The following is a 71,940-nucleotide window of genomic DNA, read 5'->3' on the forward strand; positions in this document are numbered from 1 at the left end:
GCGACTAAAGCTCATTTCCGCGGGAACCGCAAAAATGGGCGAAAAATGGGCTTTAGTCGCGGTTGGTGTGGCCAACCGCGACTAAAGGTGTGGCCAACCGCGACTAAAGGGTACCCTTTAGTCGCGGTTGGCCACACCAACCGCGACTAAAGCCCATCCCTTTAAATACCCGCGCCCGCGGGGCGGCGCATCACTTCTTCTTCCTCGCCCGCGGAGTCTGCCGATCACCGCGCCCGAAGCGCTACGCCGTCAGGCTGCCCGACCGTCGCCGGCCGTCGCCGCACTCGACCATCGCCGCCGCTCCGCCGGAGTCTTCTCTCTCGCCGCGCCGCGCCGCCAACCACACCGTGCCTCTCGTCTTCGCCGCGCGCAAGCCGCCGTAGTGCCGCGCCGCCGCCGCCACAGATTGCCGCCGCCCGACGACGACAGCAGCGTAAGGACCCGCGCGCGCCGCCGTCTCAGATCGCCGCCGCCGCCTGCCTCGATCTCGGCCATCCGCCGCCGCTGCTGCGCGCCCTCGCCGCCGCTTGCCGCGCGCTCCGGCGGCCGTGTCCAGAGAACAAATCCACGAGAGGGAGAGAGAAGAGGGTCAGGGGGCGCCTAGCGCCGTCCCACTTTTTTTTTGTTTTTTTTGTTTTTTTTTAATTTGTAACTATAAGTACTTAACAAAAACATATATTTAACTTCATAAAAACTTTAATTAACTTAACAAAAAAATTGAACTTCACAAAAACAGTAACTTAACAAAATTTGAACTTCACAAAAACTTTAACATATATAACAAAATTTTAAATTAACAAGAAATAACTTAACAAAGTTTAACAAAAATAACTTAACAAAAGTTTGTCAAAAAAATGAACTTTACTTAACCACCGCGCGTATACGGAGGGGGCAGCGCTCGTCGCCCCCTCCGTATACGCGCGGTGTTTTTTTTTGGGACCGAGAGGGGGCAGCGAGGGTTATGTGTCCTCGGCACCGCCACCGCCCTTTCGCCACCACCCTTTCGCCACCGCCACCGGTCTCTCGGTCACGCGGTCACTGCGTCCTCCCTCTCGCCTCCCTCGTCGCCCTCTCTCTTTATATGTACAAGAGATGTGATAATGCATATACACAATTAATTTGTTTTTACTACATGTTTTCAGGACTGACATATGGCGGACGATAGAGCTGACCCGATTATGGCCAACTATGATCCGGAAGCGGAAGAGCATATATTTGGCCTCATAAACGGCGATATTCTTTATGTGCCGACCGATCAAGATGAAGAAGAGATCTCTTCTTATCTGAACCTTGACGGTCAAGATGAAGGCCGTCAGCAAGATGATGCCGAACAAACGTCGATAAACGACGATCTTCAATTGGAAGTAGCAACCACCTCCGGCGCCGAGGTATATATATACATTGAGTCTCTGGTGATACAAACTAACTGATTTAAATAAATATGTGTGTACTAACGCGCGCGACTCTCTTTCTTATTTTAGCCCTCGGCCGGATCGTCGAAACAATCTAGTATGTCGTCAAAGCGTGGCGCAACCAAGCCGATGAAACAGGGAGAAACATGTACCATCGAGGTTGTCGACAGTGCAACCGGCAAGCCGCTGGAGCCCGAGAAGAACGCCACCAAGTTTATCAACCAATGCGGAGCCGTTATTAGAGACAACGTCTCGATCACCGTGCAGGAGTGGAATGAGCCAAAGAAGGCACGTCTTGGTTTCACTTTTGTCGAGAAGAGAACAAAAAAAGATTGCTTGCAAAAGCTTATGGAACATTTTGTTCTACCTCCAGAATACAAGAAATTCGATGAGGAGGGTAACAAGATTGAGGAAAACAAGAAGAGGAGGAAGCTAGTCAAACAGTTCGCTCTTCAAAAGATGGCCAGTGCATTCCGGAAATTCAAGCAAAATCTAGCCCGTGACTATGTCAACAAGAACAAGACTCCAGATTTCAAAGGACAATATGAGAAACTGAAACATGATTGGCCAGAATTTGTGAGGCAAAAGAAATCGGAGCAGTTCATTGGAATATCAAAAAAAAATAAGGAAAATGCGGCTAAGAAGGAGTACAATCATATTATGGGGCCAGGAGGGTATCGCCTTTGGGAGCCTAGGTGGGAGAAGATGGAGAACGAGCTAAGGGCGCGAGGAATCCGTCCAGGTACGGAGGGATGGGACCAAAGGGCCAAAAGCTGGTGGTACGGGCATGGGGGAACGCTACACCCGGAGACAGGGGAGTGTGTTCACCGGAACAAAACGTTTACACCCACCCAAGCCCTTATTGACGCAATGAGGGATGCTCAAGAGGAGAAGATCAAGTTCAACAGAGAGAACGACGCGCCGACAAAAGCCCTCGGGAATCCCGAACACGGAGGACGTGTACGAGGCATGGGGAACGTTCCGTGGAAAATAGGGTTCTCCCGTAAAGATGACCCGTACGGTTACGAAGCCGTAAGAGAAAGATGGATCGGGATGCAGATGTTGTGGCGCGGTTGGTATCGGAATTCGATTCGATGAAGAAAACCGTGAGTATACTAGTACAAGAAAGATCGGCAGCTGGGGCGCATGAAGATCATCCAGCGGATCTCGGAAGCCAGCAGCGGATGAGAAGCAGCGTGGCTTCCACGGAGGCCCCGCCGGCTACTGATAATGCACCGGAGATCGATATTACTGCACCGGAGCCTCCTCGCTACCCCGTGGACGATGTAAAGGAGATGAAAGAATGTCATCTGCATTATCCAATTGGGAACATGTCCACGAAGGTAGCCATCGGCAGTGCTTTACCATGTGAGCCCGGAGCACTCCACCACAACAACCCCATTCCAGATGGCTATGCTCGTGTCACGGTGGAGGAAATAGTCCCGGGGTTTGAGGAACCGGAGATTGACATTGCTACACCCGAAGGGGAGAGAAGACTTGGAGGTGTCAAGCGCCAGCTCATTCTATGGAAAAAGAAGTTAATCAAGTTTCCGGGCGAGGCGCCAAGGCAAACAAGTCCACCCCCTCGGGTGGTGGTGGCGGTGGCGGTGGCGGTGGTGGTGGTGGTGCTTCACCTACACCTCCTTCACGTGAGCCGACGCCGCCCCCAATTCACCTCCAGCGGGTAAGCAGACGCCGCCCCCCAGTCCGCCGCGGGCGGGTAAGCAGACGCCGCCCCCCAATCCACCTCCGGCGAAGAAGCAGAAGCAGTCCTGGACTATTAACCCGGACCCTTATGTACCTAAGACCACAAAGGTACCGGAGCCATCACTGAAGCCTCTCCCCGTAAGGCCTTGGGAACGTAGTGCCGAGGAAGTCGACGCGGCCGCGACCGCTGATTATGAGAAATGGAAGGTGGACTGCAAGAAGAAAAGAGAGCCCGAGCCCAAGCCGTATTTTCTCGATGAGCAAAAGAAGTGGGCTAAGTCATTTTTGAGCACACCGTCCCAAGCCGCGAAGAATCTGCCTGACGACTATGCACGTGAACTTCGTAGGCATGCACTCATGTTGAAGGAGAAGAAAGAGCGGGCGGAGAAGCAGGAGAAGAAAGCCTTGGAGGAGGCCGAGAAAGAATTAGCAAGTAAAAAAGCGGGAAACGAGTTGCCCAGCTCGGGGAACAAAGTAAACAATCGATTGCCCCGCTCATAGTGAAAGCCGCCGGTCCGGATGCCCCCGATATCATAGCAGCTGCGGCAGCACGGGGATTGACCGTAACGAGTGCCGGAGAACAAGCGGCCAACTTAGGTATGACTCTTCGTGCGGTGTTAGGCCTTGAGGAGGCGCCAATGAGTAAACCGAGTAATTACATATGTGCGGACCGGGCCCCTCGTCGAGCCCGCGCGAGAAGAGGATCTACCTCAACAAATGAAAAATCTGGTAAATTGGTACAAGGGTTACATAAAAAATAAAAACGCCAAAGAATATATTTATGCGGAAGTTAGACATGAGCATCACTTCAAACATTACTATGTAACAATTCATCTGAGTGAATTGTTCCAGCTTCTCAATCTGCGCGAGCTCGACAAATCTATCATCGGTTGCTACGTTCCGTAAGTGATTTATTTCTACCCCATCTCGTTCATTGCCTCGCACTATATATATGTCCTAACTATATTGTTCCGTACTCTATAATGCGGAATGAAGATCAAGGAATGCGGAGTAAGGAACATCCATGATGTTGGGTTCATTGACCCACACATCGTTAATGGATATGTGTTAAAACATCACCCCGCCGACGTGGAGGAAGATCTCGTGGCGGTTTCTTGATAAGCGGGAACTCAAAAGTGATATTCTATTTCCTTACCATTTTGGGTGAGTGTTTCTGTCTTGAGCACATTCTCTTTTGTTTACTCCATGCATGGTATGTGTGGCTAATCGATGAGTTATGCATGATTGTGCATGTATCGTGTCCGCAGGTTCCACTGGATTCTGCTAGTAATTAAATTTCACGACTCCACAGTAATCGTCCACGACTCTCTGAATATGGATTCAAAGCTTTGGACCGACATGAGAAAAATGATGCAGAAGTAATTATTTTCATTCATTTGCGCTCTATATCGATCGGCCTATTTCGTTTATTTCCTAATATCAAGTAACTAATAACTCTCTTGTTCATTTAATTTTCTTTGCCTCGTAGGGTTTGAAGACGGTTCGTAGATGCCAAGGTCGGTGAGTTCAAAAAAGAGCTACATTTTATGCGGTCAAAGAGTGGGACTGGGGATATTCAGCCACCGGGGACCAATCTATGTGGATACTATGTTTGTGAGATGATCCGGAGATACACCTCCGAGCGGGTTCCGAGTGACAACAATATCAAGAGGAATAACCTCCGGATGATGCTTACTCCGAAGCTCGCTTCCGACCACTTCAAGAGGAACTAGCTCGGATGGTTCGTGAGGGAAGTCGTCGATCCTAAAGGAGAACACTATGTAGAGGACGTAGAACTTCATATGCACTAAATTATGTATGGAAACTTGTTCAAAATTGTATATGCTGGTCATCCGATATTGAATATATATTGTATATTCCTCTTGAATTCTCTTTGGTTCTAATTTCAAATTTGTTTGAAATTGTACATTCATATGCATGTATGTAGTACCGTAGAATATGTGAAACTCCTTCAAAATTAAAATAAAACACAAAAGAAATAAAACAATACAAATTAAAAAGAAACCAGGTTTAGGGGGGGGCTAAAACCCTAAACCTGCGGCGGCCTTTAGTCGCGGTTGGCCAGGAGAACCGCGACTAAAGGTCCTCCGCCCCGACGGTCGCCTGGCGGCCACGTGGACGGGCCTTTAGTCGCGGTTCGTAAGCAACCACGACTAAAGGGGGGGGGGGGTTTAGTCGCGCTTAGTTGGTCGCGGTTGCGCAACCGCGACTAGTGGCAGTTGCGAACCGCGACCAATGGCCCTTTTTCCACCAGTGTGCTCTCCGTCCCAGCTCGTCCTTATCCAGGAGCACAGCCTGCGCGCCCTTCCCGTGGAGCTCAACCTCATCGACGGCCAGTTCACCTCGTCGTCGCTGTGGGCCTCCACCTCATCCCCGACAAGACTTTGCCTTGTTTTCCTTTTTTTTTTTGAAAGTAGAACTTGTATTCAACAAACAGTAGTAAGTGTTGGAATTGATCTCATAGGCTAACAAATCGTGAGAAAAATAGGGGAGACAAGTCTCATCCCCTCACGTGCATGCCCTGATCGGGGGCATCCAATGCAATTTTTTGGTTTCGGTCCCTGTCCCCTAGCCCTGACATATAAAGAGGAGGCCATGTCCTTTTGGGTGTGGGTGATTTCGCACAGGTCAAGGACCTTGAAAACTCCTAACAACCCGATCCTAAAATGAGGGCTAAGGGGATCAGAAGACCGTCTCCACCACCGGCCACCGGGAGGGTTGTGCCTGCGGCGTCCAGGACATCTCCACCTCACCAAGCTGCTGCCCATGATCATCTTCTCCAAGCTTTTCAGCAAGCCTGCAACGAACAGGCAGAGAGGGTCATCGCTGGCCATCTCAGGTACACAAAGTCTAATCTGAAGTTGGTGTTCTAAATAGAGATTAGATCCTTATGTTAATTAGCTAAAGGCTAATAATGCTAACAATGGTATCAGAGCTAGTTTAATCTCTGTTAAAACCTTAATCAGGTCCTTCTTATGTCAATTGCTTTTGTCGTTGGCTTTTTCCCTGTTGATGATCTGGTTTTACATCTAATTGCCATGGATTAGTAGTAATGAACATGATTATTAAACTGTTCCCATGATAGTGTTCACATGCTCCCGGCTATGGACTGTTAAGTCCTGTTGATGATGTTTTAGCACTGTTCCGGTACATAAGGAATTAGAAGGAGGTGATTATGTGTCTGCAATGAAGGAAAATCATCAATTTATCAAGAACCATAATCCTTGTTTTTCCCCAATTCGGACGTTTCACTAAATCCGAATAAAGAAACTGACCAAAAAAGATAGAGAGATGGGGAACTCACGAAGGATGCAGCAACGCCGTCTTTCTCCTGTCGCAGAAGACGCGTGAAAAGCCGCCGCCGTGCTCATGGACGGACGCCTGGACCTTTGAGTCCAGCTCGTCGTCGTCACCACCAAATGAACTAGCACGGCCCGGAACTCCCTGGAAATATCCGCGACGCCGTCCGCTCCCGTCTGAGGGGACGTACGGAAGGACGCGCTCGATGCGCGGAAAGAAGAAAGACGACGAGGGGTCTCCCCGCCTCGCCGTCGCTGCTGGCTTGCCGGCACGCACCACCGCCTCACGCATGTCCGCATGACACGGCAACCGCCGTTCGACGGGGGAGCGCGCGGCCTCAGGCCAAGGCACGCCCCGCCGGCGAACGCGGGCTACCGAGACGGCATGGACGCGGGTTCTCTCGCTGCGGTGGATGGGCGCGCCTCCGGCCGCCGCATCTCCATGGCCTCCAACAGCTCGGTGTCGCGCGCGCCGTCGCCTCACTGGTCTGCTGTGGAGAAAGCGGAGAGAGGAGGGCAAATGGGGATTAGGGTTTGACCCTGATGTTTTTGTTCCGGCCAGGAAGGGTCCAGACCGTCGATCAGATCGAACGGCACAGGATCGCGCGGAGATGTTAACGGGCCAGTAAGCCTGACGGGCCACATCTAACAATGGCGTTAGGCTCAGTCTAAGTTGGCCCTTTTTCCTTGTTGTTTCTAAACGTCCGCCTGTGCAGAATGTTGTTATGGGCTGCTGCAGTAGTCTTATTGGGCCAAAAATGAATGTCTCGTTTTCTGATTTCCAGTGCATTTTTATTGCGCTATTCAAAAGTTTTTATGATGAAATTAAATGTATTGTTTAAAATCAGAGAATGCAAGAAGTTATCAGAGGATAAATAATCAGTTTTTTATTAGGAATAAATTAGAGATCTTGTTTCCCAAATTTTTAATGTGGTTTTTAATGATGATGCCCTTTTCGTGACATGTTATAATGAACTCCTATTAATATCCTTTGAGGTTGAAGTATAAGTGTTATTAAAAGGATATTAATATTGAGAACAGCCATGTGTAGCTCTCCTAAGTTTATGTCAATGTCACAATTTTTTATGAGTTATTAATATATGTCAAGATTATGAGTTTATTAATGTTGTGATCATCACTAACGGGCTGAGGCCACCTTAAGAAAACTGATAATGTCCACATGGTTCGGTTTTCGCACTGCACTATGTGTCCTAATAACGTTGAGCCATTATGTTGGTGTATGTGCATTTTATATCTTTTGACATGCACTGAAGTAATGAAGGCTCATAATGATGACAATTCTCTCACGAAGATTTTTTTTTCTATTTGTTTAGAGAATTCTCATGTGATACTTTATATCGTGAAAGAAGGTTTTCAATCAATATGTTGCATTGTAACTTATTTGATTATTATTGTTTACCAATTATTTGGTGAACCATGATGTAATTTAATGTCCAGATTTCATTTGGAGAATACTTATGGTTAATGTTAAAGTTTTTTCGCTGTGAATGTCACTACGATGGTTACTCAGCTGTTAATGTTCAGAATGAATGGTATTTTGTACCATTCTTTGAAGGTTTTAATGTCAATCTTCGACACATTTTCTTGATGTTGTTGAAATTATGGTGTCAAAGTTTGAGGACAAAATAATCGGCGATGGACTATGAATCCATGTGTTTAATAACATAGTGGGTTACATTATGTTAATGTTGGGTATTAACTTAACAAATGTTTTTCACCGGTCAATATGTGATTCTAAAATTTCTCTAGTCAAAATGGAACCAACGAGAAGTTTTGGTTAGAGATTTAATTATGAGCAAATGTTATCATGGTATATGGCAATATTCTGACCAACGTTGATTATTGTCGTGTGTCAGTTTTAAATAAGTAAGTTCTTTCTTCCGTTTTCAGCCCAACGGCGATACGGAGTATAACAACAAATGAACTTGTTTTGGTACAAGTTTTCCTAATATGTAATGTTTTATAATGATGCGCATAAAGATGATACCCATTTTCGGTAATGGACAAGGATTTTTCTATGAGGACAATGACGAATAAAGCATTGTAAGACAACTTGTTTCTTTATATGAACATTTTGTTCTTTGGAATGCAATCATTTTATGTAAGTCTCACCGTGTGGTGAGAATTTTTGTGTCCATGGTGCATGTACCTTTTGTAATGATTATGTGTGCTATGACACAATTATGATGTAAGAGATGTGAGAAATGAGACCTCGTCGAAATTGTGGTAAGTTTACCACATTTCGAAGGGGGAGAGGGAATGTCTCATTTAATATGGGTCATCGTACTCATTTTTCTTACGCCAGAATGATACTGTATTAATTCTCCGAGTATGATGGAACCAACGAGAAGTCCTATTTGGAGAATGAATGAATGAAAAATCACACTAATGTTTTAACTCATTTTCATGTTAATGTCATATTACTCCCTTATGAACACTATGAAACACACGTGAATGATAAAGTGGCAAGTTTTCCATTCTAATGTTGTTTATGGTGTAGCATGTGGCTTAAGGTTATATTTCTGACCAACGTCGTTTATGATCATTTGTCTTGCTCCACTAAAAGTGGCAAGTTTGTCAGCAGCTCATGATTGTAATTCTGACCAACATTGTTTATAATCATGTGCCACATTAATTTCATCAGGTTCTTTTCCACCTTCTGCCCAACGGTGTTGTGGTTTAGAACTGAAATGAAGCATTATCAAGTTTTGGAGCCATGTTCTCCAAAATAAAGCGATCACGGGGACCTTGAGCTTATGAACGTGAATCTTAAGGAGAATTCCATTAGATCTTTGTTCATACGCATCAGTTATGTAGAGAGTTATGCAGTCCCTAATGCAACACTTGGTGTTGAGCCTTAACAAAATTTCCTGTGATAAATAATGTGTGTGAACATTTTATCTTGGTGATATTTGCCATGTATGATGAAGATTATGAGATTTACTGATGTATGAAACTTAATAGAGTTTCCTAAATGAGTTAAATAATGGTAGGCCGTATATGGTTCTACAAAACTAAATGTGACTCTAAGGAAATCTTGTTACAATAGTACCTCAAGATAAGGGGGAGTAAGCTTCACTATTTTATGTAGACTGAATCTTCCTGGCTATCCCAGAGATTTCAGTCTTCTCTATTATGATATGAAGGGTCTTGGTAATGCTTCATACCTTGATTGTATTGAGGTTCGCCAAGATATATATAAGTCCAATCCAAAACGAGTATAAGTTCTATTATGATGACGTACACGTGATCGAGTACGAACGAAAAATATTATGCACTAGTACTTGGTCTCACCTGCTACTAAAGTTAACGGCGATAAAGGTGGACATTTATATGTCCAAGGAACCATTTAAACTGATCAGATAATGCCGGTTCCTTCTGTTTTAGTTGTCATAAGAATGAACACGTCCTATTTACGATCGGGATAATTGGCAAATGTACAATAAGTCCAGCAATACACCGCTGGAAAAGCCGCCAAAAGATCTTGCAGTACATGTAAGAGAATAAAGTTTACATGCTTATTAATATGATGTCTGGTAACCTAGAATTTGTGGGTTATTTAGACATTATTTTTGCGAGGTGTGTGGATATTAAAGTTTCCACATCATATTAAATCATCACCTTCGCATGTGGAGCTGTATCGTGGAAAAGCTCCAAATTTAGTATTGATGGCATCATTAATGATGCAAAGTATTAAGTGGCATGTTAAGAGGCTATTGGGCAGGTTGTATGTCAAAGAAATTGTATTCCCGAATTTGAGGTGGTAGACAACATTTCTAAACCACCTTCTGCATTATGAACACGCAGTTTTCTATGCGAGTAACAACAAGTCAAATGGTGTTGCCAAAACCATATTGACAATATGTTTCATGTTGTGAAAGATAGAATCCAGGATCAAGCCATTGATGTTGAACATATAGATATGATTTGTATGGATCCGTTTTGTCAAAGGCCTATCACCCATTTTACGATTATATTGCCGGCATGGGTTGATGAGAAGCTTTTTGATCCTGGAAATAAGGACCGCTAAATAAACTAACTCCCGTAAAGTAGTATGTTTTCCATTTTTGATATAGAATGATGTACTATAGGTAAAGAGGTTCTATGACATTTCATTGGTCATCGTAACACTTTATTTTGGTATGTCATTTCTATTGAGAGTGGTCTTATGATGTTTGTTAACCTTACGATCAAGGGGGAGAATGTTGGAACTGATCTCATAGGCTAACAAACCGTGAGAAAAATAGGAGAGACAAAGTCTCATCCCCTCACGTGCATGCCCTGATCGGGGGCATCCAATGCAATTTTTTGGTTTCGGTCCTTGTCCCCTAGCCCTGACATATAAAGAGGAGGCCATGCCCTTTTGGGTGTGGGTGATTTCGCACAGGTCAAGGACCTTGAAAACTCCTAACAACCCGATCCTAAAATGAGGGCTGAGGGGATCAGAAGACCGTCTCCACCACCGGCTACCGGGAGGGCTGTGCCTGCGGCGTCCAGGACATCTCCACCTCACCAAGCTGCTGCCCATGATCATCTTCTCCGAGCTTTTCAGCAAGCCTGCAACGAACAGGCAGAGAGGGTCATCGCTGGCTATCTCAGGTACACAAAGTCTAATCTGAAGTTGGTGTTCTAAATAGAGATTAGATCCTTATGTTAATTAGCTTAAGGCTAATAATGCTAACAGTAAGGATACAACAACCAAACGCTAAGAAATACAAGAACACTAGGAACGGATACAGGAGGAGAGAACCCAGAGGTCCATCTTCATCTTCAACCTCACGCCAAGAACCAAGAACTCTACCAGCGCGCACGCCCGACGTCGTCGATGACGAATCCTGGAAGCGGAGGAACTCCTCGCCAGAAGGCTTTGACGAGCCGCAATAGCCACCAATTCTGGAGAAGAGGATCTGCTACGCACTGAAGGAACAACGGCCAGCGACACGCGCCAAGCTCGAACCGCTTCCGATCTGGTCCAGAACAACCAGATCCCACCACCTCATACCGCAGCACAACCTCAGCAGCAACTCTCCCATGAAGATCCGCAGAAACCACCGACGACACACGCCGGAGTCACCCCGCACCACCCCCAGACCCTCAACGACGGGGCCAGAGCCCACCCCGCATCGACGAAGGAAGGGACGAGGGACAAAAGCTCCAGGAGACGGCCATCGCCTCCGCCACGGTGAGCCGACCAAGAGCACCTAACCTCCACAGCCTCCCCGACGTGGCCGCCGGAACGGGGAAAGGAGGGGGAGAACCTACTCCACCGAAGCCGCGCCATCGCCACCGTCTTCGACGACGCCGCCAGGAGACACACCCCTAGACTACCTAGGACCTATACACAGACGACGAAAACCAGGGCTCCCCTCCAGCTCCTGCCTTGTTTTCCTTGGATGGAACGGAACGCTTTCTGAAGGCAGTTGCAGTCGTGTCTGGAGATAATAGTCCTGGACCGTCCATCACTTTGATCAATGATAGGAAGGTGTGCAAGTCTCAAAACCGGCCAGTAAAAGATTCAGGGAAAAGATTGTCTCTATGAGGAGCGCAAGGCGTTCCCATCGAAATTGCAGGCCACGTATGACACTGCAAATGAGACTGAGTTTATTATTTCTGACATCTACGCATGATAGACATCGGAAAGTTAGTACTCAACGTTTCGACAAATGGGCTTTTCTACCGTTGAATCAGTTGAACATGACACCATTCATGTCTAGGGGTATTGTAGACTTTGCACAACAAACAAACCTAAATTCAAGAAGCCCAAAATAAGGAGAAGAATAGTTTCCAAGAGTTTCTCTCCACCGAAATGCATTTTTTTTCTTCGAAAATGGGCACCAAAAGAAGAGAGAAGAGATAAGCTAGCTTCTCTATAAGCATAAGCCCAAAAGAAGTAGCCCTAAGTCTAGAACTGCCACCACCTACACCTACGCAACCCCACCGCCCATGCAAGGACCGGTAATCGCTGAGAAGCCAGCGATCGCAAATGCCTTAATGTATATCAGTTGATGCTCCTGCATGTGTCCGTTTTTCTGTGTGCAGTTCCAGGCAGGAGTAGTACATTTGAGCCCGTGAGAGAATGAGGCACGCAGTCTATAGAGCCCCATATGGCCCTTGTTATCTTGCACGAGCAAATTTCGTACATATGGCATACTCATACTGTCATGTACGTGGGTGACGCGATGTTTATCGAAAAGACACCACATATAAAAAATATATAGATATTGCTTCTATATAGACATGTATACATGGGCTAGATATGTGTTTCTCACGAAAGAAATTAGTGTTAACATGCTTGTAAATAGAATCCCGCCTGGACTATGTGGTTGAGGTTATGTTTTTTTTTATAGAAAAACTATGTGCTTGTGTTGTAGGCCTCGTTCGCGCCAATGTGCTGCGAGCCACACGAGTCGGCTTCCAACAAAAAAAGCATGCAAATTCGTTCTCATAAACTCCGTCCGCCCCGTCCAAAAGCTAGATGATACGCTAGATATTAATCCGACCTCGCTACATTATATAGAATCCCGCCGGTTTATATGTATATCATTGAGGACATGTTTGGTTTAAAGGATTGTAGAAACATATGAATAGAAAAAATAGAGGATTGGAGGGGCACATCCATTCGAATCCTATTGGATTGCAGAATGTAGGAGTTAGTACAAAAGCATGTTAGGTAGCACCATATGAAATATACAGTAAATCATGGACTTAAAATATTATGTTTCCAAGTTTGAAGTTGCCATAAAAAACATGACCGCATAACAATATGCATAATCTTGATGGTTCCTGTAACGAAAATCATGGGGGCTTTATCCCACTAGAGAGAGGGGGACGCATCTTTCGAATATGAAGCAGGTAGAGAATGGTGAAACTGGCAATGGAAATTGGATTTACTCGGGCTGTGCATTTTTTCTCTACCGGGATTTTTTTCACGGGGCTCGACTAGATGGGAAAATTTATGTGGGATTGCACACAAAGTGATCTAGAGGAAACAATCATATGGTCTTCATTTCGACAAACCGAACATGCTACAATTTTCCTATGGAATTGAATCCTTCAAAATTCATGCACTCCTCTATGTTTTAAGATGGGTCCAAATAACCAAGTACATTTCTTAAATGTGTATTCTTGGTGCACAAATTTGCAGCCGATTAAAGTTAATTAAATTTCAGTCTATGTGCACGCATGTATCCATTAATAATGAGTATTATCAACCATATATAGATAGTTAAGTTCTCAAAAATTAACTCAAGTGGATCACGTACGGTTGGTGTGTTGCATGCATCTTGGCTTTTAGATGAATTTTCTTATTCTGATTTTCATGACATGAACATATCTGTGAATTAAGTGATCCCAAATTTTCTGTACTTAACTTCTGCTCTCCATGTGCATCCCATGAGCACGGAAATATGTCTTTATTATGGTCATCGTGCAGCCATACAATTGATTTTTTTTTAAACGTTGATCAACGGGGGAATGATCCCTCCCTTGGCTATACGTTGTTAGGTAGGATGAGACTCTCCCGGCGGATGGATGATAGAATGATAACCCGGTTTAAAGTTCGCCCCTCCCTGCGAAATTACCGCGAGATGGGGATTCGAACCCGGGTGGGCTGGCTGCGCACTAGCTTGCCTTGCCACTCTGAGCTAAAACTCAGTTCTCATACAATTGATTTTTTTTGGCTTTCACCTTTCTCTTATATCCCTTTATCCTCAAAGGAATTGAAGAACAAATAACTCTACTGATCTCGCATTTTTTTTCTTGCTAGAATAGTTGTATGAAACTCCAAATGAGTGAGCTATGCTGCTCAATGTTTCGCGTGAGAAGATGACAACACCGAGGTAGCTTTTACTTGCATAGCGACTTTTTAAGTTAGCAAGTCAGGCTCCAGTATGAAGGCGTGGTATACAAATAGTAATGTCTATTTTATTCTGTTGCAAGTTTCCAACAAGTTAGCCGCTGGTCCATCAATTCTATCGTTATCATTGGTCATTAGTTCTTTGTAATTTGTTTTTTAAAACATGGTTAAACTTAAGCGAACGCTCTGACAGCTAGCCATGGAACTGTTGTTGCCTCGACAACCAACTGGCTAGACATTGAAGAAGAGTACTATGGTTAACAAGAAAAGAGAAATTGCCCCTGAACTAGGGAGATGTTGCCCGGCCTGCCCTTACTTCCAAATTAAAATTCAGTTCGATCGCTTGAGAGTTCAGAACCAAGCGACCACCTTACTGCCCATTGAAAAAGACAGTGACAAGTGCTGTGGGTTTCAAAATTCAAATCCACAGGCCCACACATGCTACTCCCTCTGTTCCTTTCTATAGTGCCTATAGATTTTTGGCATTTGTTTCAGAATATAAGGTTGTAGCTTAGCTTTTTCAATTACCCCCTCCCCGTTCAGCTCCCAAATCGTTCAGCTCCCAAAATTATTATGGTAAGTTAGGAATATATGAATTTCCCAAATTTTACGTTGATCTCAAATCGTTCAGCTAGGGGTCTTGTGTAAAAAATACTCTTGCGCTAATTTCCGTGCCAAAAAACAATAAGCACTATAGAATGGAACAGAGGGAGTATCTTTTTTTTAAAACGAAGACAAAAGCTTTGCCATATCTCTACTACTTAAAAAGACTAAACATAATCCTTATTCTGCCAACCCTTGATACGTCAACAAATTTGGTCGTCCTTGTCGTACTCCCGTTTCGCACCTGGGCCTAGGCCGCTTCCGCCCAACCTCTCGTCCTCACACACGCGCAGCGCGACTTGGTCACGTAGGGTTTCTCGAACCCATGGACGCCGCAGCCCGCCTCGGCATCATCGCGTTCCTACCCCGCTCGCCGCCTCGCCCATCCGGTTCCTGCCGCCGCCGCTGCTTGATTGGATCGCTGTCCGTGAAGTGGGGGAGCGGAGATTTGATTTGGGGTTGGGGGTTTGTGAGGATGGGGGCGCTGTCGCGGCCGGAGGAGGTGGTGGCGCTGGTCAAGCTGCGCGTGGCGGCGGGGCTGATCAAGCGCCAGATCCCGCCCGAGGAGCACTGGGCCTTCTGCTACGACATGCTCCAGAAGGTCTCCCGCAGCTTCGCGCTCGTCGTCCAGCAGCTCGGACCAGAACTACACAATGTCGTAAGCCTTCTCTTCCCCAACTTCCTCACCCGACAAACAGATTCGCTCCGATTGGAGACACCCGATTTGGACTGAAACACGGCTGCTCACGTTGTGCAGGTCTGCATCTTCTACCTCGTGCTCCGGGCCCTCGACACCGTCACTACTAGGAAAAGGCTTACCGCTGGCGCACTGAAAAGGCTTACCGCCAGCGCTTTCGCGTTCGCCGGTGATAACCTCGCCGGTGGTAATGCCTTACCGCTGGCACCTTCATCTTCGCCGGTGGTAACATGCTATTATCCCCGGCGTCTTCGCATATTCGCCGGGGGTATCTGTTACCACCGGCACATTAGCCATATTTGTAGGCGCCAGCAGTACATATTTAAAGAACTAAAAAAAATTAAAATCAGTTACCCCCGGCAACGAAGGCTATGCGCCAGCAGTAACGAATTTAAGAAACAAAAAAAAGATTTTACAAATTACAAATAAACTCATTTATATTCTATCCGTTACAAATTTAGCTAGTTTCAAGATTCAAAATTCCGGCCACCATCTTCATCAGCCACGCCCAAAACTCAGGTAGATCGTCAGAACCTCTCTTTGCGCTCCTCCGTTGATAGCTGTGCCACTGTCACGGGTTGGAGTCAGGATTGAGGGTCAGACGTGCAACAAACAAAAACAAAAACAGTAAGCACATATTATTCCATCTATGCGCACAAGTATTCATTGAGCTGAAGCAAATATCCATCTATGCATGTTGCTTTCCCTACTGTCTACACAAATATGCATACTGCTCGAAAACGGAAACAATTTTAAGCAAGAAATTATGCAAAACCTGTTTATTGGTTCAAACAACGAGTTCACCAAAAAGAGCAATCAAGAATGTCTAGAATAACAGCAGAGAATAGGACATCTATGAACAAAACATCCTACTGCAATGAGCAATCAAGGAGTAAATAGCTAATTGCATTAAGGCCAGCTAGTGGAATTTTTTATGCTACGGGCAGAGCAGCAATGAGCAGAGCACTGTGATTATGAGTGTCGAAGAACAACTAACTGACGTCTTGCGGAGGAGGATTGGACTGACCTAGGTTGTGGGAAGCAGCAAGCAGCCTGGCCGTGCTCGACAGTGTCCTCCTGGTGGCCTTCAGCATCTTGGTGCAGATGCGGTAGGCGCCGGCTAGACTGAACCGCGACGGCCGTCGAACCGACCCAGCTCCCAGCTACGATGCGCGTGAGCAGGTGACTGCTAGCGGTCGCAATCGCCGGATCGAGGGTCCAAGCCACCGGACGGTGAAGCGCCGCGGGCGCCGCTGCGAGCCAACCACCACTCCCGCCCACCCATCGCCGCAAATCGATCCAGGGAGACGGCGCCACGGCCGCTCCTACCTTTGCTCCACCTCGCCGCCGCAGGGACCCAAGGGTCGGACGCTACGGCCGCACCGCATGTCGCTCCATCAGAGGCCTAGATGACATGCCCGGGCGGCGCATCGCCTCCTCCAGCGCATCCATCGGGGGATCCATGCCACGACCGCATTGCCTCGAATCCCGTCCCTGCCACCACATAGGGAGATGGGGAACGGGGAGATGCCAGAGATCTTCAGCTTCCGTCGGCTAGGTCTTCGATCAGGATCCGTGGCGGCGTCAGCGTCGAGGAAGGGCGACGAAGTTAGGACCTGCAAAGAACGAACAACAACTCTTATTGTCAACTAGATCAATCTACCAGCATATGCTCATAGTAAGATAGGGTATAATATGAGGTTACACAGCTGACCATCAATTGACTCGTCACTAATATGCACTCACATGAGACGCTAAGCTACATAATCTCAAAAAATAAACAGAAATGTAATAGGAATAATTCCATTTCTGTCAGTGCATCTAGCACAAGACCAAGAACAGGTATGCATGTCTTCAGATCAATTCCAGAATAAGCAGATTCCTAATATCCTATCTGAGATAATAGCGACAAAACACTCAACAACCTAACTGAGATTAATCACAAACAGAGAAAGCGAGAACCAACATCAACCTAATCGAGCTAAGCAGGCAACTAGGCTTTCAAAACAACAACTAACCGCGTAGACATGCCCTGCTATACTAAGACATGATTTGAGCGACGATTAAACTAGTAATCTCTAGGCACGTACAGATTCATCATAGTAATAACAACAAAGCGCCAGTAGTCGTGAAGATACAACTAGCCATCGACCAGCGCGAGCATACGCAGCAACAATCCGCTTGCTTCAATCGACTACCCCGTCAACAGAAGCAGTAGATCTGAGCGATATTCATCATGGCACGAACGGCACACGCAGATCTATCCCTCCAACCCCAGATCGAACTCGAATTATCTAGATCCTACCATATCCCGGCACCCGACACATGGAGGCTGGACACGCTTAAGGAAAGACGTAGGGGGAAATCGGTGGGGGCGTTCGCTCCTTACCTTGCTTGTGGCCGGCGCGCTGCTCGTTGGTGTGGCACTGCGCGCACTTGGTCTTGAAGATCATGGCATCGGCGGCCGGGTTGCCGGGGGGAGCCCCGGAGAAGGAAGCCATCGCTGCCGCCGCACGGAAGCAGGGACTCACCGGAGGAGGAGGGGGAGTCAAGGGGAGAGAGGCCAAGTGAAACTTTTGCTCGCCTCCGTTCGCGTCGCCGCCGCCGCAGTCGTTGTCGCGAGAGGGTGTAGGGTTTGGTTGCTGCGTGCGTTTTGACTAGTGCGTGTGTGGCGACGAGGGTGCGTGTAATTTCGGCCCAAATGGCGAAATACCCCCGGCGAAAATGAAACGGAGAAGCCGGCGGTAATTTCGACACAAATCACCCACAACAGCCCACTTTACCGCTAGCACGGGCAAATCGGTTTCGCCAGCGGTAGTTAACTTACCCCCGGCATCTTCGAGATAAATTCGCCGGCGGTAACGGGAGGCCCATTCAGGTGCTCTCGGCCCACTTTACCCCCGGCGGTTGCAATCCCCATTCGTCGGCGGTAAGTGCCCTATCCCCGGCGACCCGAAATCAACTCGCCGGCGGTAACGCGGGGAGGGCCTAAAAGGTCTTACCGCCGGCATCTTTGAACTTGATTCGCCGGTGATAATAAGTGCGGCTATAAGGTTATTCCTAGTAGTGCGTCGGTGAGCGCTACTAACCCATCCCGCTCTTCTACGCCTTTTTAATTCGTTTTCATACCTTATTTCCGACGCCTGGGAGTGTGATTTCGTGTCAAGTCCATAATTTTCTTTCCGTTTTAAGACCAACAACGCTCACCGTGATTACCACCGCCACTGCAGAGGACGACACCAGCGTCGCTAACGACGTGAAGCTGCCCATCCTCGTGGATTTCTACCGCCACATCAACTACCGCTGTGATCGGTAGGGATATTATAGGATTGAACTACCGACTTAGAAGAGTAGGCATGGTCTTTTATTTTCTACACGCAACTATGGCTTGCGAACATTGATAATCCAAGTAACATCGAAATTGACTCGTCTTATGGAGGACTACTTTCTGCTATCGAAACTCTCAAGGTTCATATGAACATCGTTATTCTATCATGTTTGCATTAGTTTCTGGTTGAGATGTGCTATTGTGCAGGTGCACTAATACTATTCAGCGATGGCATCTTATTTTGCGAGTGTTTGTTCAATCATGGAAATTCAACCGTAGAAGATCATTTGTCCTATGCTCATTGTGTTCGTTTTCTACCTTGCACAATGGGTGAATTGGTCTCTACTTTCTGTTGTAGATGCAAACATATCAGTTTTGATTTGTTATTGAATTTTCTTGACAGTTAAGTGGTTCTCGTGTATGGTTGTTTATTGCTCATTTATTTAGTTACTAATATGCATAGGTAGACCTTGTCCATAGTGGGTGTTTAGGCCAAGTATGCAGGTCACTGTATACATGCCTACAAGCCTCATTTACTGTATACATCCACTTTATCCTACATAATTAAGTTGTCAACATAAGCAAATGACTTCAGCTTTGTAGCTTCTATCCCTTGTATGGTTTCAGCAAGGGACATACAGATGTTTGTTGCATATCTGAAATCAGTTAATATGTAATTTTACTGTGAGAATGCATAGCATATCTATGCATTCGTGCCGTGGAGTTGGTGGCTAGCAAGATCTTCTGGAAGAGGGAGCAAGACACATCATGATATTGAAACAACGGACTGAAATCGCTTCTGGATTTTCACTAACACAAATTATATGCATTGAGGTGAGTTTCTTATAGCTTCTGCAATCGAGTTTGACTCTGTTTGGAGTTCTGTCAGTAAATAATCTTACCATTTAGTTTTGCTGGCGGTTGTCTCCCGTGAGCTTATGTATGTTCTATTAATGTATAGGACTGCAGGTCGCTGGGTTGCATAGGCCTGGCAGTTGCTTGCTGGAGTGACTCAGCCGAGCAACATTACATTATGAGTAAAAGGTAATGATATGTTGGTGAACCCTGTTTCATGAAGGATGAGCAAAGTGAGCTGTGCAGATGGAGTGGTTTGTGTGTGCTTGCTACATTGAGACTGATATCGTGCCTCTCTGCAGTTTTTTTCGGCATTAAAAATTCTACTTGTGCAGTTCCATAATCGGTAGCCCCGAGTGATCATTTAAAGAAAAAAATCATGTTTTCTATGGACCGTGGAGAGTTGAGGAGTGGAATTGTTCCATACAGCCCAATTGCACATGGGTTTTTCGGTGGAAGAGTGACAGCTCAACAAGTCTCTGCTATATCTTATCTGGTACAGATGCAATCAGTTGATTTCTGCAGCAATCTGTTCTTTTTGGCTACTTAGGCCTGAACTATTTTGTATTCTTTTTTTTAGAAAGAGAATACACGCAATAAAGCTGGAGAAGTACAAGCTTCTTTGTCTTCAAATGGAAAACTAGGTATTATGCGTATTGCACCTAAATCCGTATTTTGATGTCTTGCACTAATTATTCTCCCTTACCAGGAATGAGGAAGAAAAGTAACCTGGGTAATAACGGGTATTTATTAAAGCTGACATCATACATCACAACCTGGTTTGTATGGACGCACGGGTGACACTTGGGCGCAGACCAGAAGTGATAGCTCCCATGTATGATGTTCTTTAGATAGGTTTTGGTACACTCCTTCCTCTCACCCTCTTTCTTCCTTTAGTGCGAGATTTGGCAGATTGGAAGATAAGATTCATGCTTGTTGGACATTAGAATCTTGGCTTCATGTTGGGTTGGGGACAGTGGATGAATTTCAAACCCGTGTAAGGAGACTAGAAGCTCGACTGTCACGTGTAACATTACCACATGATTTGCATGGTTCAGTTGACTTCAAAAAATATCCATTTCGAGTATGTAGCCTTATCTTCATTTGTTAGAGTTCCGTTTCAGAAGATAACTTTTTTCTGTCATTGTGTTGCTTGCAGTATGAATACTTATCACCTTAGCCTCTCACTGTTGATTCTGCTCAAGCTTTGAATTGTGTCGAGTTATATAATCCGTGAAACCATACTTATCAGCTTAGCCTCTCACCATTGATTCTGCTGAAGCTTTGATTTGTGTTGAGTTATATAATGCGTGAAACCTAACATCAGTATATATGTAACTTAACATGTTTAGTTTACCACAATCAAAAACTCAAATAGTAATATATCTTTTTCCTGTCATTGTGTTAAGATGTTGACAATACTTAAGAAAACAACCAATATGTCAAAACAAATAAGATTAGTCTTAGATACCCTTTATTTCGAGGAATTGGATACCTACTTTTACTGGTGTGTCTTAGAATTTGACTGCATTTCTTCAACTATAGCTATTATTATTTGCTAACATCCTTCTTTTATTTGATATATACAGATATGTCATGTTCGGACTTGACCACATCGATTGCAACAGTTTAGAAGTTACTATTCCAAAAATATATGTGGTTATGTTGTGAATGAATAACCAGATGGACTGCGTTGTTGAAGTCACCTGCCAGAATTGATGCACGCGTGGCTTTCAGATGCACTTGACCATTGTAGACAACAGTGAAGAGGTCTTTGAATGATGCATCGGGCAAAAAGGTGTAGATCAATTTCTTCAAATATCTCCTAATGAATATATAGAACTCCCTGAGGTATTAACTCATCAACTTATCCAGCCCTCATACAATGTACCAATACTTGAGGCGACACTTTGCAATATCCGCTTAAATAGTTAGCTGGAACTCTCTTTGGAGCTCGAGCTCCATGCAGCTCCATTTTTGGAAATTTTTTGAAATCCACGTTTTAAGGTTTCAAAAATATTCCCAAAAAATTATGGATGTACCTAACGATGGTATTCTACAATCATGCAAAACCTCAATGATAAATACCTTATACTTCGGGATAGACCAAAATGACAAGTTCTGACAAATTTTCGGACTTTCAAAATGTGTACTATTCACTATATTAGATGTTTAGATCTACACATTTGTCATTTGTTATAGCCCAAAATATAAGGTATTTCGTATTCGTATTTTTTACAATTGTAGGATACATCTGTAACTACTTGCAGATTTGTTTTCAGATTTTGTTGAAACTTCAAACAGGGTTTTCGAATTTTTCAAAAAGAATGAGCTACGTGAAGCTTGAGCCCCAAAACGCCACTTTTACTCTACCTTCCCATGGGTGCTTCTGTTTCTTCTGACACATAAGCAATAGTGCCCTGTTTTAACAAGGCCAGTTTATTTCTTACTTATGAGCAAATGTATGTTTTCTTACCATTACTCAACATGAAAACATGTGCATAACCCATCATTTCTCTTATCAAAATATTGCCTTTGAAATTTTTATGAGCTCCATTATGTGCATCATTTGAGATGCAGCCTACAGTCCAGTGGCTGATGCACAGGTCTTGTCGGCATATCAGGTTGCTACTGCTTGCTAGCATTATTCATACTCAACTCTGCTCGTACCAAAGTTTGGTGTGATGATGAACCACTTGGTCGAACATGCAATGTATCTCTTCACTCTTCCGAACATGAGCTTTACGGTCGCTACAGCAAACACTGGCAAGTCGGTCAACAGGTATGCCGAGAAGTCTGAGGACCTCCCGGTGTGGGAGATCACAAGAGCCTAGAAATGTGAATTAGCTCCTCATGTCGAGGCTAGCGGAGAAGGATTGTCGGTGGCTGAGAACGAAATATTTTGTATTACATCGGGATGCTGGCCTTGAGCCCTTGCCTATGTTTGGTGACACATGCGTTAAGCATGTTATGTAAGTAGAGTGCTGACACATCTGCCACCGGGAACTATATGTTTTTTTATTCCTTGATGAAAATATGTTTCCAATGGTTCTCTGCTCGGACAGGCATGTGGTTCAATTTAGAAAAAATGTGAGTAGCCTTTCCATGGCGTTGCCTGGTATTGACCATGTCTACTTATATTGTGAATAGTTTCTTAGATATTATTTGTGGATACATTTAATTTTTGTTCTCATCCTCATAATAAGAAATGCATCTCCAGCTATGCATCTCCAGGTCTTATGAGGATACATCGCTTCTTGAAAAAACTAGCATTCACACCACCGGCTTGTCGACGAAGCTTTTTACCCCAACCATTATTGAATGCTATGATCCAGGTTGTATTAGGATATTTATGAATATCAAAGTGAAAGTATTCCTTCAGTTATACATGTGTTTGCAGGATTCATGTTTTGTGAAAAAATAATACATCCAAAAGAAGATGTTGAGTTAAAGTTATCCAAAAGAAGATGCTGTTGAGTTGAAAGTTATGACAACCTAGAACACATGTGCTTACCGTGAAAGAGTAACAAGAAGATCTAAAACTTGAAACCACCCAGATGTATAAGAATGTTGTCTTGTTATTGCGTTTGTTATTATCATGCTGTAGTACATTATAATGTCACTCATTTGTTTTGAATTTTCATACTGAGTTATGAATTACATATGTGCATTGAGAAATAAAATTTTAAGACCCGTGGCAACGCACGGGCATTTGTACTAGTACAAGTATAAAACAAACGGTGACCCGCCTCTGCAATACTAGCTAGTCTCCCAACCCTGCAAGAGAGAAGACGCCACGAATACTTTGGGAGGAGCAAATCAGGGACGTTCCTGCAAAGGTGAAGAGGCCGCATGCCACAAGACCCCACGCGATTTTCAAATTCCAATCCACACAGCAACGCAAGCATATATATTGCACAGGAGATGCACCATGAATCCATGATAACAAAACGTTTACTACATAGATGGACAAAACGTTTACGACATAGTAATTATTAGTTATCTATAACATAGTAATGGATATTTCTACAAAGAGGCAGGACGGGAGGTATAGGCGGTGGTGCAGTCGGCGGCGGCGAATGTGACGGTTTGCTTGTCCAGGTCGTAGCCGACGTGCATGTTCTGCTGCGCGACGTTCCCCAGGATAGCAAACGGAGACTGGCCACCAACCGGCAGCAGCGCCATGCACACGGTGGACTGATCCACCTGGACGAACGTGTTCCGCGCCTTGAGCGTCACCACCGCGCCGCCTCCCATGACCAGTTTCACGTCCGGGATCATCTTCTCCAATATCGACTCCTCGGTCATCCCGGTCGCGTCGTAGCAACGCGACAAGATCCGCCCCACCGACGGCACCTGCGGGAGCTTGATGGTCCGCTTCACCTCCGCCACCACCTGGTCTAGGAGCTCCTGATGGAGGAATGTCATCGACGTGCCGGAGTCCACGATGAGGTGGGACTGGTCTTGCGGTATCGTGAAAGTGGAGTTGTTGATTTTGACGGACTCTAGCGCGACTGTGTAGAAGTTGGAGCGGACCAGCGTCGTCGTCACCGCGTCCACCTCCGTCACGGAGGCGCGAGAGCCGAAGTTGAGCGCGGAGGAGGCGTTGACGTTGTAGGGCACGAGGCAGTAGGAGAACCTCCGCCCGAGCGGCGTGGACGCGCCGATCTGGGAGACGAGGGACATGATCCCGGGGCCGAGGCCGATGACGCCGTTCCCGAAGTACCGGCCGTTGATGGACGTGGCGCAGCCGAAGTTGACTTCGTGCACCACCAGCTGCGGACGGTCGCGGCACCCCACGCATCCCCCAGGGGCGTCGTCGAAGGTGAAGGTCTCAATGGAGAGTAGACCGGTCGTGTTGGCGCCGTCGGCGTAGGTCTGGAGGTAGTTGCAGTTGGAGTTGGCGTCGCAGCCGCCGGGGAGCGCGATGCAGGCGCCGGAGTGGCAACCGAGGCGGCCGTACGTACCCGAGGTGGACACGTCGAAGGCGTCGTCGTCTGCAGGAGCGTCCCCGCCAGAGGCGGTGCTGCCGTTGACGCATCGAAGCCAGACGAGGTTGCTGCCGGTGTCCGCCATCGCTAGTATCCGGGTGCGCGGCGTGCCGATGTAGACGTACATGAGGTAATCGAACGGCCTGGATGTAATCTCGGACACGGCACCGTCAGGAACTGGAGAGCCGATGGTGGCGTAGGAGCGCGCGAGCGCCGCGGCCCGCTCCGTGGAACGCCGAGCGGCCGCGAGCACGCGGCCGTGCACGCTGAGCTTCGGGTCGTGGAACGGAGATTTGGGGGAGTCCCGATGGATGAACTCCACGCTTAACCCGCCGCCCACGTACGCCGTGCACCCGCACAGCTGCGCCGTCAGGAAGAAGCCGACCAGCAAAAGACCGTGCCACACCATTGTGCCCTACCTCAACTATTCTGATTTAGAGTATGATGATGATCGACGCTGGTACGTGTGGTGCAGGACGATTAGTGTGATGCAGGGTAGTATTAATAGGGTGTTAGCGTACCGTAAATGGGGCAAGTAGTAATTATTTTATATGAAATGCCGATGGCCTGCATTATGCGTAAGGGTAAGTGTTGATTTGATACTATGAACTGCCGATTGCCTGCATTGTGAGTACTAGTAAGTGTTGATTTGATTGGAGAGAGGAAAAGATCCCGCTATTTCTGTTTGTGCTTAGTAAGTGTAGATTTCATATGATTGCCTGCATTATTTGATACTATGAAGTGCTGATTGCCTGCATTATGCTTAATGGTAAATGTAGATTTGATGATCCTGAGATTTCTGATTTCTTGTCAGACTGAATGGTTGATGGCGCTAATTATATTCGTGCTTAAAGAGGATTATTGATTGAGTAACGCTACACTTACAGAGGATTTTTTACGGAATATGACTTACGCGCTGACGTGTAGGAAAACCAAGGGATTGCATCCCGAAAATCATGGAAGGTGGGAGCAATTCATCCAACCGATTTTCTCCACGTTTGTCCATAGGATTCCCGTAACTAAATCAGTCCGTAAGTCTAGCTTTATTGTTATTGATTACTTGTAAATATTTTGGAATGAGAAGCCGGAGGATGAAGCGTTCAAGTGGCAACACGAAAAAAAACCATGTGGGTGACTATAGGCTATCAGTCGCATCCACATCCTCTTGAAGATCTTCTCCAAACTGCGGCGAATCGGTTGGTACATTGCTTGCCACACATTATCTCAAACTGTCAGAGCGTGTTTGTAAAGAAAAGGAGCATCCACGACAACTTTCTCCCAGTGCAAAATCTCATTAAGAAGTTGCACTCCTCAAAGACCCGAGCTTATTTCTCAAGATGGACGTCTCCAAGGCTTTCGACTCTCTCGGATGGGCCTACCTCGTTTTTTAAATGTACCCGACCAAGGCACCGGGGATGGGTTGCGGGGATGGGTTGGTTCCCCGCATACTTCTTCCATGGAAGAACTAGGAGTTTGCGTTGAGGATGTGACGATAGTGGTGTTATGTGTACTTAGTGGCTAGGACAATCCTGGTAGTATCAACAATGGTGGTAATCCTGCGGGTACCTCCTCCGGAAACACATCGCTGAATTCCTGCAAAACATGAGAAACACCAAGAGAAATAGGGGTCATGTCGTTAGAAACCAAAATCTCACCCTTGTACATGAGCACAAGAGGCATAGCTGTAGGATCCTCACTAAATTCTCTCATATCCTCTATGGTGGCTAATATGACTAAGGAATTCACTCTCTCACTTTTCGCTATATCACACACGGCATTACAATTCTCTCGCCTATCTATGGATGCATCCTCCAAATTCACTTCAACTTTCAGATTCATTGATAATTTGATGTGGTGACATAGGCTGCAAGTTAATTTTCTTGCCCTTGAACTCCAAGTGGTATGTATTGGCACGGCCATTGTGTTGCACAGAACGGTCATGGAGCCATGGCCGGCCCAACAGCAGGTGACACACCGTCATAGGTACCACATCAAAATCAATGGAATCCTTGTATGGTCCTATCTCAAAGTCAACACGCACCATGTGGTTTACCTTCATCTCACAATTGTCGCTCAATCACTAAATATAATATGGATGCAAGTGCGGTAAATACTTCAACTTCAGCTTGGCACATAACTCCTTGCTTGCTAGATTGCGACAACTCCCGCCATCAATAATGACCTTGCAAGCTTTATCGGGACCAACTAGTGCCTTTGTTTGGAACAAATTGCAGCATTGAGTAGATGCACTCGGCTGCACATTAAGAGCACGCTGTGACACAACAATAGTGCGAGCTTCAGACGGAAAAGCATCTACACCATCACTGTCATAACCATCATCTTTTGGAGCATCCGGATCAGCATCATCTCCAGTCTCATACTCATCGTCCTCATTAATAATCATGACCTTGCGGTTAGGACAATCTCTTTTGAAGTTACCCTTTCCACCACATGTATGACAAGCCATATCGCGGTTGCGCGTCGTAGACATGCTAGAAGCACATCCACTTGCAGCAGGTTCAGACTTCTTTTTGTTGGACACATTGGAGACCGGCTTGCTAGACGAAGTAGGAAAAGGTGCGGGACACAATGATGGCGCCGACGCCATGGATGTTGACACCCTTGATGAAAAGCGCCCAGCTCCCGTAGCACGACCTTTGATTTGCGCTTCTTCTGCTAACTGTTTTTCAGCTTCTCTTGCATGATGTAGCAGCTCATTCATATTGGTGTAACGGTGATGAAGAACAATGCCTTTGATATTATACTTCAAACCATGTAGGAAACGTTGCATTGTCATCTCAAGTGACTCACGGATACGGCCACGCTGCATAAGCATCTCCATCTCCATGAAATAAGAATCAACCGTCAGAACACCTTGTCTCAAGAGGGTCAGCTTATCATATATAGATCGCAAATAATTAGTGGGAACAAAGCAAGCTTGCATAATTGCCTTCATCTCGCGCCATGTAAGAACAAGCACTTCTCCCTCTTCTTGACGAGCACGTGTAACTCCATCCCACCAACGCAATGCATAGCCATCAAATTCTGAGGAAGCAAGCTTAATCTTCCTATCTTCAGTATAATCATGTAGGCGCCATAACTTCTCAATTTTTAGCTCCCAAGTGAGGTATTCTTCAACATCATGACCTCCTTCAAATTTGGGGATCAAGAATTTTGGCTTACCCAAACCATCGTCTTGCGGTTATGGAGGAACACGGCGAGCTCTGAGTTCGGCAAATCCATGACCACGGATACCACGTCCAACACCACGACCAACACCACACTCTTCAGCATTGGGTTGTTCTTCAAAATCTCCATGAGCACTGTCCCCATCTTCATGTTGTTGTTGTTGTTGTTGTTGTTGTTTTCGTTGTTGGGTCAAGTTCTCAACAGCTAACTGCAACGCTTGAAGAGAGCGTTGAATATCCGTCATTTGTTCGTGGATTGTATTGACGATCTCATTAGTAGTATCAAGCTTCTTGGTGACCTTATGAATGTCATCATTAAGTCCTTCGCCCTGTTCGCGAAATTCATGTCGCATCTCATTACGTAGAGCTTCATACTCCCTCCAAGAAACAATATAAGCTCCATCCTTTTTTTCTGGTCAACAAGTTTAGCATCACTAGAAGACATGGTTAGTAGGTTAGTGCACTACAACAAATATTTGTGGTGGTACTCTCATAACTCACTCAAAACTGATAAGAAAAGGTAAATCTTACTGCTCCAAAATGAATTAGTATTGCTTACCACTTGGATTGACAACTAGTGCACGGATGTAGCGAAGCGAATATTAAGGGTATAAGAACAATCACACGACAAAGCAGAATATATGTGGGGTTGTAGGTAGGCTACCTATTTGCACCAATAACAAGCTCTAGCGCTGATCGTAGAACAACCAATGATACTCACACAAGGCGATAAATGTGGCAATGCAACTATATGGATGAACAGGTTGCAATGCACTCGAAAGACACTAGCAAAGCTCAACAGAATCAGGCACAAGATTGCTCAACTACGGGTGCAGAAAAGTAAACTAGGCCTTCAATTGATCTCTTTACTAGCACTTCACTCTTTTTTTAATTTTCCTTTATATCACACGCATCAGTGTAGCTCTTTTTTCTTCTTTTCTATTATCTCTTTTTTTATGACTCTACTCTTTGTAACACGGCCAACAGAAAATTGCAATGCACCGATAACCTAACGAGCAGCCTGTCGAGCGGTAAAACTAGTCTCTTTTGGGAAAGTTCCTAGTCACGTATATTGAAAGGCTGTGTCTATGGTTGGGAACAAGCAAATTGTACGCTATGTGGACTCAGAGTAACAAAAACCGACAACTAGATGATAGCTAAAACACAAACCCTAGCAATGTACTCGATGGAAGAAAAGATACGCAAAAACAACTACGAAAAGCACTAAAAATAGAAATTGACGCTCTAAGGCTATGGCAAACCCTAACCCTAATTTTTTTTGGCTTTTTCTGGATAGGAAACACTCACAACTCAACTATGGGGTGGATTATGGATGGCTTACCGAGGAAACGCTGAAATCTGATACCAAGATGATAAGGGGTTGCTCGATCTTCTCAGTAAGCACGGTGGTGGTGATGAACACACGATGAACACAGCGGAGATAACACGATGAGAAGGTGGAGATAACTTGTATGACGCCGACGAAGTCTCTCGATTGATTCCTGTCGCTAATGCAACAGCTCTCAACCCTGCAAGATATTTGCAACTCCACACACTTGCGCACGTAGCCACAGACCACGAAGTGGTAAATTGCAACCGTCTAATTCCCAATGGAACAGCAGATCACACAAAACTTTCAGTAGCGAAACACCAGATCGATGCGAATTGGTGTATAGATTTAATAGAGTTGCAAAGCAATGAAATATGAACTAGGGTTTATCTTAAACGTGGTCTAAGTCTATTTTGGGTCATCCTGGGCACTTATATAGGGGTTCAGGACAACCATAGATCGGATCTAAGGGATACAAACCGACCCAAAATAGGATTCGGCCAAAGTTGTTTCGGACCCGGTCGGTGTGGCACCGGGCGGGCCGGCAGCGGCCGGACGAGGCGCGGGGTTGTCACCGGGCCAAAAGCCAGGCTCTCAGTATGCCCCATCCGGTGGGCATCGGTGGGTGGGCCGGTCGGGACCAGGCCATCCGACGGAAGGGCCAGCGGCGCCGGGCGTGGCACTAGGCTGCCCAAACGTGGCGCTGGTCTTGACGTCTCCTTCTGCTTCCTTCGCGCATGCCTCCCGCTCCTCCCTCGCGCGTCCATGGGATGTCTTCACATCCAGCATCATGTCCAGCTGCTCCTCTCTTCCTCGTGTGATGCTTGCTCCATCTTCATACCTGATCATACATAAGTGAAAGGACTTAGGTAGTATAAAGTTTTCATCGATCAAAGTATCGTTTAAGAGAGAATTCACATGTTGTTTAAGTAGCTTCGCACGAGCCCTTGTAATAGGTCCAATCCTGACTTCATTGGACTTAAGCTTCACAGCAACATCATCTTGATCTTGTAATGACGGAGGTAGTAGTTTGGTAGGGATTTCCTCATCAGATCTAGCCACTGCTATGGCCAACAACTTAAAATAGGGAAACTTCCGTCGCCCTCAAGTCTGGAGGAGCCTACATCGTCATCGGTTTCGGAGCAGCCGACATCGTTCTCTGACACAACAGCAATCAGGTGCTATGTTTCAAACTAATTACTATTCGTAAAATTTATTCGGCCAAATATTTTTTCGGCTTGTGCTGTTATTTGCGCGCAGATTTCTGCGGTCCAATACAACTTAAGATCGGAACAAGTTCCGATTACTTCACCGCGTGCAGTCGCATGCTCGGGGGCTCGCCCGCCGCAAACTCGATAGCGCGCACTAGCTTCGCTCGGGGGCTCACCTGCCATGAACCCGACAATGCGCACTCGCTTCGGCCGGGGGCTCACCCGCCGCGAACTTAACAATTATCTCCTCCATGCCGACTACTTCCACCATGTCGAATATTTTCGGTTAAACGCCGCACGGCTCCGCTGCATCGGCTGCGTCTGCTTCGACGATTTCGTCTACCGGATGACCTGCTTCCCGTCGTCTCCGCCGCATCCAATAATAAAGCTAAGTGTCCCTCTTCCACGAGTTAATTATTTATTTACTTTCGCCACACCCGACACTTGGGGCTACGCCATTACACTGTTACCGCAAATATATTCGATTATTCGGGCACTACGAAGTAAAACTCACCGGTAACCCGTTCTTTCTGCATATCATTTCATTCATATATGGAATGACCTAACTGATATAGCATTCAAGTACCCGATTATCAAATGCGTGAACACATATTTTTCCTCATTAGAATATTTCAACAATAATTTGTCTTGGATGCTAATCTCTTACTATAATTTATCTTCGTAAATTTCTTTTCTACTATACGATAATTTGTTGGTTACGATAGGCAAGACAATTTACTTTGACTTCAATTATGATATTGAAGAGTTGTGCACTTATGCGATAAGGCTAAGCGCTACTATGTGTGTGGACAAGAAACATTACCATTGTTTACATGGATTTTGCGGCAAGTTATATAATACTGACCTGATGCACTTTCGGGTCAGTGAATTTATCTTCTTCGGCTTAGTAGATTTATTTTCTTCGTCTTAGTGGATTTATCTTCTTCGGTTCAGTGGATTTATCTTCTTCGGATTACTGGATTTGTCTTGTTCGGGTTATCATCGGTTTCCTCTAAATATAATACTACCCGACTAATTTCCGGGTCATTGGATTTATCAGTTATGATTGTTACTGGATTTATTTTCTTCAGTGGATTTATTATGTATGATTATTATTGGATTTATTTTCTTCGGGACAATGGATTCATCCTCTATGATATCAGCGGATTCATCTTCAATATATGCTTTATATTTAATGGCGTAATCTTCAATGTGGATTCATCTCAAATACTTTATCTTGGATTCATCTTCAATGCTTTATCTCTCATGGCGTAATCTTCAAGGGCTCAATATTCAAATGGCTTCAGCTTCAATGGGGTCGAATTCGCTAGAGGAAGTAAAAAATGAGCAGAAGATGTCGCAACTTTCGTCGTGACCCAGGCGTATGTGGTCATGATTTTCTAGGCGAAACAAAAACATGTCACATATCCATGGAGCCAACACTCAGGGGCTCGACAACGACTTCGCCCCGGGTCACAACTGTGACACGGCGTCTAAGCAACAATCATGAAAATACCCCGACAGCGCTCAGGGGCTCGGCTATTTCTTTATCAACAATTTGGTACGCATCCACTTTCGTTATTTGGTGGTTTCTACTTCGGCACGACTTCTTTGCTGCACTTGAAGACTTCATCGACTCAGCTGCACGACCTGCATCTTCATCCACTCTGTCATATCCAATAAGGGAGGAACCCGACGAAAAGTTCTTCAAGAAGGAGCCCGACGAAAATTACTTCAAGGAGGAACCCGACAAAAATTTCTTCAAATCTACTGACTCGTCATTTATTCCAATCGCATATTTGCTGGAAAAATTACTTCAAGGAAGTCGACTAAAACATTCTTCAAAGAAAGAAGACGACAAAGTAGAGATGGAAAAATCTTCGAGTTCGCAGACTTGTCATTTATTCCCATCGACAACACCGGTGGTGTACCCGACGACAATATAGAAGAACACAGTACATTTGGCTATCGCATCACGCCCGAGAAAAATATAGAAGAACCAGAAAAATTGGTTGTTCCATCAGCCGAACAAAGACACTCGACAATATATTCTTAGTGCGCGTCCGTCGTGGTAAAAACTCTGAATGCTGTGACTGGTAAAAGGGTCATGAAGGTAAGACCCCAGGATCTGTCCTGTGTGGCGTGGCATCGCACCCGAATGCGCTCTCCACTTTATCCACATCAACAGGTGTGAAGAAAATCTCAGCAGACGCGTTGGGTACCCGACAACTTGGCTAGAATTCAGTTTTCGGTAAGTCCTAAAGCGGCACGTCCTGAATTACGTCAGTATTCCTGGTTCGAGTCCGGGACCTTGAACTTAAAGTAGGTTTATGCGGATTTGCCACAAGAGAAACTAACTAATACATGATCTGTCAGATGAACCAGCCTCATTTACCAATATCCCTCTATAATATAGATGTCGAATAAAAATAGCAATGGCTTGTAGTCGAAAAAATCAAGAAGAAAAGTCAGGGTTCAGAGATTCAACCCGATTCTGCCATCCAATATCTCCATGGTAAATAAATCAAGGTGTGTAGCCTGAACTCGACTTTGCGACTCGAGTGGAGCCTACTCCCATCGGGAGCACATATATTTCATCAGGTCTCCCAATAGGACTTGACAATTATATCAAGTCCTCTAGTAGGAGTCGATAAAAAAGAGGGGATGCGCCCAGGAATATGATCAGTTCTTCATCGAGTAGTACAACTTGAGTCTATGCCCACGTGCAAACACCTTCCCATAGACTCGGGGGCTACTCCCATTGGGAGCGCTGGTCGCGCATCCGATAGAAAAATAACTTCGAAAATCATCGACATCGTCTACGACATTGACCTGATGTATTTCTGGATCAACGACATCGCCTTGTATTTCTTCGACTTTGGAGATGATTATGATTGGAGTTTCTATGCAAGTCTTCGACTTCCCTAGACACTCGGGGGCTACTGTCATGGGCATACCTTTCAGGTACCCATTATTAGTATACCTGGCTCAGCCCAAGAAGGCAACCCGATGGAGTAGTCAACTAGGACTATTGTAAAACCCTAGGTTGGTTGTATATATAAGCCTGACCAGTGGCACCTGATAGGGAGGAGAATAGATAGAAAACATAGTTCCGACTACGGCAGCCCCCTGCAAACATACTTGTGATCATATACAAGATTGCTAGTAGCACGTAGGGATCCTCCACCGAGGGGACCCGAAGCTGGGTACATCGTGTGTGCCTAATCTTGCTCCCGGAATCTCCATATTCGCTCTCTCCCGAAACCCAAGTCTACAATCCGTAGGCATTGCCGAGGTGATCCCTCGTCGCTTAGCATTCAAGTTGATAAACAAGATCTAGACATATTCAAACCAGAAAAATCATGTATCTACCCCTTACCCTAAACTCGTCTTATGAAGTAAAGAATGAAGAGAAGTGGTTTGGGGTTTCAAACATGGAAATTTCAAAGACCTCCCACGAGCTTCATTTTGGAGTGACTAAGAAGGATCGATACAGGCTTACTTTTTCATATTCATATTTTAAACTTGTTTAAATCTTGGTCAACCCTAGGGTGATTTGACCAAGATTCAAATGGGCATAAAAGTTCAGAAAAATGAAAAATCAAGGCACATAGTCTTCTTATGTAATATAGTAAGCATTCAATTAAGTTCATAAACAAGGTCTAGACATATTCAAACCAGAAAAATCATGTATCTACCCCGTAACCCTAAATTTTGTCTTATGAAGTCAAGCATGAAGGGAAGTGGTTTTTGGTTTCAAACATGGAAATTTCAAAAACCCTCCCAAGAGCTTCACTTTGGAGTTACTAATAAGGATACAGGCTTACTTTTTCATATTCATGTTTCGAACTTGTTTAAATATTGGTCAAACATAGGATTTGAACTAGATTCAAATGGGCAAAAAAATTCAAAAAAAATGAAAAACCAAAGCACATAGTCTTAGTATGTCATATAGTAAGCATTCAAGTTGATAAACAAGTTCTAGACATATTCAAACCAGAAAAATCATGTATCTACCCCTAACCCTAAACTATGTCTTATGAAGTCAAGCATGAAGAGAAGTGGTTTTTGGTTTCAAACATGGAAATTTCAAAAACCTCCCACGAGCATCATTTTGGAGTGACTAAGAAGGATCGACACATGCTTACTTTTTATATTCATGTTTTAAACTTGTTTAAATCTTTGTCAAACCTAGGATTTGACCAAGATTCAAATGGGCATAAAAATTCAAAAAAAATGAAAAACCAAGGCACATTGTCTTCTTATGTCATATAGTAAGCGTTCAATTAAGTTGATAAACAAGGTCTAGACATATTCAAACCAGAAAAATCATTTATCTACCCCCTAACACTAAACTCTGTCTTATGAAGTCAAGTATGAAGAGAAGTGGTTTTTGGTTTCAAACATGGAAATTTTAAAAACCTCCCACGAGCTTCATTTTGGAGTGACTAAGAAGGATCGATGCATGCTTACTTTTTCATATTCTTGTTTTAAACTTGTTTAAATCTTGGTCAAACCTAGGATTTGACCAAGATTCAAATGGGCATATAAATTGAAAAAAATGAAAAACCAAGGCACATAGTCTTCTTTTGTCATATAGTAAGCATTCAATTAAGTTGATAAACAAGGTCTAGATATATTCAAACCAGAAAAATCATGTATCTACCCCCTAACCCTAAACTCTGTCTTATGAAGTCAAGCATGAAGAGAAGTGGTTTTTGGTTTCAAACATGGAAATTTCAAAAACCCTCCCAAGAGCTTCATTTTGGTGTGACTAAGAAGGATACAGGCTTACTTTTTCATATTCATGTTTCGAACTTGTTTAAATATTGGTCAAACCGAGGATTTGACCAAGATTCTAATGGGCACAAAAATTCAAAAAAATGAAAAACCAAAGCACATAGTCTTTGTATGTCATATAGTAGGCATTCAAGTTGATAAACAAGGTCTGGACATATTCAAACCAGAAAAATCATGTATCTACCCCCTAACCCTAAACTCTGTCTTATGAAGTCAAGCATGAAGAGAATTGGTTTTCGGTTTCAAACATGGGAATTTCAAAAACCCTCCAAAGAGCTTCATTTTGGAGTGACTAAGAAGGATACATGCTTACATTTTCATATTCATGTTTTAAACTTGTTCAAATCTTGGTCAAATTAAACTAGGATTTGACCAAGATTCAAATGGACATAAAAAAAATGAAAAAAATGAAAAACCAAAGCACATAGTCTTCGTATGTCATATAGTAAGCATTCAAGTTGATAAACAAGGTCTAGACATATTCCAGAAAAATCATGTATCTAACCCTAACCCTAAACTCTGTTTGATGAAGTCAAGCATGAAGAGAAGTGCTTTTGGGTTTCAAAAATGGAAATTTCAAAAACATCCCACGAGCTTCATTTTGGAGTGACTAAGAAGGATCGATACATGCTTACTTTTTCATATTCATGTTTTAAACTTTTTTAAATCTTGGTCAAACCTAGGATTTGACCAAGATTCAAATGGGCATAAAAATTCAAAAAAACATAAAACAAAGGCACATAGTCTTCTTATGTCATATAGTAAGCATTCAATTAAGTTGATAAACAAGGTCTAGACATATTCAAACCAGAAAAATCATGTATCTACCCCCTAACCGTAAACTCTCTCTTATGAAGTCAAGCATGAAGAGAAGTGGTTTTTGGTTTCAAACATGGAAATTTCAAAAACCTCGCACGAGCTTCATTTTGGAGTGACTAAGAAGGATCGATGCAGGCTTACTTTTTCCATATTCATGTTTTAAACTTGTTTAAATCTTGGTCAAACCTAGGATTTGACCAAGATTCAAATGGGAATAAAAATTCAAAAAAATGAAAACCCAAAGCACATAGTCTTCGTATGTCATATAGTCAGCATTCAAGTTGATAAACAAGGTCTAGACATATTCAAACCAGAAAAATCATGTTTCTACCCCCTAATCCTAAACTCTGTCTTATGAAGTCAAGCATGAAGAGAAGTGGTTTTTGGTTTCAAACATGGAAATTTCAAAAACCCTCCCAAGAGCTTCATTTTGGAGTGACTAAGAAGGATACATGCTTACATTTTCATATTCAAGTTTTAAACTTGTTCAAATGTTGGTCAAATTAAACTAGGATTTCACCAAGAGTCAAATGGACATAAAAATAAAATCAAAAATGAAAAACCAAATCACATAGTCTTCGTATGTCATATAGTAAGCATTCAAGTTGTAAACAAGGTCTAGACATATTCCAGAAAAATCATGTATCTACCCCTAACCCTAAACTCTGTCTGATGAAGTCAAGCATGAAGAGAAGTGGTTTTTGGTTTCAAACATGGAAATTTCAAAAACACTCCCAAGAGCTTCATTTTGGAGTTACTAAGAAGGATACATGCTTACTTTTTCATATTCATGTTTTAAAATTGTTCAAATCTTGGTCAAATTAAACTAGGATTTGACCAACATTCAAATGGGCATAAAAAAATGAAAAACCAAAGCACATACTCTTCGTATGTCATATAGTAAGCATTCAAGTTGATAAACAAGGTCTAGACATATTCAAACCAGAAAAATCAGTTATCTACCCCTAACCCTAAACTTTGTCTTCTGAAGTCAAGTATGAAGAGAAGTGGTTTTTGGTTTCAAACATGGAAATTTTAAAAACCTCCCACGAGCTTCATTTTGGAGTGACTAAGAAGGATCGATACATGCTTACTTTTTCATATTCTTGTTTTAAACTTGTTTAAATCTTGGTCAAACCTAGGATTTGACCAAGATTCAAATGGGCAAAAAAATTGAAAAAAATGAAAAACCAAGGCACACAGTCTTCTTTTGTCATATAGTAAGCATTCAATTAAGTTGATAAACAAGGTCTAGACATATTCAAACCAGAAAAATCATGTATCTACCCCTAACCCTAAACTCTTTCTTATGAAGTCAAGCATGAAGAGAAGTGGTTTTTCGTTTCAAACATGGAAATTTCAAAAACCCTCCCAAGAGCTTCATTTTGGTGTGACTAAGAAGGATACAGGCTTACTTTTTCATATTCATGTTTCGAACTTGTTTAAATATTGGTCAAACCGAGGATTTGACCAAGATTCAAATGGGCACAAAAATTCAAAAAATGAAAACCAAAGCACATAGTCTTCGTATGTCATATAGTAGGCATTCAAGTTGATAAACAAGGTCTGGACATATTCAAACCAGAAAAATCATGTATCTACCCCCTAACCCTAAACTCTGTCTTATGAAGTCAAGCATGAAGAGAAGTGGTTTTCGATTCCAAACATGGAAATTTCAAAAACCATCCCAACAGCTTCATTTTGGAGTGACTAAGAAGGATACATGCTTACATTTTCATATTCATGTTTTAAACTTGTTCAAATCTTGGTCAAATTAAACTAGGATTTGACCAAGATTCAAATGGACATAAAAAAAATGAAATACCAAAGCACATAGTCTTCGTATGTCATATAGTAAGCATTCAAGTTGAGAAACAAGGTCTAGACATATTCCAGAAAAATCATGTATCTAACCCTAACCCTAAACTCTGTCTGATGAAGTCAAGCATGAAGAGAAGTGCTTTTGGTTTCAAAAATGGAAATTTCAAAAACCTCCCACGAGCTTCATTTTGGAGTGACTAAGAAGGATCGATACATGCTTACTTTTTCATATTCATGTTTGAAACTTTTTTAAATCTTGGTCAAACCTAGGATTTGACCAAGATTCAAATGGGCACAAAAATTCAAAAAAATGAAAAACCAAAGCACATAGTCTTCGTATGTCATATAGTAGGCATTCAAGTTGATAAACAAGGTCTGGACATATTCAAACCAGAAAAATCATGTATCTACCCCTAACCCTAAACTCTGTCTTATGAAGTCAAGCATGAAGAGAAGTGGTTTTCGATTCCAAACATGGAAATTTCAAAAACCATCCCAACAGCTTCATTTTGGAGTGACTAAGAAGGATACATGCTTACATTTTCATATTCATGTTTTAAACTTGTTCAAATCTTGGTCAAATTAAACTAGGATTTGACCAAGATTCAAATGGACATAAAAATAAAATAAAAAAATGAAATACCAAAGCACATAGTCTTCGTATGTCATATAGTAAGCATTCAAGTTGAGAAACAAGGTCTAGACATATTCCAGAAAAATCATGTATCTAACCCTAACCCTAAACTCTGTCTGATGAAGTCAAGCATGAAGAGAAGTGCTTTTGGTTTCAAAAATGGAAATTTCAAAAACCTCCCACGAGCTTCATTTTGGAGTGACTAAGAAGGATCGATACATGCTTACTTTTTCATATTATTGTTTTAAACTTGTTTAAATCTTGGTCAAACCTAGGATTTGACCAAGATTCAAATGGGCATAAAAATTGAAAAAAAATAAAAAACCAAGGCACATAGTCTTATTTTGTCATATAGTAAGCATTCAATTAAGTTGATAAACAAGGTCTAGACATATTCAAACCAGAAAAATCATGTATCTACCCCTAACCCTAAACTCTGTCTTATGAAGTCAAGCATGAAGAGAAGTGGTTTTTCGTTTCAAACATGGAAATTTCAAAACCCCTCCCAAGAGCTTCATTTTGGTGTGACTAAGAAGGATACAGGCTTACTTTTTCATATTCATGTTTTGAACTTGTTTAAATATTGGTCAAACCGAGGATTTGACCAAGATTCAAATGGGCACAAAAATTCAAAAAAATGAAAAACCAAAGCACATAGTCTTCGTATGTCATATAGTAGGCATTCAAGTTGATAAACAAGGTCTGGACATATTCAAACCAGAAAAATCATGTATCTACCCCCTAACCCTAAACTCTGTCTTATGAAGTCAAGCATGAAGAGAAGTGGTTTTCGATTCCAAACATGGAAATTTCAAAAACCATCCCAACAGCTTCATTTTGGGGTGACTAAGAAGGATACATGCTTACATTTTCATATTCATGTTAGATAAAATTGAGCCTTTGGCCATGCTATTAAGCAAAAAAAAAAAATCTTATTGGTATATTGCGTGACTTCATTTTGGATATCATACTATTTTTCTTGCGTATCTATTTTGTGTGTGCACGTTTCTTTGTGGATAAATATCTTTGTGATATTGCCCACTTAGAGAAACTTATACACATAAGAGATGATACATCTCCTTTTGATATATCTTATTTATTTATTGCGTGTTGATTGGTCATGCTAAGCAATATAATTCATTGAAGACTATGATGATGCTTTTTGCTCATCCTTGTAATAGTCTTATAATATGCTTTATCATGCCTTTCACATATCATCTTGGTTGAGCTTTTTTATTATGGTGCCTCTTACTTGTTGCTCAACTATTTGTTTGTTGCAAGTGTTTAGCTTACTTTTCTTTCTATGATCTATTACAAATGTTTGTGTTTTAAATGAGGGAGTGAGGATTCCATGTTATGCATATTGTATTCAAATGCAACATTTTATTTTATGCATGTACCTTGGGGAGCTTCCTCATTTGATTTAGAACACTATCTTGTGGTGATCATTAGAGTTTGATTCACTTGGTATCTTTTGTTTTTGAATGATATTATGGGAGTGATGATTCCATGTTTGTGCACTTTATACTCCAATGCAAATTGTCTAGTTTTGTGCACAAACCTTGGGGAGCTTCCTCATATTATTTAGAGCAATCTTCTTGATCTTATCATAATATCTATCTTTCTTTTGGTATCCTCTTTGTGGTTCTTTGGTTGCTTGCTTCATTTGTTGAAGCTTCTTGACTTTGTTATCTTTTTGCAATCTTTGATCCTATCTATAGTGTGATTCCTTCCGAATATTCGTCATTGGATATGTGCATTTGATTCCACTCAAATTATGAGAAATGCACACGCTATGGAGGAACTCTCACTATATTGGCCTTCTAAATTTTTCACCCATTTCGGCAATTGGTGCCAATGGGGGAGAAGTTTGGAGGGTTTAAGGGAATTTGGTTATGTCTTTGCTTTGTGCTTAAGCATGTGCCTTTATTGCATTGCATCTTGTTAGCTTAGCATAGTTGAATATTTAGAGGAAACTCCACTAGGATTTGAATGCCAATATATGCAATGAAAGTCAAGATCATTCACACATGCATATATTATGGGGGAGTTTGCTCTATATATTCAACTTGTTTGTTACTTAAATTCCTTATATAAACCCTCTCAAAGAGATTGTCATCAATTACCAAAATGGGGGAGATTGAAAGTGCATGGAGACCCCATGTGTGGTTTTGGTAATTAATGACAATCCCTATGGACTAATGTTTGCATTGAGTTATATTTGTAGGTGTTGTCCATAGGCAATGCTTGAACCATATGTTGGCTTCAAGGTTGCAATAAGAAGAAATTGATGAAGGATATCAAGTGTCAAGTATGTCTTGAAGATGAAGATGAAGTGAGCCCTCAAGTTACTTCAAGACATCAACATGATGAAGAATTAAGAAATGAAGTGCAAGTTCAAGATGAGTCAACTCGAAGAGATCATATGCTTGAAACTTGCCATGAAGAAATGAAGTGCAAGTTTAAGGTGAGCCATCTCAAAGAGATCATTTGCTTGAATCATGCCCTCCATATGGTGTTCATGGATATATGAAGTTGCACCGAAGAAGAAGCTCTCCCATGGTGGATTATGGGGGAGCAATCCACAAGACTTCGTCAAGCAAGCACAATCAAGAAAGGTGTTCCATCTTGTTGCGGTCAAGATCGCCATCATCAAGCTCAAGTGGAATGCTCAAAGTTAAGGTTTGCTCTTGATAGGTTTTCTTTCTCACCGGTCTCATGGTGTAGTTGGAGACGGGTTTATAGTTTAGTTGCCGTACTATCAAGAGGGCTCTCGAGTGAGTAACTCGATCGTATCCTTCGGAGAGCTCAAACCTTTGCATCCTTGCATCATCTTTCTTGGTTGTTATTTGGTTCTTATCCATATGGTGTTTTAGAGCTTGTGCTTATTCTCATGACATGCTCTAGTTCATCGAAAACGGATTCCGCATGAATCACTTGTTGCGTTTTCGATATTGGAGTTTTTCTCGGTTTCTCGTATTGAGAGGTTTCACTCTAAAATACATAGAAAAACCTACCCCACTTGTTCTTAAGCTTTTTCACTCTTTGTGGGGTAGCTCTTGTCATCTTCTTTACAACAAAATTGGTTTCACCTAAATCCGAGTTTCCTAACTCAAGTTGTTGCATTTTCCATATTGGAGGTTTTACCGGTTTCTTGTTTATAGATAGGTAAAACCTTTATCCATTTGTTTCTATCCTAATTTGCTGGACTATGATGGTTCCCTGCATGATCTTGTAGAGCTTGTTACTAGCTTCGAAACGAGCCCAAGATCATCAAAATCGGAGTTCGGATGCAAAAGTTCTTGAGGTTTTCGTATCGGGTGTTTGGGCAAAACTGGGGGGCGGAACCGCCGCCGGAACACCCCGGCACTGCCGCGGGCCGGCACTGCCGGTAGAAAAAGGCCAGCACTGCCGGCCACCCCGGCACTGCCAGTGGAACAAGGCCGAGCACTGCCGGCCTGTCGCGATTTTGGCCCCAACGGGCGTAAATCTAAGACCCCTATTTAAGGGGTCTTTCCCCCAAAATTCGAGCTACTCTTACTCTCTTTCTCCACCATTGTTGACCTTGAGAGTTTGCCATATCTCTCTACTCCTCCAATCCTTCTTGAATCTTTTTGAGGGAAAAGAAAGAGGAGATCTAGATCTACATTTCTACCAATCAAATACATCTCTTTGTGAGTGGAATCCTCTAGATCTTGATCTTGGTGTTCTTTGTGAATTTCTTTGTTCTTTCTCTTATTCCCCCAATAGTTTTTGTAGCTTTGGTGAAATTTGAGAGTGAGGGACTTGCCATTGCATTTGGTGCATCGGTTTGAGTTCTCCGGTGATTCGTGGAAGTGAAAGCAAGAAAGTTGTTACTCTTGAGATCTTGGAACCCTAGACGGATTTGAGGCCTTTGTGGCGATTTCTTGGAAGTCTCCAATTAAGTTTTGGATGCGTGCCCCAAGCTTTGTGTAAGGCCCATTTTTCGCCTCGAAGGAAATTTCTTAGTGGAACCATGACCTTGGCCTTTGTGGCGAGGATCACCGGAGAATAAGGTGAGACGCCTTCGTGGTGCTCGGTGTGTATTGTGACTACCGCATCTTGGGGTGAGGCCTTTGTGGCGTTGGTGTGCATCGAGCAACCACACCTAAAGGTGAGGCCATTTGTGGCGTTTGGGAGCACTAAGCCATCGCACCTCTCCAACGGAGATTAGCACTCGCAAAAGTGTGAACTTCGGGTTAAATCATCGTCTCCCGCGTGCCTCGGTTATCTCTATACCCGAGCTCTTTACTTATGCACTTTACTTTGTGATAGCCATCGTGCTTAAAGTTATATATCTTGCTATCACATAGTTGATTCTATTGCTTAGCATAAGTTGTTGTTGCACATAGGTAAACCATAATATATAGACTTTGGACTTGACAAAGTAAAGGCTAGTTTTATTCCGCATTTGTTAATCCCATCTCGTAAAAGTTTTAAACCGCCTATTCACCCCCTCTAGGCGACATCCGTCTCCTTTCAGGAGTCAACTAATACAAGGGGCGGAACCAACTAGAGAAGTCAATGAAGTCAACTGCTACATAGACCATGGTGGAAACCTGGAATAGGAGTAGAAGGGAATCAGTTCCCTAATCCTAAAACCTAAGCCGCTAAAGTTCAGTCATAGTCTCTTTAGCAACCAAGCATCTCTATAGGTAGAGCTAGGATAAGTCTAGTCTACGACTTGTTCTTCTAGACTTTATTTGCAATTTTACCTCATCGTAATTAGGTGGTTGTGTTAATCTGTTGTAATGAGTCGAAGTTGTAATTCAATGGGCAATGCCTTGGACCGCAATGTTTCTGTTGTACCACTCTAAGGGTGTAATAGTAGTGGAGCGATGTTTTATTGGTGTTATGTCAAGCATACTATAACATGTAGTGGTGTGCTGGATCACCGCACCCCGCCACCTCGACGCCGACTACTCCCCTAGACATCGCTGGCCTCCCTCGGTGCACCTGCGCAACTACGCCTTGGCCTCCTCTACTGGTCCTCCCTATCCGCTCCAGCCTCCCGAATGGAGAGACCAAATGATACTTTGATCCAAAGTTGCGATTCTAAATCGAGTCGGAATCTTTATGCTAGGACCGCAAATCGTAGTCATCACTCTCAAAATCGTATAATTTTAAATTCTACTCAGTAGAATCGTAAAATCGTTACATTTAATTTGGATCGTCAAGTCATAATGGTTCTGTCAAGTGATAACTAATTAACTATGCTTTGATGAGTGACCACGACGAATTTGGTTCAAATCCAGCCTCAGCTTTCGTCCCAAGAAAACATCATAGTACTCTGACGTGTCAATTACAACTAACCCCCTCCCGACTCTTATTTTCTTTATTTCCCCCCTAAAACCTTCCCAGCCTAAAATTAGTCGGGCCTCTCCCTCTCTCTCTCTCTCTTCCTGCCGCAGCTTTCTTCTCCCCCAAACCCAAACAGACGCGCGGCGGCGGCGGCGACGTCCCCCTAGCCCTACCAGTCGCGGCGGCCGGGGCCGGCAGCGCCGCTCACTTCCTTCCCCGGCGCCTCTCCAGCCCTACCTCCATCTACCCCCCTCCTCCCTGCCCCCTTCACCTCCGGCGAGCCGCCGCCGCCGCTCGAAGAGGCCGCAGGGATCCTACCGCTCCATCGCCGTGCCCTGCTTCTGCTCCAGAGATGGCGACGTCGGCGCTGCTCCGGGCTCTGAGGCGCCCCCCGTCGGTGGCCGCGCTGCGATTGGTGAGTTCGATTCTCCTAGGGGCATTGGCTCGATTGCTAGAGAGGGGCGGGTGGATGACTTGTAGTACGGCTGGAATTCTGGTATTTCCGCGGCAGTTTCTTGCTGCAACCTGTTCAGTTTGGCTAGTTATTATTTGTTGGCGGTGGATGCAACTGTAGGGTGCTGGGTTGGAGCGAAAGATTGCAGCTTTAGTGCACTCGGGAAATATAGTAGGGTGTTTCGATGAGATCAAGGTTGCGGCTTTAGCTAGTGCATATGTGTTCCTCCCTATTCCGTTTTATCTTTCCGTTAATATTGCACGCGACAGAAGGTAGTATAATGAGCGGCATGCTGTGTGCTTCAGCTGAACCGTGTGCATTTCCTTTATCTAGATACAAACTTATGAGGATGTTTCCATATGATGTGACATAATAGCTACCACCAATCCACCATATACTGAAGTTGTCATGTCAGGGAGGCAGTATTTATGGTTTCGGCAAACAAAAGATGAGCCTTTTGCTTGTTGTTCATGTCGTATGTGCTTAGTTCAATACATATGTGGGCACTGTAATTTGATTAACACTGCACACCAGCAAATATCTCTATGGTACGATGACGGAGGAGTAATTTACTAATCAGTTATAATTGTCATATAAGTGTTCCGTCCTTTTGCTTCTTCAGTATGGAAAATGCTTGTCACCATAGGACGTTTCTGGGTTTTATTACTTACACACTTCATTTTCACACCGTATTCATCCATCGTGTTGTATATTACTGCATGCCATTTACTTACTGCCATCTGTTCCTTAACATGGTACAGGCAACGAGTGGCAATGCGCAAGCTCTTTCCGGCTACAGACATTTGAACAATCGGAATCTAAGTGTTTTCAACGAGTTCTCAAAGCAGCTCAAGGGTGAGGCTAACAGGTAAAATTTACTCTCTATGGTCTTCACTACCACGGTACCGCCACAACCAAAAGGAAAATTAAGCCATTTTAGCAGTGTGTATAACAATTGCTGCTCCTCGTGCCTTTGGTTATGTACTATCGTGGTGACCCATGATGATTGTGCAATACTGAAATGTGTTCTTTCCTTTTTCATTTTGCTTATTACTCCAACGTTTCAACTGCAGTAATCCTGAATTCCAGAAATCCATGAAGGAGTTCAGTCAGAAACTTGGTGTGGTCAAGGAAGATCTCAAAGTGAGGTATGATAAGTGGGATAAAAAAGAATGCACTTCTTTCATCTCGACTTGTGTACATATAGCAGTACATTGAACTATACCTTTGTATGTAATAAGTTCCAGATTTTCTCTTGGTTTACTTGAACATTATTATGATATTATCTAATGCGTTATGCAGAACTAAGAAAACGGCTGAGACAGTTTCCAAGAGCGTTGACGATGTTTTGGCGGAAGCTGAGGCGACATCTAAAAAGGTGAGTCAACCATGATTCTTCATTAAAGATGACCGATCAAAACATGCTCTATTCATTTCTTTTTCTGTTCCATGCTCAGAATTTTGGGTTGTTCCTTTGTAGGTTACTGCGAATGTTAAGGAAAAAATATCTGCTGCTACAGAAGAGGTAGTGATAATATAAAGAAATATCAGTAAATCCAATATGGATGGTGCTTTTTGCCGAACAAGGTTTTAGTGACGTGGTGGATATCTTTACAGGTGAAGGAAAGCTTTGGACTTGGAAAAGAAGAAACTTCAAGCTTCACAGAAGGTTCAGCTGGAACTTCAAAACATGGGAAAACTGAGGCGTCCTCACATTCAGATGACAAATCCCAAGATGCCACAAGTAGCTATATACTGTTTAATAAACTGAGGTCAACATTGTCAGCGGCTTCACCAGTTGTATCCGGTGCATTTGCAAAATTACGGGACACGAGAGTCTCAACTTTAGCTAAGCAGGGATATGAAATTGTCAAAGATGAGCTAAGCTCTGGCTCTAGCAGAAAGAAGAAAAATCTTGCCAGGCGTGCTTCTGCTGCTGTAGAGAAGAGCACAAGAACTGAAATAGTTTTTGTGCCAACAAAGAAGTCAGTATTGGGTGAAAAATGGGAAGCACTCAAGAATAAGGTATCTTAAGAGGGGACCTCTGAAGTTACCTCCTATTTTTTCCACACGAGTCTACCATCTAAAAACCTTTTTTCTCTGTATAAAGATGCAAGGTCATCCAGTCTACAAGAGAGTGAATAAGTACACCAAACCTGTTGTAACCAAGGGACAAGAGGTATCATCAGAACGCTTTAAAGTTATTTTTTTTATTTTCTATTAAACTGTGGGTCATGTGTATTGACTTTTATGTTCTGCACTTGCAAATGCAGGTAGCTGAGGATGTCCGAGAAAGATGGGAGACGAGTGACCATCCAGTAGTTCAGAAAATTCAAGAGTACGATTGCACTTCATTATAAACTTTGCTTGTTTCAACCTCGATTATATATGCTATTTATTTCTGCATTTAGCACATTGTTTCTTTTTTTTAATGATTGCACTTCATTATATTAACTTTGCTTGGTTCAACCTTGACTAATGATGCTATTTATTTCTGCACTTAGAACATTACTTTCTGTTTTTTTAAGCCATGCATGGTAACTGCCAAGTGCATTCATGGTAGCAACATTCAGCCGTGCTTCTACGTATTCATACAAATATAGATTCAAACCTAATGCGACTATCTATTCTTGCTGTTTTAAAACACTTGATATGTTTTCTGTTTATTTGGTTGTATATAATTTATCCAATGATTCTCTTCTTACTTGTCTTTATTCCTTCCATGCAGTATTAATGAAACTATTTTTGAAGAGACCGCTACTGCAGAATCTTTCAAGGAAATTCGGCGACGAGACCCGTAAGACATGCAACTTTACTTTCAGAGGTTTCTGAATGTTTCTGAATTATATTCTACCATTTCGTCCACAGATCCTTTTCATTATCTGATTTTCTTGGTGATGTTCAAGACATGATCAAGCCTGTTCTTACTGGATATTCAAAGGTAAACTTTGTCTAGCTAAGAAAAAAAATAATCATGTGCTCTTCTTGTCTTTGTCTAGCCTGTTCTTACTGCATATTCAAAGGTAAACTTGGAAAACAAAGTCACAAAGATTACAAGAACAAATTTGCCTCACGGCAATACTCTCACGAAGTTTGAACTGAATGATTCATGATCCCACTCAAGGAGGGGATCCCTCTGTCGCTGCCCATTTTTTTCTTAAATCCTTGCGCTCTTTGCCCTGCTCTTGAAAATCCTTTGGTTTATTTTCTTTCCATACACCCCACATCATGTAGATGAGTTGATGAGAATGCTACTGAAGCTTCTTTGTTGCTGCTTGTCTGTCGCGTTTATAGTTTGATCCCACCAGCTTTTGATCTGGTTGTTTCTTCTTTTTATTATTATACTCGTTAACTTATGAAAGAAAGTGGTGCGAAATTATTCACTATATGCTGTCTAATACTACTATATATGAAAATAATGTGCACATTGGTAGATATTCTTGGCGATTTATCATCCAAAATTATCTGTTATTGTTCAGGGTGATGTGAAGACTTTAAAAAAGTATTGCACCAAGGAAATGCTTGAACGCTGCACAGGAGAGAGGAACGCATATGCAACACAAGGCATGTTTTTTGACCACAAAGTAAGTCAATGTGCATCTACAGTTTTCTTAGATTTCTATGTAAATGCATCCAGCCCCTCTCTAGATTTTAGTTCACTTATACAAACTATATATGGTGTTCACAACACTACAGTTTATTGCTCCTAAGCTGGACTACTAACACAAGCTGCGTAATAGCATGCACATTTAGTTTTAAAGATTTATATTTGTGAATTTCCATTGTTTTTGCAGATTCTGCACATTTCAGATGCTGATGTAAAGGAAACAAAGATGTTGGGATCTGCACCCATCATTTTGGTAGTGGTAAGTGCTTAGTACAGGTTGATTGTTTTGCTTTTTGTTTCATTTTTGTTATCTGTTCTGCTTACAGTGTATCTTGTTTCCAAAACTCCGTTTCAGTTCCAAACACAGGAGATTCATTGTATTCGTGATAGAGAAGGAGAAGTAACTGAAGGAGGACAGGTAGGCTATGTAACTTCCTTTTTGTGTTTATGTATTTTTGATGTGTGGGTAGGCTCATATATGCTAGCTCCGTTGTTAATTCAGCAATTGCTGGCTTTTTACATGTATTCTTATACTGACTCCATGCTTGATCAAATTTATTTGTGCATGGATTTGTTTTGCTTGAAAATTCTGCTATAGTGGCACAATTTGTTAAAAGCTTGAACTTGAACTTGGACTTGACTAGTATTTCATAGACGTTTCTGTCAGTTCATGCTGTCTCCAAAACTTGAACTTGGACTTGACTAGTATTTCATAGATGTTTCTGTCAATTCTCGTGTTAGAGCTCTATAGCCAGCAGTTTGTTGAATTAAGGTCGTAGGTTTAAGCTCTTTTTATTTATTTTTAAATGTGGATGCTCCAAAGTATGGATGAGGACTAAGCATACATGATTGCCTGCACTGCACCGCCTTAACTGGTTTAAACTGTAAATGCATATAATGTCTCTTAATTGACAGGTGACATTGTAGTCCATATTTGTAATTAGATGAAGTGATAGACCTGTTTTTGTTTTGAATTATGCTAGGATACCATCCGGACTGTCTATTATCAGTGGGCGATGCAACTCATGGATAGCGACGAGGTCCCAGAAGAAGAATCGTATTACGCAGTTTGGCGGTTGCGTGACATGCAGGCTATGGGCGTCAAAGCTCTTATATAGGAGTAGGTCTTCTTTCGCTTGACTCTTCATTCGGATCAGTCACCGCCACTGGGGGCACTGCTATCGGAATGGGAGAACCTAACCGTTCCAACTTTCACCACTCAGACAGACTATGCCACTGCATCTCTCAGTGCAAGAAATTTTCGGCAGAAATTTTCTTCAGTTTGTAGCCGTCCCAGTCTCCCCTCGCATTATTTTCAGTGATGTGTAGCTTAATGGGTATGTTTTGCGCAAAACCAGCTCCTTTTTGACATGTTGGTTGAAAAACGATGGTTTGGAAAAGGAATGCACCGGAAGGGTCTTACAGCGCCGTATCCAGGTAGCAATAATTTGTGAATGAAAGCAGCCACAGTTTTTTTTGCAAGTGCTCTGTGGACAAAGCTGTTCTACTGCAATTGTTCGCTTGATTGCTAGCATGTTGCTGGCTGCTGGTAACTTGACAAATGTTCCTGTTTATCTTGTATAATCCAGATTGCACATAGAGGGCGACTTTGCCAAATTTTATCTTACCAAATCCAGATATGTCATGTACTGTTGCTTCAGTGGTAGTATCATATTATTGCGCCCAGTTCCCTGTATCAAATATCAAACACCAGTGCAGTGCGTGACAGCTCCCAAGCCCAGGAGTCCAGGACATGTCTACCGCTTTTAGACTGATGGTAATATTGGTAAGCTAGCCTGCGATGGGATTGCAATAGGCTGTCACATATGATCACTTTTCGTTTTCCCGCCCCTTTTCCCCTGTCGAGCTTGTCGACATCATGGAACCACTTGGCGTGATATGTTTAGAGTTTAGGCACAGGAGTGCCCCTTAGATATTGCTATTGCCCCAGCAAGATCTTTTTGCCAACTTCATAAACTATCTGCTGGTGAAATGTATTGTAGATGGCACAGCTGCTGGTTGCAGCGCAATGGAATGTGATATTTTGCCAGTTGCGTCCACTCGTGGGCGCACCGATCTGATCCTTTTGAGAAAGGCGCAACCGCAGAGCTAGCGATGTGATCCTACTACGTGTTGGTTTTTGGGCGCATTTGTTGGTTGCCATCACGGTTGGTATGGAGTCAATTCGCAAACCTATCTACCCTCCCCTGGCTTTCTCAGTTTCTCCGACGCTCTGCTCTGCTCTCCTGCTTCTTGGAATTTGTTGTCGACGACACCGTGGTGAAAGACGACTCGCACTATTGTTGTCGACGACACCGTGGTGAAAGACGACACCTGCTGAACAATGGTAGATGGTCCTAGCACTATTGTTCACCGCAATGAATGATGATATGCCGTTTGCTCGGAACCACAAGAGAGCAGCAGAAGATAAACCATGCTCGATCACGAACTAAAACCCTAAACACAGTTTGGCGCCGTCTGTTTGACAGCCCCCACGGTCTCCTGTTGGGCAAATTGCTCCTTGCGACTGATATCAATGATGGTGCATTGCAATGATCTGTGTGCTACCATGTATCCTGAGCTGCTGTTGACGCCTGACATTGTTGCCAATAATTGGTTGTTGGCCACCAATTTTATACATCTCGGCCAACTGCAGACGATTCCATCGTCACAGGCCCCGCACCATTAGCGGCAACCCAAAGCTACAAAGCTCTTTGATATGTTCCCAACGCATTTTTCAACCCACGTAAAAACATTCAGAAAGTTGGGGCCGGCGCAGAGAAGATGAGAGCAGAGCAGCAATGCCAGTGCCACTCCCTCGTCGTGGATGGTGCCCATGAAACCGAGCACGCAACCGTCGACGATAGGAACCAGCAGCAGCAGAGCAGCAGCAGCAGGACATGGGCGTCGTCGTCTCGTCCCAGACTCACCAACCATTCGTCGACATGCGCGACGCTGAATTCGACAGGGACGCGCCTCCTGATCGTCTTGCATCCGACGCAGACATCTCTGGTCGATGGCGTGCTGCCCGTGTCCCAGACCTACCGCCTGTAAATAAATTCGATCGGTAACTCGCAAGCTGGTGAGTGGCTAGCTAGCTCCTATCCTCTTCCCCATCACATTGCACTTTGCAGCGAGAGAGCAGGTAGGTACATTCTTGCAACTTGGCAACAAATATCTTAAGCCAAGCACAGTGCCATTAGCCCATTGTCATTCTAGAACAGTGCCATTATTTTCTGGGTTTATTGTTTTTCTCCTCCAATCTTGTCCCTGAAAACCTTTCTGCGTCTGCACTTAATTGCACATCAGAAGCTCAGAGAGGCCTTTCTCTCGTCTACTAGCTTTTGTGCAGCTTGTCCTGGCTATGCGCTTTTCCAAAGGCTTCACCAAGGAGGATGCATGCATGCACTGGTGCACACATGGTTGCACAAGACAGGAGGGCAGGCCATAGCTAGACAGGCTAGGCCACTGTGGCTCCCGAGCGAGAACCATCTCTTGCTTGCACAAGACATTGATTTCCTTGGCAGCTCTTGTCCTCTCCCTTTCCTCACATCATTGATTTCCTGGTTCACATCAAGCGCAACCACTGCTGCGAGAGGAGGGAAAAAGGTATCACATAGTCCTTTTCCAATGCTCTGTTGTCACTGCGCAAGGAGCAGGACACGCAGCTGCTGCACACACACACAGCATAAATAGCATATAAAGACCAGCTTCCTCCCTCTCATACTGCCTCGTATCATATCTTTGGTCGTCAGGGGGTCTTCTTTGTTCTTTAAAACTTCTTCTCCATCTTCTTGAATCTTGCTGGTGTAGTTGTTGAGAGATTGGGAGGCAGAGAGAGAGAGAGAGAGAGAGCTTGCAGCAATGGGATTGGGACGCACCTTGGAGTTCCTGTCTGAGATGTTTGGGGGTGGTGAAGGCCATGGCTACGACAGGAGGAGGAAGAGGAGGCAGATGCGGACGGTGGAGCTCAAGGTCTCCATGGACTGCGAGGGGTGCGAGCGCAAGGTCAAGAATGCACTCTCCCACATGAAAGGTTCTACCTCTGTTTCTCTCTGCTCATCTCCTTAGAAGAACGAACAAGGCATGTGCACGCATCGTATATAGTGAATCTTGCTGCAGCACATTTTATGTTTTCAGAATATGGTTTGAGCTGGATTTGTGCTTGTGCTTTGATTAAAAAGAACTGTGCTGTCTTAACAAAAAGCATGTGTGATAAGAGTAGAACTGTACTGTCTGAAACATTGGCTGCGGGCTCACTTGAAACAGGAAATCATTTCTTCCGAGCACATTTAGACCAAAAACTTTTTTTTGTTTTGTTTGCGCATACAAAGAACTGATTCATATCGCAAGCACATAAACTGAAACTTGTTGGATTAGCACTTGAACTGATCATGAGCTGTCTTTTAAACTCGTTGAAAGGTTCTCTGCCTTTCTCTACTATATTATTGAGCACATTTAGAGCAAGAACTGATCTAATATTGCAAGCACATAAACTGCACATTTGTGGATTAGCACTTGAATAGATCATGACCTGTGTTTTCATTTCCTTGAAAGGTTCCACCTCTATCTCTGCTCCTCTGCTCAGCTAGTTAGAAGAACATATCAAAACCAGAGTCTTTCTTCCCTAAAGCACAAATGCATAATGCCAGAGTTTTTCTTCCCTAAATCTTCGGGGAGATCAACTGATTAACAATACGTTCTGAAAAATATGGTATGTGCTCTAGGTTTACTTATGGTTTGATGCCAAAATAAAGGAAGTCCTGAAATATGCCGCACATTAATCTTGTCAGATGTGAGGACTTCTCCGTGAGCTCACGAGAATGCAATTTACACAAGAATATATTCACGGTGTATTGCGTGTAGGACAATGAAATGAAGTAAATTTCCCACAGGGAGGCCTTAGGTTGCTTAAAGAACTCTAGCACCATGTCCTTACTGAACATGAACACATAGGCAAGATTATCTAATTACGAGCTTTGTGATTCCAGGGGTGCGATCAGTGGACATCAACAGGAAGCAGCAGAAGGTGACGGTGGTAGGCTACGCGGAGGAGAGCAAGGTGCTGAAGAAGGCGCGGTCCACGGGCAAGAAGGCCGAGATCTGGCCCTACGTGCCGTATAGCCAAGTCAGCCAGCCCTACGTCGCCGGCACCTATGACAAGCGGGCCCCGGCCGGCTACGTCAGGAGGGCCGAGCCCGGGTACAGCCAGGTCAGCAGGCAACATGACCAGCTCACCGACATGTTCAACGACGAGAATGCAAACTCCTGCTCCGTCATGTGATGGAGAAAGCATATGGATAGTAGGTTCCTCTGCATCTGAAAGTGTTGACTGCACTGCATGGTGATGATGTTTGCAAGTAGAGCTCAAGTATTGAAGTATGAATGTCTGTTTGGGATGCTGATTTGCTGATTAAGTCCACTATTAGTAATTCTACTACCAGCTCGCTGACATGTTCATCAACGATAAGAGTGCGAACTCCTGCTCCGTCATGTGAAAGAAAAAACATATGCATATGCTCCTCTGCATCGTGGACACAACTAGTGATGTCTGAAAGTGTTCACTATCTGAACATTGGCAATGTTTTCAAATTGATCTGACGAGCTCAAGTATTGAAGTATGATTATAATTTCGGAATGCTGACTGAGACCACTATTGACTGCTAAAGCATGACATGGTAAAAGCATATGCATTGACCAAACGACACATGATTTTGGAGGTCACTTCCCATTCAAACATACTACTACATAAGACCAACATCAAAATAGTACCACCATGATGGCAATGGTAATAGTATGGCAACATCATAAAGTCACAATAAAAGAATTTCGTGCACGTTTTGACAAAATTAGTTCTCGGGTACCGAGCAAAACGACCACTAGTACAAAACCAGGTATTAGAGCTGGTTGTTATACACAGGTTGGAGCCGGTGTCTCAATCCGGTTCTAAGAGCATCTCCAGTCGCATCCCTCAAACGACGTCCGGCAAAAGCGCCGGATTGGTCATTTGGGGGACGTCCGGACCGAATTCGCGTTTGGGGGACTCCCGTTCCTAACCGCGTCCCCCAAACGTGACCTCCAAACAAAAAGCAAGTGTAAAAATCGTGTCCGTGTTCCTGATAGAGCATCTATACACCGGGGATGGGCTAGGAACACCGGACCATATTTGGGACACGTCCAGACCGAAGCGGCATTTGGAGCGCGCGACTAGGAGAGGTTATGTGTCCAATGTCCCCTAAATCCCTTTCGGGAACGCTTTGGTGGATGCGGCTGGAGATACTCTAAGCCATGGTCTCTAATAACATGAGTTTTGGAGCCGGCTTACAAAAACCGTCTGAAGGTAAGGCCTCAGTCGGCTAAAAAAACAACCCGACTCCAATACCATTTTATGAGAGCCGTTTGACCTAAAACCACCCGACTCGAATAATATGCAACCTCAGTCGGCTCATAGGTAAAACTGACTCCAATACTAGTAAAACAATTTTTAAAATGCAGCCCTGCCCCACGGCAGGGGAACCATGCAAGCACATATATTGATATATACGTATATACTTTAGAACAATGAAAGCACAGGCTGCACAAGTATTTTTACAAACACAGATCATACACCTGCCCCACGGCAGGGGAACCATGCAAGCACATATATTGATATATACGTATATACTTTAGAACAATGAAAGCACAGGCTGCACAAGTATTTTTACAAACACAGATCATACATTATTTTTTGACCATACACAGTATCTCCATTCTAGGTAGAAACCACATATCCTCATCAAGTCCTACGTTTATCAAAAATGTAATCTCTATGCTCAGCCTTATGCTTACAAGTGATTTGGGTCATATCTCTGTTTGCCTTAGAGTGACGGGAAGAACTTCAGTCTGTCGAGCCGAAGTACATAGCAAGAGGATTCGGCGTAAAAGCCGAAGAAGCCTAAGAGCATCTCCACTCGCTCCCCCCCCTCCCCCTAAAAAGTTTTCTCGCCAGCATGCGGGCACTATTCATCCAGCATCCCCAGGCTGAATCCAATCCGGAGGGAGGCTAGCGGGGACGCCGGCGGGAGCGAAAAATGTGAGCGGGCCAGCCTTGTCGGCGTGACAATGTCAATATTCCCTCCAAAATCATTGCATTTCCCTCCATTTCTCCTCCACAATCTACAGTTCCACTCCCGCGTCACCGCCCACTCCCGGCAAGCCCAGATCTCGCTGGGATGGCATGGTGACAAAGAAGTAGCCCCCGGGTGGTGGCGGACGTGTCCCCGAAGAAGAAGGGGAAGGCGGAGAAGGAGCGGCCGGAGGGGATGTCCAACGCCGAGTGGGCCTTCGACCTGCAATGCCGTAAGGTGGAGAATGCCAGTTGCCCACAGATGGAGCAGAAGGCGAGGGAGCGGAAGGCTCTGGCGGCAGAGGCGATGGAGGCAGCCCTAATGCAGAGGGCTGCCTCCATGGCGGGGATGGCGGCGCCCGCCGCATGGGGGAGCCAAGGCAGTGTCTCGTCGCCCTTGCCGTCAAGCGCGTCACTGGCACCCGGGTCGGTGCTCCAAGAAAGCCTAGGTACATGCCCCACCTATCTCCATTCTCACTGGAGCCGGATTTTGACCTGAACATCCTCACCGCCGGCTACCTCAACACCGTCTTCGGTGGATCGCCTGAGCTCCGCCGAGCTCACTTCACCGGTGGTGTCCGTCGTCCTCCTTAGCCCGGCTTCCAGCAGTTCGCGGGCACTAGCAGCCAGAGCTGCAGGGCAGCACGACCAGCTCACCGACATGTTCAATGACGATAATGACAACTCCCGCTCCGTCATGTGAAAGAGAAAGTATATGGATAGTAGATTTCTCTGCATTTGAAAGTGTTGACTGCACTGCATGGTGATGATGTTTGCAAGTTTTTTTTCGATAAAGGATGCTTTATTACTTTTGGAAAGAAATTACATCCAGCCTCTGCATAATCAGAATGCACACAACCGTTTAAGTGTCTGGATTCAAAGTATATAAAAACAAGGCGAAATACATATCGAAGCGATGAATCATATAACGCCTAAGATGAGGGTGGCGCTACAATCCGTAGGCTATGCTACCACCCATGTAGGGAAAAAGTATCCCTCGCCATAGCCTCCAACCGTGTACAGACCTCCGTAAATAGGTCTCGGTTCTCCACCCGCTGAAGAGGTAACCATGAACGGACCTGCAACAAAAAAACAATTTTTATCGTTAAAAATCTTGTCATTTCTACTTAGCCAAAGCGCCCAGATAACTGCAAGCGCCCCCACCCTAAGAAGCAACTTAAACCTTGAACCGACACCTTGAAGGCAGTTGCCAAAGACATTGGCCACACTAGTCGGGGGATACAGGGTAGACGCTACTTGGATGACTGGCCAAATAGATCTCGCAAAATGGCACTGGAAAAAAAGGTGTTTAATAGTTTCATCATGATGACAGAAAACACACCTTGAACTTCCGTGCCAATTCCGCTTCACAAGATTATCCTTAGTAAGAATAACTCCTCGACGAAGGTACCATCCAAAAAAATTAATTTTTAATGGTATCTTCATCTTCCAGATTTTCTTATTATTATCAACTGGTGTATCAGAATGAAGGATCGCATTGTATAAAGATTTAACTGAGAACTTACCATCGACATGAAGATTCCATCTAAATTCGTACGGTTCAGGCGATAGGTGAATATCTCCCAGTCGGTGAATTAGAGCATTCCATGCCAATAGCCTTTGTCCAAGTAAAATCCGTCTGAACGTCACATTCGGGGGTGAGGTAGCCATTACTGCGGCAATGGTATCACCTTTGCGACGAACAATACTATACAGAGCAGGATACTGTTCACTTAAGGGAGCATTGTCTAACCAAACATCTTCCCAGAAACGTATCTGTTCTCCATTCTTAATCGAGAAAGTACCATGGCGAAAGAAAACATTCTTTGTCGCCATGAGACCAGCCTAGAAGTGAGAATCCCCGGGTTTCCAAACCACTTGGGATAACGTCTTCGAGCCAATATACTTTCTCCGAAGGATAGTTTGCCATATCCCATCCTCGGTAAGAAGCTTAAAAAGCCATTTACCTAGCAGAGCTGAATTCTTAACCTCTAGGTCGTGAACTCCAAGTCTGCCTTGATCTTTGGGACTACAAACTATACTCCATTTCACCAATCGGTATTTCTTTTTCTCGCTATCCCCTTGCCAAAAGAATCTGGATCGATAATAATCGAGTTTATGCAGAATTCCTTTCGGCAGAAGAAAGAATGATAACATATACGGTACCATATTTGTGAGTACCGAATTAATGAGTACCAATCTTCCTCCTAGGGACAACAATTTACCTTTCCAACTACTAAGACGTTTTTTGTAATCTTTCTTCCACAATTTTCCATTCAGCAATTGTAAGTCTCCGATAATGAATCGGAATACCCAAATAGCGAATAGGAAATTGGCCTTGCCCACAACCAAACAACTCTGTATATAGAGTCATATCATTTTGGGCATCACCGAAATAGAACAATTCACTTTTATGGAAATTGATTTTCAATCCCGACAATTGCTCGAACGCTGCCAAAATTAATTTCAGATTGCGAGCCTTTTCGAGATCATGATCCATAAAAAGAATTGTATCATCGACATACTGAAGGATAGATAAACCCCCATCAAGCAGATGTGGGATCACACCTTCAATTTGACCATCACACTTGGCACGCTCTATGAGTATCGCCAACATATCCGCTACAATGTTAAACAACATCGGTGATAGCGGATCCCCTTGGCGTAACCCTTTTCGTGTTTGGAAATAGTGGCCGATGTCATCATTAACCCGAATTGCCACACTACCTCCATACACAAAATCATAAATTAGAGCCCGCCACTCAGGAGAAAAGCCTTTCATCCTGAGTGTCTGCTGTAGGAAAGACCACTTGACCTTATCATACGCCTTTTCGAAATCTAATTTTAAAATAACCCCATTTAATTTCTTAGTATGCATCTCATGTACTGTATCATGCAAAACTGCCACTCCATCAAGGATGTTCCTTCCTTGCATGAAAGCAGACTGTGATGGCTGAACGACATGATCCGCAATCGTATTAAGTCTAATGGTGTCCACTTTCGTGAAAATTTTGAAACTGACGTTTAAAAGGAGAATAGGTCTATATTGTTGAATCCTTTCTGCCTCATTAACCTTCGGTAACAAAATTACTTCACCAAAATTTAGACGAAATAATTCTAGTTGTCCTGTGTGAAGATCACTGAACAAATCTAGAAGATCTGACTTAATGGTATCCCAGAAAGTTTGATAAAACTCTGCTGGAAAACCATCTGGACCCGGTGCTTTGTTGCATTCCATTTGGAAAATTGCCTTCTGAACCTCATCCTCAGAATAAGGTGCGGTTAGTAGGCCATTCTCTTCAATAGAAACTTGGGGTATATCATCCGTTAAGTCCTCGTTAAGAGAGAACGAGCTTTCCTCCGGAGGACCAAACATGTCTTTATAGTAATTAGTAATGTATGATTTAAGTTGCTCATGACCTTCAATCACCCCTTCATCTTGGATAAGAGAGTGAATACGTTTTTTCCGATGTCTTCCATTGGCCAGCCCATGGAAATATCGCGTATTGGAGTCACCCTCTAAAATGAATTGGGCTTTGGATCGTTGATACCATTTGAGTTCCTCTTCGCGGAGAAGACTCGCCATCTGCGCATTGGATTGATTCTTAAGTTTAATCTCTGGCGTGGACAACAGTCTCACTTCCGCTACTGCCTCTAGTTCATCGATCACTTCCGCTACTACCTTCTCTTTTTTTAGAATACCAATCATATGGGTAGCCCAACCAGAGAGATGTTTGCGCATTGCCCGCATCTTATTATTCCATCTCAATATTGGAGTGCTACCCCCGACTGGTCTTTCCCAAACCATCTTAACCATCTCATGAAATCCATCCCGGTGTAACCAGCCAAGTTCAAATTTGAACGGCCTCTTACAAACAGGACAGGGATTCCCAGTGGTTAGGGGGATAGGAGCATGGTCAGAAATATTTTCAATACGTTCTAGAGCACGGACGAACACCATAGGGTATTTATGTTCCCATTTAGTATCCATCAACACGCGATCTAGTTTCTCGTATGTGGGTTCATGCAAGTTGTTGGCCCAAGTAAACTGTTTACATGACATGAACACCTCTCTTAAGTCCAAGCTATCAATGACAACATTAAACAAGAAAGGCCAATGTCCATCGAAAAGGCCTTTGCTTTTCTCGTGAGGAAATCTCAGCAAATTGAAGTCCCCTCCAATTAGAATCGGATGTGGGTTATCTTTTGCGAGATTTACCAACTCACGTAAAAAGTCAGCCTTAAAGGCGTCCTGAGCAGCACCATACACAGCAACCAGACTCCAAATGAAACCGTCCGCTTTGTTCTGAATATCGAGTTTAATATGATATTCTCCATCAGAACTAGCTAAAACAGTCATGGTGTCTATACAGACGCCGAGCAAAATGCCCCCAGACCTACCACGAGGCGGACGAGAAAACCACTGAAAGTTAATCCCGCTTGACAAACGGTCGAGGAAACTCTGTGAGAATTTTCGTCTACCCGTCTCAGATATAGCAATAAAATCTAAATCATAATCTCTACAACCATCAACAATGTGAGACTGCTTAGCCAAGTCACCAAGACCTCTGCTATTCCGAAACATGTCATTCATCGAGAAACTTTTTTAGATATAGTATTTTTGCCATATCTACGAGATTTCTTTCCAGCCGACTGATACGTCCAAAACGTATCTACTTTCCCGAACACTTTTGCTATTGTTTTGCCTCTAATTTGTGTATTTTGGATACAACTAACACGGACTAACGCTGTTTTCAGCAGAGTTGCTCTGGTGTCTCGTTTTTGTGCAGGAATTCAACTTTCAGGAAAATCCTCGGAATTTATGTCGAAGGGCTTATTTTTCCAGAAGAATCACGGCGCCAGAAGGGCAGGCCTGTGGGAGGCCCAGGGCCCCCACACACTAGGCCGGCGCGGCCTGTAGGGGGGGGGGGCGCCGCCCTACTGTGTGGCCCCCTCGGCCAGCCTCTGACGTCCTCCTCTGGACTACTTAAGGGTTTCGATCTAAAAACGCGAGACGGGAAGTCGAAGTCGCCAGAAACCATCCAGTACGCCGCCACCGTCGCGAAACTCCGTCTCGGGACCGAAACTCCATTCGGCACTCCGCCGGGACGGGAATTGGAGGAGATCATCGCCATCATCACCACCGACGCCTCTCCATCGACCAGCCATGTTTCCCCCATCCATGTGTGAGTAATTCCCCCGCTGTAGGCTGAAGGGGATGGTAGGGATTGGATGAGATTGGTCATGTAATAGCATAAGATTGTTAGGGCATAGTGCCTAGTGTCCGTAGTTGGTACTTTTATGATATTGTTGCAACTTGTTATGCTTAATGCTTGTCACTAGGGCCCGAGTGCCATGATCTCAGATCTGAACATGTTATTGATTCATGATGATATGCATTGTTTTATGATCTTACCTGCAAGTTGTATACACGTATTGTTGTCCGGAACCCGAGGCCCCAAAGTGACAGAAATTGGGACAACCGAAGGGGAAGGCGGTGATATGAGGATCACATGTGTTCACGGAGTGTTAATGCTTTGCTCCGATGCTCTATTAAAAGGAGTACCTTAATTTCCAGTAGATTCCCTAGAGGCTCGGCTGCCACCGGCTGGTAGGACAAAAGATGTTGTGCAAGTTTCTCATTGCGAGCACGTACGACTAAATATGGAACACATGCCTATTGATTGATTAGTATTTGGATACCGTTTTATTACTATCTGCAAATGCCCTACCTTGATTGTTACATGAGTTTCTCTCATCCATGCAACGCCCGTTCATCTATCCCTGTGCCTACAGTATTTTAATCCTGCTGTTTACTATAATCACTACTGCTGTCTTTGTTACACTGCTCGTCGTTATTTCACTACTCGCTATAAAGCCGTTACTACTTGATAAACTCTTGCGAGCAAGTTCTGTTTCCAGTGCAGCTGAATTGACAACTCCGCTGTTAAGGCTTTCAAGTATTCTTTGTCTCCCCTTGTGTCGAATCAATAAATTGGGTTTTACTTCCCGCGAAGACTGTTGCCATCCCCTATACTTGTGGGTCATCAAGACTATTTTCTGGCGCCATTGCCGGGGAGCATAGCTTTATTTGCAAGTTCACTTGGATTGATATTATTCGCTGCAAATTCTCCATAATGGGTAAACCTCGCGATACTAAAGTCGCCATATTACCATCCACTACAAGAAAAGGTACAACTCTGAGTACCTCTGCTGCTCTTGATTCACCATCTGTGATAGATAAACTTGTTTCACCACCCCAAGCTTCACATGCTGGTACTTCTGCTAGATCTGAAAATTCCTCTTATAATTTTGATGATGCTTCTGCTGTGCTTGATAATGATGGTTCATTGGGATCTTTTCTAGATGCTACAATTGCTAGGTCTAGACAAATTGAAAGTACTGAAACTCCTAATGAAAATACTGCTACACCTGTTAATTCACCTAAGTCTGTTGAATACTCTAGTGATGATCTTGATGAAGATTATGTAGAACTTGATGATGATTTTATTGATAAATGCAATGCTACTACTGATGCAAGTAATATTAAAAAGCTTCTTGCACAACGTGCTATTAGATATAAACTGTCTCCTGATCCTAAATTTGCCACATCTCCTATAAACATTAAGGATAAGGATTATGATTTTTATCTTGATTTATCTCATATATCTATTGTTGAGAAAACTTCTTTTTGTGGTACTGAAAAAGAAAGTGTTGTAGAACACATGATTGAGCTGTCTACTCTGAGTAGCTTGTTTTCTGATGATGTTAAGAAGCGTACTTATTTCATTGCTAAATTTTTTCCATTCTCATTAAAGGATGATGCTAAAACTTGGTATAATAGTTTGCCTCCTGATTCTATTGATAGTCCAAAAGGTTTTCTTGATGTTTTCTTTCGGAAATACTTTCCTGCTAGTGCTCAACATATTGCTTTGCAGAGAATTTATAATTTTGACCAGGAAGATGGAGAGAAATTGCCTGAGGCTTGGGCGAGATTTTGCTCTCTTATCAGAGCTCGGCCTGAACATGATTTGGAAAAGCATGATTTACTTGATATATTTTATAGTGGACTAACCATTGAGTCTAGGGCATACCTGGATAGTTGTGCTGGTTGTGTTTTCAGGAAAAGAACTCCAGACGACGCTGAAGAATTATTGGCTAGCATAGGCCGGAATCATGACGATTGGTCTACACCTGAACCAACCCCGACACCAATATTGAAGAAGAGGGGTATGATTAAATTAAATGATGAAGATATGAGGTAAGCCAAGAATCTCTTAAAGAGAAGGGTATTAAATCCGAAGATGTGAAGAATTTACCTCCCATAGAAGATTTATGCAAGATAACTCCCCTTCATCCATGATTGAGGTACACTCTCTTGAACGCTTTACTAGGGAAGATATTTCGTATTCAAAACCTCCTGCTCAATGCTTAGATGAGTTTGATAATTATATTGTTAAGCAAAATAATTTCAATATGACGATAGAGAATCATTTAATGGAAAATTCTCGAGCTATTAGTGAATTGCATGGTATTGTGGAGAGAACCTCCAATGATGTTAAGATGCTTGTTAAACATTTTCATATGATTCAAACACAAATTGATCAACTCACTAAAGTGCAAAATGACTTGTTAAAAGATAATTCTAAAGAAAAACATGCTTATGAAGTAACAACTAGAGACGGTGTTTCTACCCAGGATCCTCTATATTCTGAAGGGCATCCCAAAAGAGTTGAACAAGATTCTCAACGAACTGAAACTAGTGCTCCATCTAAGAAAAAGAAAAAGAAACATAAAACTGTTGTAGAATCCTCTGAGCTCGTTAATGATCCTAATAGTATTTCTATTTCGATGCTGAAAGCTGAAAGTGGTAATGAACATGATAAAGATAACGATAAGAATGATGCTTCGATAAAGAAGAGGTTGAAGAAGAACCCGAAAAGCATGCTAAAAATAAAAAGTATACTAAAGAAGATTTTATTGCTAAGAAACATGGTAATGAAAGAGAACCTTGGGTTCAAAAGCAAATGCCTTTTCCTGCTAAGAAACTAAAAACAAAGGAAGAAGAACACTATAATAAATTCTGTGATTGGATGAAACCTTTATTCCTGCAAATACCTTTGGTCGATGCTATTAAATTGCCTCCTTATTCAAAGTATATGAAAGATATTGTCTCTAACAAAAGTAAAATTCCTAATGAGGAGATTTCCACTATGCTTGCTAATTATTCTTTCAATGGCAAAGTTCCAAAGAAACTTGGCGACCCAGGTATACCGACTATTCCTTGTTCTATTAAGAATAATTATGTTAGAACTGCTCTATGTGATTTGGGAGCGGGTGTTAGTGTTATACATTTTTCTCTTTATAAGAGACTTTATTTAGATAAGTTGATACCAACTGATATATCTTTGCAAATGGCTGATAAATCTACTGCTATTCCTATTGGTATATGTGAGGATGTTCCTGTTCAAGTTACTACTAATTGCTTAATATTAACTGATTTTGTTGTGTTGGAAATGCCTGAAGATGATAATATGTCTATTATTCTTGGGAGACCTTTTCTTAACACCGCAGGGGCTGTTATTGATTGCAATAAAGGAAAAGTTACTTTCAATGTTGATGACAAGGAGCATACCGTTTATTTTCCCAAGAGGATTGATAAAGTATGTTGAGTTAATACAATTACTAATGTGAGAACTATCAAAGTGGGAACTATTGATTGTCCTATATATGAGCCTAAGCAAGGATATCAAAGTATTATGATTGGATCCATATCAATTCAATACAAGGTAACATGATTGATTTGAGGTTTATTTCTTCTTATGTCATGTAAAATTTATTTGGTGGCAAGACTTGATCAACCTTGTTAACAAATTCATTTTATATACATAGAGGAACTAAACAACATTTCTTTCTTCCTCCACTTGTTCTACTTGCTGTAGCACTTTTGTTTTGCAAAATTCTTTAGTTAATTAGAGATTCAAAAATCTTTTTCTGCCTAGTAATAATAAGTTTAATACCCAGAAATGTGCATTTTTTCAAAGTTTTCAAAAATTCACAAAAATTATACCGTTGATCTTATTTTTCGAAGAGGCACTTGGGAGCACCTGGGGATGACCAGTGGGGCACCCCAGGGTGGCACCCCACAGGCCGGCGCGGCCAGCAAGGGGGGCGCGCCACCCTGTTGTGTGGGCCCCTCATTGCCCCACTTCTTCATCTCTTTCTCCCATCTCATTCTCTCTCCCGAAAAAACTCGCACCAGCTTTCTCTCACTCGCGTTTCTGCTCAAGAGCTCAAGATTTCTCGATCTCTTTGCTCAGCCCGATTTCGTCCGAAATTTGGCACATTTGCTCTTCGGTATGTGACTCCTCCGATTATCCAAGTAGAATTTTGTTTGGTTGAGTATATCTTGAATATTTTGGTGCTGTAGGTAACATGTTTAGTGAGCTTTGATGTCTACGGGTGCTTCTATTCTTGTAGACAGTGTTGGGCCTCCAAGAGCAGAGGTTTGTAGAACAGCAGCAAGTTTCCCTTAAGTGGATCACCCAAGGTTTATCGAACTCAGGGAGGAAGAGGTCAAAGATATCCCTCTCATGCAACCCTGCAACCACAAAGCAAGAAGTCTCTTGTGTCCCCAACACACCTAATAGGTGCACTAGTTCGGCGAAGAGATAGTGAAATACAGGTGGTATGAATAAGTGCGAGCAGTAGCAACGGCACCAGAAAAGTGCTTTGCTGTCCAGGACTGGTGTGTGATTGATGGTGGTAATATTGCAGGAAGTAAAGATGCAGTAAAACGATAAACAAACAGCGATAGCGATATTTAGGAACAAGGCCTAGGGATCATACTTTCGCTAGTGGACACTCTCAACATTGATCACATAACAGAATAAATAGATAGATGCTAGACTCTACACTCTCTTGTTGGATGATGAACACCACTAAGCGTGTAGGATTACACGAACCCTCAATGCCGGAGTTAACAAGCTCCACAATATTCGATATTCATGTTTAAATAACCTTAGAGTGCATGACGGATCAACACAACTAAACCAAGTACTAACATAGCATGCACACTCGTCACCTTCACACTACGAAAGGAGGCATAGATCACATCAATACCATCATAGCAATAGTTAACTTCATAATCTACAGGAGATCACAATCATAGCCTACGCCAAGTACTACACGATGCACACACTTGTCACCATTACACCGTGCGGGAGGAATAAACTACTTTAATAACATCACTAGAGTAGCACACGGATAAATTGTGATACAAAACACATTGCAATCATAAAGGGATATAAATAAGCACTTCACTATGCTCTTCATAACAGGTGAATAAGTATTCTGTGAAATATAGCCTAAGAGACCCACACGGTGCACACACTCGTCACCTTTACACACGTGGGACAAGGAGTCTCCTGGAGATCACATAAGTAAAACCCACTTGACTAGCATAATGACATCTAGATTACAAGCATCATCATATGAATCTCAATCATGTAAGGCAGCTCATGAGATTATTGTATTGAAGCACATAGGAGAGAGATTAACCACATAGCTACCGGTACAGCCCCGAGCCTCGATGGAGAACTACTCCCTCCTCATGGGAGACAACAGCGTTGATGAAGATGGCGGTGGTGTCGATGGAGGAGCCTTCCGGGGGCACTTCCCCGTCCCGGCCGCGTGCCGGAACAGAGACTCCTGTCCCCAGATCTTGGCTTCGCGATGGCGGCGGCTCTGGAAGGTTTCTCGTACCGTGGCTTTTCCCGTATCGAAGTTTTAGGTCAGGGACCTTTTTATAGGCGAAGAGGCGGAGTCGGAGAGGCGACGAGGCGGTGACACACTAGGGGGGCGCGGGCCCCCCCTTGGCCGCGCCGGCCTACTGTCTGGTGGGCCTGTGGCCCCCCTCTGGCGGCTCTCGGGTGTTCTGGAAGCTTCGTGGAAAAATAGGATGCTGGGCGTTGATTTTGTCCGATTCCGAGAATATTTCCTTACTAGGATTTCTGAAACCAAAAACAACAGAAAACAGGAACTGGCCCTTCGGCATCTCGTCAATAGGTTAGTTCCGGAAAACGCATAAATATGACATATAATGTGTATAAAACATGTAGATATCATCAATAATGTGGCATGAAACATAAGAAATTATCGATACGTCGGAGACGTATCAGCATCCCCAAGCTTAGTTCCTGCTCGTCCCGAGCAGGTAAACGATAACAAAGATAATTTACTGGAGTGACATGCCATCATAACCTTGATCATACTATTGTAAACATATGTAATGAATGCAGCGATCAAAACAATTGTAATGACATGAGTAAACAAGTGAATCATAAAGCAAAGACTTTTCATGAATAGTACTTCAAGACAAGCATCAATAAGTCTTGCATAAGAGTTAACTCATAAAGCAATAAATTCATAGTAAAGGCATTGAAGCAACACAACGGAAGATTAAGTTTCAGCGGTTGCTTTCAACTTGTAACATGTGTATCTCATGGATATTGTCAACATAGAGTAATATAACAAGTGAAATATGCAAGTATGTAGGAATCAATGCACAGTTCACACAAGTGTTTGCTTCTTGAGGTGGAGAGAGATAGGTGAACTGACCCAACATAAAAGGTAAAAGAATGGCCTTCAAAGAGGAAAGCATCGATTGCTATATTTGTGCTAGAGCTTTTATTTTGAAAACAAGAAACAATTTTGTCAACGGTAGTAATAAAGCATATGTATCATGTAAATTATATCTTACAAGTTGCAAGCCTCATGCATAGTATACTAATAGTGCCCGCACCTTGTCCTAATTAGCTTGGACTACCGGGATCATCGCAATACACATGTTTTAACCAAGTGTCACAAAGGGGTACCTCTATGCCGCACTGTACAAAGGTCTAAGGAGAAAGCTCGCATTTTGGATTTCTCGCTTTTGATTATTCTCAACTTAGACATCCATACCGGGACAACATAGACAACGAGACAATGGACTCCTCTTTAATGCATAAGCATGTAGCAACAGTTAATGTTCTCATATGAGATTGAGGATATATGTCCAAAACTGAAACTTCCACCATGATTCATGGCTTTAGTTAGCGGCCCAATGTTCTTCTCTAACAATATGCATGCTCTAACCAATAAAGTGGTAGATCTCCCTTAATTCAGACAAGACGGACATGCATAGCAACTCACATGATATTCAACAAAGAGTAGTTGATGGCGTCCCCAGGAGCATGGTTATCGCACAACAAGCAACTTAATAAGAGATAAAGTGCATAAGTACATATTCAATACCACAATAGTTTTCAAGCTATTTGTCCCATGAGCTATATATTGTAAAGGTAGGGAATGGAAATTTTAAAGGTAGCACTCAAGCAATTTACTTTGGAATGGCGGAGAAATACCATGTAGTAGGTAGGTATGGTGGACACGAATGGCATGGTTATTGGCTCAAGGATCTTGGATGCATGAGAAGTATTTCCTCTCGATACAAGGTTTAGGCTAGCAAGGTTATTTGAAACAAACACAAGAATGAACCGGTGCAGCAAAACTCACATAAAATACATATTGTAAACATTATAAGACTCTACACCGTCTTCCTTGTTGTTCAAAACTCAATACTAGAAATTATCTAGACTTTAGAGAGACCAAATATGCAAACCAAATTTAGCAAGCTCTAGGTGTTTCTTCATTAATGGGTGCAAAGTATATGATGCAAGAGCTTAAACATGAGCACAACAATTGCCAAGTATCAAATTATTCAAGACATTTTAGAATTACTACATGTAGCATTTCCCGATTCCAACCATATAACAATTTAACGAAGAAGATTCAACCTTCGCCATGAACATTAAAAGCTAAGAACACATGTGTTCATATGAACCAGCGGAGCGTGTCTCTCTCCCACACAATGAATGCTAGGATCCATTTTATTCAAACAAAACAAAAACAAAAACAAACTAACGCTCCAAGCAAAGTACATAAGATGTGACGGAATAAAAATATAGTTTCAGGGGAGGAACCTGATAATGTTGTCGATGAAGAAGGGGATGCCTTGGGCATCCCCAAGCTTAGACGCTTGAGTCTTCTTAAAATATGCGAGGGTGAACCACCGGGGCATCCCCAAGCTTAGAGCTTTCACTCTCCTTGATCATATTGCATCATTTCCCTCTCTTGATCCTTGAAAACTTCCTCCACACCAAACTCGAAACAACTCATTAGAGGGTTAGTGCACACTAAAAATTAACATGTTCAGAGGTGACATAATCATTCTTAACACTTCTGGACATTGCACAAAGCTACTGGACATTAATGGAACAAAGGAATTCATCCACCATAGCAAAAGAGGCAATGCGAAATAAAAGGCAGAATCTGTCAAAACAGAACAGTCCGTAAAGATGGATTTTATTGAGGCACCAGACTTGCTCAAATGAAAATGCCCAAATTGAATGAAAGTTGCGTACATATCCGAGGATCACGCACGTAAATTGGCATATTTTTCTGAGCTACCTACAGAGAGGCAGGTCAAAATTTGTGACAGCAAAGAAATCTGTTTTTTGCGCAGTAATCCAAATCTAGTATGAACCTTACTATCAAAGACTTTACTTGGCACAACAAAGCACAAAACTAAGATAAGGAGAGGTTGCTACAGTAGTAAACAACTTCCAAGACTCAAATATAAAACAAAAGTACTGTAACAAAATAAACACATGGGTTACCTCCCAAGAAGTTCTTTCTTTATAGCCATTAAGATGGGCTCAGCAGTTTTAATGATGCACTCGCAAGAAATAGTAGTTGAAGCAAAAGAGAGCATCAAGAGGCAAATTCAAAACACATTTAAGCCTAACATGCTTCCTATGAAAAGGAATCTTGTAAATAAACAAATTCATGAAGCATGATGCAACAAGCATAGAAAGATAAAACAAGTGCAGCTTCAAGCACTACAAGAAAAGTTGCCATGGCCGACGAAGTTGAAGTCGCGCCGTGGTTGCTGGTGTACCATGGCCGACGATTTTTGGTCCCTCCGTGGTGCATGTCAAAACTTTTTTTTCTCGTTTTTGAGGCCACCTAGCCCGACGAAAGCGGCCAAAACGTCGCGTATGGTGGCCCGGGACGTGGTGCATCTCGAAATCTCGGGTTCGCCGGCCGAGTCAACGCAAATCCGCAGCGCCGAGGGATGTAGGGCCCATATGGCAGCCTCTCTGGCATTGTTTTTTTTCTCGATCGCGCCATCTCGTTCAACGTTCTCCGATCGAGCCGTTTACGATGCAGGATCATGGGTCCCGCATGTCATCCTCTATGAACCAAAATTCTTTCTATTCTTGGATTTTTTTGACCCCCGATTTCCGGCTACTTCCTTTTTCTTTTGATCCCTTGCCGCCTTGGAAACGTTGAGACCGCTGCTGCTAAATGGGACCCGCATGTCATCCTCTATGTGCAATCAACTTTCTTTTCTTGGAGTTTTTTTTGGCACCTCAAATTTGGTCACTTGCCTTTTTCTTTCGATCCCCTGCCGCCTCTCAAACGGTGATACCGCTGCTGCTAACTAGGACCCGCATGTCATCCTCTATGTACTATAAAACTTTCTTTTCTTGGAGTTTTTTTTGGCACCTCAAATTTGGTCACTTGCCTTTTTTTTTCGATCCCCTGCCGCCTCTCAAACGGTGATACCGCTGCTGCTAACTGGGACCCGCATGTCATCCTCTATGTACTATAAAACTTTCTTTTCTTGAATTATTTTTGGAACCTCATATTTGGTCACTTACCTTTTTCTTTCGATCTCATGCCACGTTTGAAACGTTGAGGAACCTGCAGGCTCATGGGACCCGCATGTCATCCTCTATGTACTATAAAAGTTTATTTTCTTGGTTTTTTTTCACCCCCTGATTTTTGGCAATTTCTTTTTTCTTTTGATCCCCTGCCGCCTCTCAAACGGTGATACCGCTGCTGCTAAATGGGACCCGCATGTCATCCTCTATGTACTATAAAACTTTCTTTTCTTGAATTATTTTTGGCTCCTCATATTTTTTCACTTGCCTTTTTCTTTCGATCTCATGCCACGTTTGAAACGTTGAGGAACCTGCAGGCTCATGGGACCCGCATGTCATCCTCTATGTACTATAAAAGTTCATTTTCTTGGTTTTTTTCACCCTCTGATTTTTGGCAATTTCTTTTTCTTTTGATCCCCTGCCGCCTCTCAAACGGTGATACCGCTGCTGCTAAATGGGACCCGCATGTCATCCTCTATGTACTATAAAACTTTCTTTTCTTGAATTATTTTTGGCTCCTCATATTTGGTCACTTGCCTTTTTCTTTCGATCTCATGCCACGTTTGAAACGTTTAGGAACCTGCTGGCTCATGGGACCCGCATGTCATCCTCTATGTGCTATAAAAGTTTATTTTCTTTATTTTTTTTTCACCCTCCGATTTTTGGCTATTTCCTTTTTCTTTTGATCCCCTGCCGCCTTGGAAACGTTGGGTAAGCTGCTGACTCATGGGACCCGCATGTCATCCTCTATGTACAATCAACTTTCTTTTTCTTTTGATCTCAAGCCGCATTTGAAACGTTGAGACCGCTGTCTGCTAAATGGGACCCGCATGTCATCCTCTACGTACAATAAAGTTTCTTTTCTTCGATTATCTTTCGCTCCGATATTTTGTCACTTGCCTTTTTCTTTCGATCTCATGCCGCCTTTGAAACGTTGAGTAAGCTGCTGGCTCATTGGTCCCGCATGTCATCCTCTACGAACAATAAAAGTTTCCTTTCTTGGAGTTATTTTTTACCCCTAATTTCTGGCTATTTGCCTTTTTCTTTTGATCTCCTGCCCCCTATGAAACGATGAGGACGTTGTTGGCGGGTCGGTCCCACATGTCATCCTCTATGAACAATAAAAGTTTCCTTTGATGGATTTATTTTGAACCCCTAATTAATTTCTGGATATTTCCCTGCCGCCTTGGAATCGTTGAGGATGCTGCTGCCTCATGGGTCCCGCATGTCATCCTCTCAGAACGGTAAATGTTTATTTTCTTGGATTTTGTTGACCAAACGATTTTTGGCTTATTTTTTCTTTCGATCACCTGTAGCCTTTAAAACGTTGAGGACGCTGCTGGCTCACGGGTCCCACATGTCAACCTCTATGAACAATAAACGCTGAGGCTGCTGCTGCCTCATGGGTCCCGCATGTCATCCTCTCAGAACGAAAATGTTTCTTTTCTTGGATTTTTTACCAACAGATTTTTGGTTTATTTTTTCTTTCCATCCCCTGCCGCCTTTAAAACGTTGACGATGCTTGTTGGCTCATGGGTCCCCGATGTCGGCCTCCCCGTACAAGAAACATATGATATCTTGATTATTTTGCGGACAATAAACAATGTATTGCGCTCGAGCTATTTCAAACGGATAATTAAATCTTTATTTTTACATAAACAAACTTATATGTTGAATCTCCTTGTTTTTTTGTCTTTGCGAAGCATAGGACTTTCCTGTTTTTTAGAAAATTCGGAACTTTCCTGTTTTGGAGTGGGCTGAAATTGTACGAGTCAAAAGGCCAAGCGGGATAGTTCGAAGGCCCGGATGTCCGAGATGCGGCCCAATTGAAATCTTTCTTCTTGGATTTTTTTCACCCCACGATTTACGGCTACTTCATTTTTCTTTTGGTTACTGTGCCGCCTTGGAAACGTTGAGACCGCTGCTGCAAAATGGGACCCGCATGTCATCCTCTACGTACAATAAAATTTCTTTTCTTGGATTATTTTTGGCTCCTGATATTTGGTCACTTGCCTTTTTCTTTCGATCCCATGCCACGTTTGAAACGTTGAGGAACCTGCTGGCTCATGGGACCCGCATGTCATCCTCT

General features: G+C 43.3%; 4 protein-coding genes and 1 long non-coding RNA gene across 5 annotated transcripts; 2 read left to right on the plus strand and 3 right to left on the minus strand.

Annotated features, from left to right (window-relative positions):
• Window positions 1-5,653: 5,653 nt before the first annotated feature.
• Window positions 5,654-6,731, minus strand: LOC124664858. Its single transcript, XM_047202282.1, has 2 exons — window positions 6,445-6,731; window positions 5,654-5,937 (listed from the first exon to the last, which is right to left on the minus strand). The coding sequence occupies exons 1-2, from the start codon at window positions 6,729-6,731 to the stop codon at window positions 5,823-5,825; spliced, it is 402 nt and encodes a 133-aa protein (XP_047058238.1). The 3' UTR covers window positions 5,654-5,822.
• Window positions 6,732-15,930: 9,199 nt separating this feature from the next.
• LOC124659118 lies at window positions 15,931-16,674 on the minus strand. Its single transcript, XR_006989452.1, has 2 exons — window positions 16,643-16,674; window positions 15,931-16,183 (listed from the first exon to the last, which is right to left on the minus strand). It is a non-coding gene; the product is annotated as an uncharacterized LOC124659118 (long non-coding RNA).
• Window positions 16,675-23,824: 7,150 nt separating this feature from the next.
• On the minus strand, window positions 23,825-28,122 carry LOC124664859 (aspartic proteinase CDR1-like). The gene is made up of 2 exons (XM_047202283.1): window positions 27,973-28,122; window positions 23,825-25,204 (listed from the first exon to the last, which is right to left on the minus strand). The coding sequence occupies exons 1-2, from the start codon at window positions 28,120-28,122 to the stop codon at window positions 23,825-23,827; spliced, it is 1,530 nt and encodes a 509-aa protein (XP_047058239.1).
• A 16,061-nt stretch (window positions 28,123-44,183) lies between these two features.
• On the plus strand, window positions 44,184-49,457 carry LOC124666966 (mitochondrial import inner membrane translocase subunit TIM44-2-like). The gene is made up of 14 exons (XM_047204300.1): window positions 44,184-44,329; window positions 45,130-45,236; window positions 45,442-45,516; window positions 45,671-45,746; window positions 45,849-45,893; window positions 45,986-46,393; window positions 46,479-46,547; window positions 46,642-46,706; window positions 47,097-47,165; window positions 47,237-47,309; window positions 47,848-47,952; window positions 48,163-48,234; window positions 48,331-48,393; window positions 48,959-49,457. Exons 1-14 carry the CDS (start codon window positions 44,267-44,269, stop codon window positions 49,091-49,093), a joined length of 1,425 nt encoding a protein of 474 aa, XP_047060256.1. The 5' UTR covers window positions 44,184-44,266; the 3' UTR covers window positions 49,094-49,457.
• Window positions 49,458-51,488: 2,031 nt separating this feature from the next.
• LOC124667567 (heavy metal-associated isoprenylated plant protein 23-like) lies at window positions 51,489-53,475 on the plus strand. The gene is made up of 2 exons (XM_047204828.1): window positions 51,489-52,011; window positions 52,967-53,475. The coding sequence occupies exons 1-2, from the start codon at window positions 51,840-51,842 to the stop codon at window positions 53,257-53,259; spliced, it is 465 nt and encodes a 154-aa protein (XP_047060784.1). The 5' UTR covers window positions 51,489-51,839; the 3' UTR covers window positions 53,260-53,475.
• Window positions 53,476-71,940: the final 18,465 nt, after the last annotated feature.

The sequence above is a fragment of the Lolium rigidum genome, chromosome 6 (genome assembly GCF_022539505.1).
Source record: "Lolium rigidum isolate FL_2022 chromosome 6, APGP_CSIRO_Lrig_0.1, whole genome shotgun sequence".
In the NCBI taxonomy this organism is placed as follows: domain Eukaryota; kingdom Viridiplantae; phylum Streptophyta; class Magnoliopsida; order Poales; family Poaceae; genus Lolium; species Lolium rigidum.

Excerpts from the sequence above, each read along its gene's own strand:
- LOC124664858 (XM_047202282.1), bottom strand. The coding sequence starts at position 6,731 with ATGCGTGAGGCGGTGGTGCGTGCCGGCAAGCCAGCAGCGACGGCGAGG. Across the intron at positions 5,938-6,444 it reads ACGGCGTTGCTGCATCCTTC|GCTTGCTGAAAAGCTTGGAG; the intron begins GTGAGTTCCCCA and ends TGTTCGTTGCAG.
- LOC124664859 (XM_047202283.1), bottom strand. The coding sequence starts at position 28,122 with ATGGGGACAGTGCTCATGGAGATTTTGAAGAACAACCCAATGCTGAAG. Across the intron at positions 25,205-27,972 it reads ACCGCAAGACGATGGTTTGG|GGCACAATGGTGTGGCACGG; the intron begins GTAAGCCAAAAT and ends TAGTTGAGGTAG.
- LOC124666966 (XM_047204300.1), top strand. The coding sequence starts at position 44,267 with ATGGCGACGTCGGCGCTGCTCCGGGCTCTGAGGCGCCCCCCGTCGGTG. Across the intron at positions 45,747-45,848 it reads CTGAGGCGACATCTAAAAAG|GTTACTGCGAATGTTAAGGA; the intron begins GTGAGTCAACCA and ends GTTCCTTTGTAG. Across the intron at positions 47,953-48,162 it reads GCATGTTTTTTGACCACAAA|ATTCTGCACATTTCAGATGC; the intron begins GTAAGTCAATGT and ends TTGTTTTTGCAG.
- LOC124667567 (XM_047204828.1), top strand. The coding sequence starts at position 51,840 with ATGGGATTGGGACGCACCTTGGAGTTCCTGTCTGAGATGTTTGGGGGT. Across the intron at positions 52,012-52,966 it reads TGCACTCTCCCACATGAAAG|GGGTGCGATCAGTGGACATC; the intron begins GTTCTACCTCTG and ends TTGTGATTCCAG.